Source organism: Pseudochaenichthys georgianus, chromosome 9 (assembly GCF_902827115.2).
Source record: "Pseudochaenichthys georgianus chromosome 9, fPseGeo1.2, whole genome shotgun sequence".
Lineage (NCBI taxonomy): Eukaryota > Metazoa > Chordata > Actinopteri > Perciformes > Channichthyidae > Pseudochaenichthys > Pseudochaenichthys georgianus.
Window position 1 is genome coordinate 45,873,335 of NC_047511.1, and position 68,646 is coordinate 45,941,980.

Consider the following 68,646-nt stretch of genomic DNA (forward strand, 5'->3'; position numbering starts at 1 on the left):
CAGCCCATTGAAAATGTCCACTGTAGTCTGTTAATGTAGTCAGGGAAAATGGTTTGTATCGTCGGTTAGCTGAGATTATTCCCGTTAATCTGGTATAACCCATTAATAGGTTCTTAAATATTAAAGGTCCCATGTCATGGCCATTTCCACTGATCATAATTCCATTGTTGTGGTCTACTAGAATAGATTTATACTGTGCAATTTTCCAAACTCACATTGGTTTCGCATACAGCATCTCTGTAAAGTATGTGTATTCAGCAGTATTCACTCTCTCCACTAAACGGCTCGTTGCAGCTCTTGCCCCCCCCCCTCCCTGTGAGCCCAGTGTGCTGCGATTGGTCGGGACATTGTGAATCACGCTGAGCTCCGTGGAGGTGTGATTTCCTTGTTTAGCGATACACAGCCAAACACAGCCAAACTCATCCTGAGCATACACAAAGTCACAGCCGAAGTAAAAACAATAAGTGTGGCTTGATATTGAGTAAGAAAAAGGTTGATAAACTCTGTGATAATGGGTCTGCAGAGAGAATTTCGCCGCGATCCCAACTGTCTGTTTTCAGCCTGCAGCCAGGGAGGAGAAAACACAGAGCTGCCTGCACTGAGTGTGTGAGGAAGTTCGTGGATTGGTCAATTTGGACCAATCAGCGGGGGCTTAACGTAACGGCTCCGCGGACGTAACGTAAAGGCTCCACGGATTGGTCCATTTCGTTCCGGGTACGGATGACATCATGCGTACCCGGAAGAATCAAATGGACAATGACGTATCTCCAACGAGGCGTTTTGGGGTGGTATTTTCTGTGTTAGAGTTTTACTCGCTACAGGGTGTACTTTGAGGGTTTTGACTCTGCACACCGTTTCTATGCATAAAAACCTTCATAACAACAAGGGACGGGCAATAACTGGAAAAGCACGACATGGGACCTTTAAGATGCCCTGAGACACAGTGTAGTGAAAAAAAAAAAGTCCCCGCTTTGGGGCCTAACGGTTAAGAACAGAGCTTGAGAGGAGCATTTCAGCTGAAGGGCCACATATTCAAAAGAAGCAAAGTTCCCATAAGATGTCTTCCTGCATTGAATGGAATCATTGAACAAAATAGCAACTCCACACCCTTTCTTATGCATTATTTCCTGACTCATAAAACTAAAGTTGGGAGGGGTGGATTCGATAAGAACAGCTGCACTGTTATTTTGTTCAATCCAAGTGTCTGTTAAAAACATAAAATCGAGATTGTGCTCAGTGATAAAATCATTGATTAAAAATGTTTTTCCTGGCAAAGACCTGCCATTTAATAAAGCTAGTTTACCTTTGTTAAATACACTATCAGTCAAGGTTTTTTGTAACAAGCTGTGGCTGACATGGAATCACTTCTAAATTTGATAAACTCACACAAACGATAGAGCGCTTCCTGTTTCTAAGCTGATTCACCGCTCTCAATCTATTTCCTATCAACATAGATATCGGCAAAGCTACTGCAGACGGGGCCCCGGCATGTCCTGGAAAGAGTTGAGAGTGCCATACGCCCTTGAGCCTGGACCCAGCACATATCAGTTAGAGTTTGCTGCGTTTTGTACACACACATCCTTATCAGGCTTCGGAGACCGCAGAGGCTGTCTTGAAGCTTGACGTAGGCACAGTGATGAAGACGGGGGAGATGGTGCGCTTCTCTGTTTCAATGATTGCGCTGGGCGTCGTTGAGGGGTGGGGGTAAAGCACATGCTGCCAACCCTGTGTGTCGCCTTCATGTGGTCATCAAACTCCAGGAGGAAGGGTGAATGGAGAGAAGAGAGCTGGGGGATGAAGGAAGAGTATCCTCAAAGGTGATAGGGGGGGTGAAGGGCGGTGGAGACTCCTCCATTTGTCTCATAGGTTTCCCATAATCAAGACATTCAAACAGGCGGGTGCATTGATACTTCTTCAAGGTTTTCTCGCGATGTGTTGTGTCTTTCTTCTGTTTTGTATCCTCTTGTTGCTTGTCCTTGGCAGAGGGAACAGATTGACGAAGCAGGCAGTTGAATATGTTAGAGATAAACAATTTCACTCCTGACTTGTTCAGACAAACTCCATCTGCCTTAAAAAGATGTCTGCAGTCCCAGAAAAAGTTACAATTGTCAATAAAATGGACAGAATGGTCAGTACAGGCAGTTGAAAGCCACGTGTTCTGTTCAAACAATCTGCTAAATCTCTCCACTCCTCTTTTGACTGGCGGTAGAGGGCCACTGATGAACACCTCCGCATGTAGAGAGCCGACAGTTTCCCACAAACATTCAAAGTCTTCTTTAGTTTTCAGAAAAATAGGAAAATCAGCATTAAAAAGTAAGCAGAGGCAAGAGCAAGCAGAAAAGCGTCTGCACTGTAAGAAAGCAGGAAGCATCTTTGGTAGCCATGCTGGTTAAGGGTGCATTGTATTCTGAATACATCTCCAACAGTGAGACCAGCAAAGCCCCACCCTCACACCTCCTCCTCCATGCTTCACGGTGGGAGCCACTTATGCAGAAACCATCCGCTCACCTTCTCTGCGTCTCACAAAGACATGGAGGTTGGTACCAAAAATCTCTAAATTGGATCGATCAGACCAAAGTACAGATTTCCACTGTCTAATGTCCAATCGTTGTGTTTCTTGGCCCAAACAATCCTCTTCTTCTTGTTGTTCATCCTCGGTAGTGGATCTTAGAAGCAATTGGACCACAAAGGCCTGATTCACGAAGTCTATGCTGAACAGTGGATGTTAAGATTGTCTGCTCCTTGAGCTCTGTGACAGTTTGTCTTTGAGTTGAGTTGTTCTTGCCATAATATGGATTACAACAGTAGTCAAATGGGCTCTCCACCGTGCACTAACCCTACCTCTGCACAACACAACTGATGGTCTCAAACACATTAAGAAGGCAAGTCATTCCACAAATGGACTCTTGACAAGGCTCACGTGTTATTTGAAAACCATTCCAGGTGTCTACCTCATGAAGCTGACTGAGAGAAGCCAAGTTTGAGCAAAGCTGTCATCAAGGCAAAAGGGGTCTACTTTGAAGAATCTAAAAATAAAAATCATATTCTTGATTTTTTAGCACTTTTTTGTTAACTAGATAATTCCATATATTTTCTTTTATAGTTTTGATATCTTCAGTATTAATCTACAAAGTAGAAACAAATTAAAATAAACAAATCATTCAATGAGAAGGTGTGTCCAAACTTTTGACTGGTACGGTATATAAAAAACACACATTTTAATATTTAGCAGGTTCCCTCATCTATAATCATTTATACAAGATCAACTTTGAACATGTACAGCAGTAAAATAAATACAAAATAATCAAGAAACATCATAAATTAAACACTCACAGGGAACATTTTACAGCACCATCATTACTTTTACATAAAAAGGTGCCGTAAAATGTTCTGATGATACTTGCGTACTTTTACTTAAATAAGGTTTGAATGCAGGATTTTCATTTGTAACAGAATATTTCCATTCTGTAGGGGTAGTGTATCTGTGAACGATCCCAAATACAATTCATTGTTTACATTGCAGCTAGTGCTAAAGAAGAAGAAAAAAATACTTTTTTATTTTTAACTGGAAGTGGAAAGGGCCTGGGCTACATAAGGTGAATTGAGACAACAGAAATACACAATAGGTGGGACTAAGAAATATAATATGAAAGTATAGAAAAGCATTAATTAGGGCTGCAAAATGTCTCCCATTTTAATGGTTATTAGATTTTTAAATGCTAACACTTAACGTTTTTTCTGACTTTGTACTTCCTGTTTCCTGCAGATGTCCAGCAGCTGGTGGTGGTTAAAGAAGAGCCTCTCCCTGACCAGCAGGAGTGGAGCACCAGTCTGGACCAGGAGGGCCCAGAGTCCCCCCCATACATTAAGCAGGAACAGGAGGAACTCGGGATCAGTCAGGAGAGAGAGCAGCTTCAGAAGCTGGAGGAGGCTAATATCACCAAGTCCACTTTCACTCCTGACCCTGTGAAGAGTGAAGATAAAAGAGAACCTCAGTCCTCACGGCCTCACAAATACAAACTGAACACATGAAAACAGAAGCTGATCGAGATGACTGTCGAGGACCAGAACCAGCCAGGAACTCAGATCCAGAGAGCAGTTTACAACCAAAGACTGAGGACAACACTGGAGGCTGTTTTGAACCTTACATTGGAGACTCTTCTGAACCTGACACTGACGATAGTGCTGATTGGAAGGAGACCAGAGAACCTGCGTCAGGCTCAAACTCACTGAAAAATAGACAAGAATCTGTCAGTGATTCACAATGTAGTGCTGTAAAGAAACCATTTGGCTGCTCAGTGTGTAAGAAAACGTTTAAATATAGAAGCAATTTTCATAAACATGACAGTTCACACAGGAAAAACCACACAGCTGCTCAGTCTGTAAGAAAGCTTTTTCACAGAATATACATTTAAAGGAACACATGAGAATCCACACAGGAGAGAAACCACACAACTGCTCAGTTTGTCAGATAGCTTTTTCACGGAGTGGAAGTTTAAAGGCACACATGAGAATCCACACAGGAGAGAAACCACACAGCTGCTCAGTCTGTAAGAAAGCTTTTTCAAATAAAAGCAATTTAAAGGATCACATGAGAATCCACACTGGTGAGAAACCATTCAGCTGCTCAGTCTGTGAGATAGCTTTTTCAAGGAGTGAAAGTTTAAAGGCACACATGAGAATCCACACAGGTGAGAAACCATTCAGCTGCTCAGTCTGTGAGATAGCATTTTCACGGAGTGGAAGTTTAAAGGCACACATGAGAATCCACACAGGAGAAACCACACAGATGCTCAGTCTGTAAGAAAGCTTTTACAAATAATAGAAATGTAAAGGAACATATGAGAGTCCACACAGGAGAGGAAATATAGAGCTGCAATGTTTGTGACAAAAGATTTAAATGGCGCAGTCATTTAAAAAGACACAAGTGTGTTGGTCGTCAGTCCTCACAGCTTAATGAAATTCAAACTGAGGATAACTGAGAGGCAGAGCCTCCAATCAAGAGCTCAGCTGAACACATGGAAACAGAAGCTGATGGAGAGTGTAGTGGCAATTTCTTATGTTACCTTTATATGGTAAAACAAAATGCTTCTAAAAGCATTGTCTAACACGACTGTACCATTTTCCTGATATGTGCTGTTTTCTCTGCATACTCTAATGAGGGTTATTATTCCCAAGCGCTTCAAGGCCACAGAGCTGATTTGGCAGACTATGTTGAACTACTCTTTTTCACACAAAGTTTGCTACGGCTCAAGGACACAGGTGTCTTACACAAAGTTTGAACTCCCATAACAATATGAGACATCCGTGTGAAAGCAGATTTCTGGCGTTCAACCTAGCCACACAAAACTCTGTCTGCTCGCCCTATCTTGTATATAAGCTTTGCTATTTTGTGACTATTGCGCACACTCCTGCAGACTATCCTATACTCTGTGAGACCTGTGCCTTTGAATATTCAAATAAATAACCAGAAAGACAACTCTGTTTGTTTCACCATTTATTGATTGATTGATTGATATTCTGACTCGTGTGTCTCCACAGTATTGACTAGGTCTAAGATTTCCGTAACAACTTGGTGTTGTCGGCAGGATCTCTGCAAGTTCGATTGGGGACACCTATGGACGCTGGTGGTCGCTCCAGGATCCTCGGATTCTCCTCTACCTCGGCAGAAACCGTACGGGACGCGAGGACCAGCGCCGGGGTGGAACCGATTGACTTCACGAGATCCAACTAACTCAAAAGGCTTTCAATACTCTGTGAGATGTACAGTGTCTAAATTGTTTAAAGTTAAATGTAATTAAACTCCATGACATTTATGAGAGGGACTGCTCGAAAGTAGGATATTTGGTATATCCGTCGTAAAAGGTTTTACGATCAGTTTTTGAGTGATTTGTATCACATCACCGATGGGTGAAAAATAGTGTTTTGGTAACACAGGGTGTGTAGGTAACACATAAAGACTTTGTTAGGAAGCAAAGCAGAGTAGGGGGCTAGTACACCCCCGAGAGTCCGATTGTGGATGTCATGCGAGCAAAACATGGTGAAAACAGTCTAAATTAAATATCTGGACGGAAATGTTAGGATTTCCAAAGGGAGGTTCTTTGAGTAAAATAAAAATCAAGAACCTAAAGAATAAATTACAAGAACATGAAGATGGAATGAAGGGTAAAAATACAATTAAAGTAAAAGACTTAGAGGAGCTGGATTTTAAAATACTGGGAGGATGAAGCAGAATGCCGTGAAAGGAGGCAGTTGGCCTCTGCAATAAAGAAAATATTAAGGTTGAAGATGAATGTGAAGAAAAGAAGGAAAATAAATTATTTCCAAAACCATGTCAACCCCAGATATCTCTATATCCTTCCATTGCAGGCCTGAATGACCCTCTCCTCGACTCTGGGTATCCTTTCCCTCCCCCGGTGTACAACCCTGGCAATCCGGCTGGCCCACCTCCCCCGCCACTACAAGCCCCAGCCATGTAGTCAACAGACTCCCCGTCAACTCCAAGCTCGTCCACCCCCATCAGGCCCAAATAGATGGGGACAACAGCGGAATAAACAAACCCGATGCCCTAGGGGACCAAGCAGGTTTTTGGGGGACACACCTCAGTAATGCCTTCCTCAACGGACTCACAGCCACAGCACAAGCCACGCAGAATTCTGGCCACTCACAATACCGAGGGAGAGGCAGAGGAGGTTTTCCGAGGCAGAGGACAAGAAGCAAGACCTTCAAACGACGAAAGATGTTTCAAGTGTAGCAGTTTTGAACATTGGATCCGGGACTGCCCACAGAACACTGGCAGCGGAGGCAGAGGGGGACAGCAAGGATGGGGCCATTCACAATCAGACTGACCTACACCAGATGGGGAGGAAGGGGCCCAATCGAGCGAGACGGAAATTCAGCCAGCAGCATCGAACCAGGGAAGTCACACACACACACACACACACACACACACACACACACACACACACACACACACACACACACACACACACACACACCACACACACACACACACACACACACACACACACACACACACACAACACACATCATGCAGGCTATTGAGAAAGTGGAAGATTTAGAGAAAATGTCTGTAGTTGAAAATGGTACATATTTGAAATATGACACTGAAACAGCATTTAAGAAATGTCCCACATTGACTTTAGCTATCATGGGTGTTAATGTTACATTTCAGGTTGATTCTGGGGCTACCGACTCTGTGGTAAAAAGGGCAGATTTGCCTGATTGCAAATTTAGTGGTAGATTTATTCACTCAATAGGAGCGGCTGGGGTAACTGTGAAGGAGAAGTTTTCTGTACCACTTCAGTGTAAAGATAACGGTGATGACAGTCATCCATTTCCCACATCAGTCAAACACAGTTTTCTTTTATCATCTGTCTGCCCAATAATTTACTGGGCAGAGATCTGGTTCTCCAGTTCGGCTTAAACCTCATTTCCACTAATGAGGGTCTCAAAGTCCGACGGCCATCTCCATTGATGGTTCAAAACCCCACATTTAATGATAAAGAACTGTTGAATGTGTACCAATGGCTGCTGACATATCCTGATTCTCAGGCGTTGTTGCGTTTGACTGATCAACATGTTTTTCCACCTGCTGTGTTCATGGAGACTTCTCATTTGCATTGTACTGCTAACGTGGTTGATGAACCATGTAAATACTATAAGGAGAGTTTTCTGCTGGAATGTTTGAATGATGAGCTTAAAACTATGTATTGGAATTTGCTGCATAGCGCTATTTCTGTTACACTCACACCCATACAAGCTGTATCAAATCCCAGGGGCGGTCCCAAACATTTCACTAGCCAGGGGCCCCACTGATAGATGGAGAGATTTGGGTCCAATCGTTAAAGACTGGGAATCTAGTACTGATTGGACTAGCACAGACGACCCATTGATTAAGTATTCCTCATCACATGACGTGTTTTACAGCATTGACTGCCCAGTTCATGTACTGCGTTCTCTGATTCTCACAGGCAATGATGACTATGTTAACCCTGTTCCTGGCCCATCTGGCCCGGAGTTCTCATTCTTCAGTCATATTTCTGAGCTCCCTGGCGCGCTAAAAACAGTGCCTCAAACACTGTGGGCAGCTCACAAATATGATGTAGGTTTGATTCGCTCTGCGGAGCCTGTAGTTATCACTCCTAAGTCCATGTTCCGTCCAAATCAACCCCAGTACCCATTGAAACGTGAAGCTGTTGATGGCATTCGGCCAGTGTTTACCTCTCTGCTTAAACAAGGGTTCATTATTCCGTGTAACGATTCCCCGGTACGCACTCCAGTGTTTCCTGTCAAAAGATCAGAGACAAACCTCCTGACGAGTGGAGATTTGTCCAGGATTTACGAGCTGTAAATGCAGCTGTGCATGCACGCGCACCGCTCGTTCCAAATCCTTATCTGATTCTTTCCCAAGTTCCAGCCTCTGCAGCATGTTTTACTGTCATCGACCTCTCAAATACATTTTTCATTGTCCCTGTACACAAAGACAGCCAATTCTGGTTTGCATTTGAATATGATGGTAAACCTTACACATTCACACGTTTGTGTCAAGGCTACTGTGAATCTCCTACTGTGTACAACCAGGCATTGTGTACAAGTTTGGCCTCTCTACAAGTTTCTAAAGGCACCACACTCATACAGTATGTTGATGATCTTATGATTTGCGCGCCCACAGCTGAACAATGTGAAACTGACACTATTGCTTTGTTAATGCACCTCACAGCCGAGGGCCACAAGGCCAGTTTGTCAAAACTCCAATATGTACAAAGAATAGTTACATTTTTGGGTCATGTCATTTCAGGACGGGGGAAAACGCTTTCAGATAAGCATATTGCATCATTGGCTGCTCTGCCAAAACCTGTCACTAAGCGACAGATGATGTCATTTTTGGTGTTCATACTGCAGGTCATTCATTCCAAACTATTCTCCAATCGAATTGCCACTCCGTACTATCACGCACGTCACTGGTTTGAAACCTACAGATCACCTCATATGGACACCGGAAGCCGAGGAAGGCTTCATTAACATGAAGCTGGCTCTCCAATCCCCACCGACGCTAGGTCTACCTGATCACACTAAACCTTTCACTCAGGCAGTGGATGAACGACATGGGTGTATGACCTCAGTTCTCCTTCAAGATCATGGAGGAAAACAGAGGCCTGTTGCCTATTTCTCCTCCAAGCTAGATCCTGTAGCTGCTGGCCTGCCTAAATGTCTCCGTGCAGTTGCTGCAGCTGAGAAAGCGCTCAACTCCTCACGTGACATTGTGGGATATGCACCTTTGACCCCGTTAGTTCCACATGCTGTTTCTCTCCTCTGTGAACAGAGAACATCACACCTCTCTGCCTGTTGGACATGCCTAATGTTTATGTCAAGCGATGTAATACTCTGAACCCAGCGTCTCTTATGCCTTTGCCTGAAGACGGTGACGACTGTGTTGCCGAACTTCTCATTGTGTGCACACCTAGACCGGACTTAAAAGACGTTCCTCTGACCAACGCTGACCTCATTTTGTATGTTGATGGGTCTGCCTCTCGCGACCAAGGGGGCACTAATCGGGTGGGTTTTTCTGTTGTTTCAGATTCTGCTGTACTCCGTTCCGGCCCACTCCCATGCCACCTCTCAGCACAAGCAGCAGAGCTCATCGCACTAACTGAAGCCTGCACATTTGCAGAAGGTAAAACTGTGACTATCTACACTGACTCACGTTATGCTTTCGGGGTAGTACACGATTTTGGGGCTATTTGGAAGTGTAGACAATTTCTGAAATCTGATGGCAAACCAGTACTTAACCATGTACTGGTTGCAGGCTTACTAGACGCCATTCTGCTCCCATCTGAAGTTGCAGTCTGTAAATGTGCCGCACACGCAAGCAGTACAGACCAAGTTTCCCTAGGAAATGCATCTGCTGACTCAGCCGCAAGGCAGCTGCTCTGACTCCTCTCGCACCTCACGCACACTCATTTGTTAAAATCCCTGTCTCTCCTTCACTGACAAAATGTCATCACTGACTTCCATGCAGCAGCTAGCTACACCAGTTGAGAAGGCTTAATGGAAGGCTGCTGGGGCTGCTTTTTGACCCAACCTCCAGCATCTGGGTTGGTCCAAATTCCAATCCATGTCTCCCAAGACATTTCTTCCCTCATTTTGCTAAGTTGACACATGGGTGGGATCATGTGTCAAAGGGAGGGATGTTAGATGCTATCACTCAGGAGTGGTTCACAAGAGGGTTCACAGTAACAGCTCAAAAGCACTGTGAAGCATGCCTAATTTGCATTACGCAAAATTCTGGTTGACCAGTAAAGGTTACAGGACCCGGAGCACATCCACCTCCCACCAGGCCATTTGAGCACCTAATGCTGGATTTCAATGAGCTTAGCCCATCAGAGGGTAAGAAGCACTGTCTGGTGGTGGTTGACATGTGGTCCAAATGGGTTGAAGCTTTCCCAGTAAAAGCACAGACAGCAAATGCTGTGGCAAAGGCACTAATGAGGGAAATCATTCCTAAGCCGCTTTCACACCGCAGGACTTGCGGTACTTTAGTGCCGGCACTAAAGTACCACTAAAGTACCACGGCACTAAATCCGCCAGGGGGCTAGTGCCAATCGCATTCACACCGCAGTACTTTCCCTGAGGCACCGATTACGCTGACGTCACTCTCAGGTGTTGTGTGTGCTTGTTAGCTTACCTTGTTATGTAGCTTATTAGCCAGCTAAGGACGTAACCCTTTAACATGCTGTATATATATATATATATATATATATACATTTAGTTTATGATTCAGCGTGGGTAAGACTTTATAGTCTATGGCTATGACGCCATAATGCTAAATGGGAGCAAATGTTAAAAGGGATCCATAATGCTAAATGGGAGCAAATGTTAAAGGGGATCCAATTATCCCAGTGGTGGCCGCCGGAGTCCGCCGCCGAAGCTAACCAGAGCCGTAGCTAGCCCTTTGCGGCTCCGTTAGCTTCGGCCACGGTGGAGCCCGGCGTTATAACTGGAGATCAAGGAATGCAGCGAAACGCGGACTTGGTTCGCCTGCAGCCTTCTATAGTAGCTTAAAGAAATGATGTTGAACAAGGCTTATGTACTAACAGAACTTCCAAGAAGTCTACTCTCAGCTTTTTTCGGTGAGTAAAATGATAATATTATACATGTTAACCCCGTTAGCAGGTGTTTGTGTGCTTGTTAGCTTACCTTGTTATGTAGCTTTTAGCCAGCTAAGGACGTAACCCTTTATACATGCTGTATATATATATATATATATCATTTAGTTTATGATTCAGCCTTGGGTAAGACTTTTATAGTCTATGGCTATGACGCCCATAATGCTAAATGGGAGCAAATGTTAAAAGGGGATCCATAATGCTAATGGGAGCAAATGTTAAAAGGGGATCCAATTATCCCAGTGGTGGCCGCCGGAGTCCGCCGCCGAAGCTAACCAGAGCCGTAGCTAGCCCTTTGCGGCTCCGTTAGCTTCGGCCAGCGGTGGAGCCCGGCGTTATAACTGGAGATCAAGGAATGCAGCGAAACGCGGACTTGGTTCGCCTGCAGCCTTCTATAGTATTAGCTAAAGAAATGATGTTGAACAAGGCTTATTAAGCTGAACATCGCCACAATTGTTCTGCTATGTATCGGTACTTATTTTATTTTCTTAATGTATGAATGACAAGCATTAAGAATAACAAAAATTTATCTTGCATATTTTCTCGTTTGATTATGAATGTAACGTTTATATAGTGGAACTACACTGTTTTATCAAAACCAAAGTGCCACGCAGTAACTTGGTATGCATGTATTTCAGCAGGAAATGTGCAACCTAGATTACATTTAATGTAATGTTTAGTGAAATTGCCTCCCTCAAACATGGCTCAAATATTGTCTCCAATGACAGTCCACTGTACAAGCTAGACCCCATACTGGAGGATGACATTCTCAGAGTTGGTGGTCGTTTGCAGAAGTCTGCATTACCATCAGAAACAAAGCATCCTGTTCTTCTTTCCAAAGACCTGCATGTCTCCTAGCTCATTTTACGTCATATCCATCAACAACTACACGCTGGGAGGAACCACATGCTGTACAGACTTCGACAGAGGTATTGGATAATTAATGCCAATTCAGCTGCAAGAAAGACCATTACAGAATGCATGGTGTGTAGACGGCATATAGGAAAACTTGGGGAACAGAAGATGGCAGGCCTGCCCGAAGAGAGAGTTGTGCCAGACAAGGCTCCTTTTACTACCGTGGGAGTTGATTATTTTGGCCCCATAGAAGTGAAAAGAGGAAGAAGCCTTCTAAAAAGGTATGGAGTGATTTCCACTTGTCTGACCAGCCGTGCAGTACACCTGGAGGCAGGCCCACCTTAACCTGCCATCAGGCCCTGGGGCTGATTTGTTTGTTTGTTTTGTAGGCCCCCTATTTAAACAACAAATGAAAGTCATTTATAGCCTCGGCAGGCTCTGTGATCGCACTTCTCCACTCTGCTCTACGCGCGCCTGGTCCTCTCCTCCAGATGAGTGACGTATCGGGCCTCCCTCATGTATTTGTCCGGTTGCCGTTGGCTCCCCTCCACGTAGCAAGTCCTCGTCGTCGTCTCCATCTCCTCCAACAGATAATGTCCCTCCTGTCTGTTTTTCCTCTCCCGCTACTCCATCGCTATCAGAACCAGACGGCCTACTTGGCTCCGAGGCCCCGCGGCCGGCACCGCTGCCGCTCGGTAAAGAACTCATTTGTCCTTCCTCCTCATCCTGGCCTACAGGTTTAAAATAACCTGTAAGCTTCGGCATTTTTTGTAATAGCTGCTTGTCTCGAAACTCCTTTTCCCTCAACAATTTCCTTTCCCGAGCGCCACTCTCAAACTTTTTCTTCTCAAACTTTTTCTCCTAAACAACCTTCATCTGTCACTCAATCACTCGCAATTTGAATAAGTCACATGTGAAACATATTCTCATTCTGATTGGCTGTTAAGTGGTGCCCACTGACTGTTTCGGAATCATCTCTGGAATCCATCGATCTGATTGATTAGCGGAGCAAATGATCAAAGTAGTACGGAGGGAAGATATTTTCGTTTGGATTACTTGTCTGGGGGAAGCTCGCGAGTGCGTGTGTGTGTTTGTGTATTTTTGCGTTTGTGTGTATTGTGTTTGTTTCCCGGGGAAAACACTCACGAGAAACACAGAAACTCCGTTCTCCGCTTGTAATTATGCCGTTACAAGCTTCAACGTTGTATTTATCATCTGAATTTTTCGAAACAATTTTAATATTCTGAAAGCCAAGACTTTGTTTATTTGAAACCAGATGAAAATAAACTGTAACGGACCCTGCCGTGATATCTATGATGACTATACGCCTTACATTCATAATGTCAGCTGGAGGGAGGAGTGAGTGGCGAGTGAGAGCTGTCATCTTCCCTTTACAAGCTTCAAAAATGTATTTATCGTGTGATTTTGGAAATATAAGTTTCATATTCTGAAAGCCAAGACTTTGTTCATTTAAATGTTTTTTAAAAACATCCGAAATAAAAAACTTTTTTTTTTTAATACAATTTAAAAAAAAACTTAAGGCGGCCCTGCCTGGAGGTGGCACATTCCCTTGATACAGACTCTTGCATTAATGCCTTGAGGAGATTCATTTGCAGAAGAGGCCCTGTGTCAAGTTTAAGATCTGACAACGGCACACATTTTGTTGGAGCAAACAAGGAGTTGAAGCAAAGTCTTGCTGCTTTGAATAATGCAAAGATCCAGGATGCCCTAATTCAGGATGGAATTAAGTGGAGCTTTAATACCCAACAGCCTCACACCAAGGTGGCGTTTGGGAGCGTCTCATTCGATCAGTAAGGAGTATACTGACCTCTGTTCATGGACAACAGGTTTTGGATAATGAAGGCCTGCAGACACTGCTTTGTGAAGTAGAGGCGATACTAAACGACAGACCCCTCACAAAAGTGTCTGATGACCCTAATGACCTCGAGGCCCTCACCCCAAACCATGTTCTTCTGCTGAAGGGAAAACCCATCTTTCCCCCTGGACTCTTTGAAAAGAGTGACCTGTACATCAGAAGGAAATGGAAGCAAATACAGTATATCGCAGAGTTGTTTTGGAAAAGATGGACATCTGAATACTTACTTGTGATGCAAGAAAGACAGAGATGGGCAGCCCCAAGAAGAAACTTCTCCCCAGGAGATATTGTCATCATTGCCGATGCTACAGCTCCAAGAGGATCCTGGAAGACGGGTCGAGTTGTGAGTTCCAAGTCTGACTCCAAAGGATTGGTCCGCTCTGTGTGCATCCAAACCAAAACCAGCGTCTTGGAGAGACCTGTGACGAAGATCTGCCTGCTGGTGGAGGCCACAGAATAAGATCATGGACAATTCTATCTATTTTCTCTTCCTATCCTGTCTTCTTACCATCTGTTTATCTTTCAGCGGCTACAGAGAAGGTGAAACAGAAGACACTATGGCTCATGGATAGAGAGAATAGCTCCCTTATATGTTTTACATAAGGGTAATTGTGATTCTCACAATTAGGGGCCGGAATGTGGAAGCTATTCAGTATTTTTCACATTTATTTAATGTATTTATTTGTTATTTTTTGTTTTGTAGAATTAATTGATTTACAGCCCTATTATTTAAGTTAAGTTGTGTTCCAGCTAAAATGCTTTTATTTTGAAGGTATGGGTCAATTTGGGCACACAGCTGGGTTTATTTAAGGCAATCAGGGCACAGCAGCAGTCAGTGGGCACCGGGAAGGTCTCTGGTTTTTATCAGTGTCAGGGCTGAGTTCAGCAAACACCTTTGCTGTTTGTTCCCGCAAGGTGAAACTAATAAATACAACAAAACGTTGATGCCTTGTCTGGACAATGGATTAATTACCGGCTCCTGATCTGCGTAAGGTCCACTGTGCCTGGTGCCTCAGTGGCCTTTTGAAACGTTGTTGTTGTTGACAAATAGCCACTACAACTATTATACAGTGGAGTGCTACCAAACTCACCTCAGACATTAATGGTCTCTAACTTGCTACACTACAAAACTATATTTGGAAATGTATTTTCATTATCGTTATGTTATTTTAAAATAAAGTGTATTGGTAAGTATAAGTACTGTCAATCAGGAGACCCCTTAATTTTAACCAGAAGCTATTGAAATCAAAAGAACATCTCCTATTTATTCATAAACCATAACACTGTTTTATTGTTCTTTCATTAATTAATGTACAGACTGAATATATACATGGTATACTATCACTACATCAAAGCAAGATCCATCAAAAGTAGGACAGTCTTTTAATCTTCAATAAACTAGATATCACACACATTGATATATACATATATATGTTACACATGTATATACAGTATGTTATATATAAATGAAGACATGAAACAACTTTTTCATTAGCTATGAAACAGTAAAATTGTCACAATGTTATGAAGGACCCAAATGCAGCACTCGAGAAATCAAGGAGTATTGATAATGAACTTTATTGGTAATAATACCAGAGCAGAGGGATAACAGTATCAGCCAGATGATGTGCAGGCAAACGAACCAGAGGACGGCGGGCAGAAGGTGAGTCAGGGCCGGGCAGAGGGTCAGGGAGCAGGCGAGGCGGTCAACCAGTGGCGGAGCCAGGACATTTTTCAGTGGGGTGGCCAGGATGGAACCAGTGATCATTTTGGGGTGGCATTGAAATCACTATTATATGAACATAATAAAAATAAACATCTCACTAGAAAATAAGGGGTTTATTTAAGGCACCTACAACACACCTCTACATTATTTGGGGATTAAGTGGTGGAATAGATCAAATAATATTCAGTATATCCAACTATTTTTTTCGTATTCCCGCAGGCAAAGTATCAACAAAGCTTACATTATACAATGTAATGCAATATACAGACTGTTTAGCTTATGGTGATCAGCATCCCTATGGCTCATTCTCTCAGTGTATCATCAGGAATACAGAGACACACACACATCATTTAAATAAGAGTTTTTAAATTCAATGATAGGTTAAGAATAGAACATCTTAAAGTAAATAACAATAAACAATAACCCTTAACCCTGTAAGGCCCCCGGTTGTAATTTACAAACATTACTTGAAGCTATCCTAAAAAGAGTCAGTAATGTTTTGGTTTTTTAAAAAGACTACATTTACATAGTCAAACAGTCCTTTTGTTCAGCCTCACAATGCTATTGGGTAGTAAATGTGTTAGGTACTGCCCTCTGGCCATACACGCCAGGGATTTTGGGCCCCATGAAAAGATATCACATTGGGCCCCACCACCAGGCCCACGCCAACCAAGCACAATGCTGTAACCACACCTCCAGAACCCAACCCACTCATTTATGCTTTAAATAGCTCTACCTGTACAGGCTTGCATCTATATTGTAGTCCAATACTAACCGCACAATATTTACTGACACTGAGCTGTGCAAATATAACACTTATGGGGGGACAGGGCTGCTAAGTCTAGAGATGGATCTGTTGGTCCTGGCACCAGGGGAGGGACAACTGATTTAGTATAATAGCTGCTAAAATGTACCTGTATTTACTAAATGTCAGCTAAAAGAGCAGTGAAATCAAAAACCTGTATAGATATTAACAGTACTTAATGTCAGCTTACTAAAAAAAAAACATAACAATTATTATTTACAATGGACTAAGCATGGCTAACAGGACACATTTCCACTACTCATGGACCACACCCACCTTTTTTTGAAAAACTGGGATACTGGTCGCCCTTTAGCCCCTCCTCTCTGTCTCTCCTTTCTTTCTCTTTGAAAGCCCTGATGTGTTAGTCGTTGAGAATGGTATAAATACTACACACGTAAGTACGCCAGAAAAACAACACGGGCAAAAATCATTGATTATGCGATCAAACATGCAGGGGTTTTATGTGATTTTGTGCGGTGAAATTGCGGGGAAGTTGCGAAATATGCTAAATATGCGGAAAAAAATAAATATTGGGCTGTCTTATTTATTCTCTCTCACACACAACCTGCCACTAACGTTAAACCCCTTTACTATTCAATTAAACACATTCAATGTTTATTTATTGTAAAAAGCATTGGCCTATTTTAAACACACGCACACACGCACACACGCACACGCGCGCACACACACACACACACACCACACACACACACACACACACACACACACACACCCACCCACACACACACACACACACACACACACACACACACACACACACACCACACACACACAATCTTGGAGGCTACTCACCTCGTATCTTGTAGCCCTCGAAAGGGTTTGTGGAGGTTGATGGCTCGGTGAACGTGAGTTGTTTGGCTTTCTTGTCCGCAGCAGCAGAAGCATTTTCGAATGTTGAATGAATCAAAGTGGGTCGTCACCGTCGATGTTCTCTTATGCTCCAACAAACAGTTGCACGGGGTGCAGATAGTTTCCCCCCCACTTCGCGCAAGACATCGGGGAACTGCTTTGCCCCGGTCTTTAGCAGATTAGATTTGTTCATCTTGGTGTTTTCTCCTCTCGTCTGAGCTCCACACGTTCACTCTACGGTGTTGTTTACCTTCTGTGATGCGCGAGCTGATGACGTCGCCACTTTCACGTCAAGACGAGTTAACTTTTTATTCTTCTCAACTTTGTGTGGAAAAATGCGGGGGATTATGCAGCCTTTTGATAAATATGCGGCCTTTTAAAAATCTGCGCCATTTTGCTGATTATGCGGTAAATTCTGCGATCGCAGAATCGCGTTTTTCTGGAGGGTCTAACTAGCATCCCTGCTCCTAACATGCTCTCACTCTCTGCTAGAAAGTGCAGGCGGTGCTGGCACCGCAGGAGCAAACCATTACATGTAATAGAAGGGGTGTACAGAGGCTTTGGATAATTAACTTTGGGAAGAAAATAAGTTAAAATGAATTGTAAGTTTAGTTGTGGGGTGTTTGGGGTGGCCAATAGGGTGGCCGTGGCCACTCCCAGCCACCCCTCAGCTCCGCCACTGCGGTCAACGTAGGTACAGGCAGGGTCAGACAGCAGGCAAGGCAGGATAGTCCAAGGACAGGCAGGATCAGGGAACAGGCAGAGCAGGCAGGATCAGCGACAGGCAGGGTTGGAACCGGGTAGGCAAGCTGGTGACAAACGCGTGAAAGACTAGCACGAAGGCAAAGTAGGATCTGGCAACGGGTGTGTGTCTGGTGAGGGTTTAAATACTGGCAGTAAAGCTAATGGGTGCAGAAGAGAAAGAGAGTGAGCAAAAACGTGGGTGTGGTGAACAGGTGAGACAGGTGAATGGAAAACTACAGACTGTGACAGAACTAAACTTAACATTGAAAAATAAAACATTTCAGGCTTTTCACCTACTGTACAATATTAATGAACAAATCTACAATCTAATGTCATATGGAAAACATCATGAACATCTGTGACTACTTTAATCTGTAATTGAAAATATATTTAACATCTTAATTAAGGATATACCAATTTAAAACTATGGACAGGTGATTATTAATCATTACTTCAGTTGCCCAAAATCTTTAGCAAAGCTTTTTTTCTGGATTTCGTTTGTTTTGTACAAAATTCAGCTTTTCATTTAGCCGATTTCAAATCACTGGCTGGGCTGGATTTCCCCCACATGCCGTTTATAAGCGCACTACTTCTACTGTGGTAGTAGTTCAACTACAAGCCTTACCTCCCCAAATCTGGTACCCTCTGGTAAAAGTGACACAAACTCACCTCTAGCCTCTTTAGTTAGGGAGGATACACAACGCACAATACCACGGGTATCTTTCTTTGGGATTGGTGCAGCAGTCATTCTGAGACACTGCGTGTGAAACCATCTTCCACAAGTTTCACACTGAATCTACATGGGGATAAATACAACAAAGATATTAAGAAAATGTAAAGTGTAGGACACTTGTAAAGCAGGCATTTTCATTTATATTTTATAGAGATTATACTTTTTTTATATATATAAATACTTGTTGTTATTCAGGTTTATCTGTACTGTGCTAAAACTTTAACAAATTATAAGAAAAACAAAAGGAAACCTGTAATGCATAAAAATATATAAAATGTCATTACTTTTATGTTATTCCTGAAATCTAACCCCAGGGCCCAAGAGTTCAAAACTTTTAATCTCAATCAGATCCGATCAGATTTTGAAATCCCATTTTTTGTGATCCAGGATCAGACAAGTCGGCCAAATGTTGTCCCTGGAGTTCAAAGCAATTCAGGATAGGATCAACCTGATCCAGATTACGACTTTTCAAGATGACTAGATCCTGAATATCAGTGCTTTAATCCTACCGAGCGCCATCTAGTGGACATGAAAATTACTTTTGAAAGGTGATGACAGATGATGGACTTTTTTTTTGTTGAAGATATTTTTTCTTTAATCTAAATAACATTTGTGATTGACAATCTTTGTTGTGATACTTTCATGAGCATAAAAATGTATGTCATCAACATTTGGTTGAAAACAAAACAGGCCCCCACAAACGTGACCAAAAAATGAAAAATGAAATGTATTTCCCATGAAGGCTAAAAATGGTGTATTATTTCAGTTAACAAACTTTGCCATCTTATTTATATTGAAACATATTTTTAAATAAATTGTACAGTACATTTTGCTCTGGTAATCCACTGGAAATCCACCCCTCTGGTGGGATAAGGATAATCCAGTTTCTTGGGATCAAATTGATCCCAATCCTGTGTTGTCAGTTTGAACTACCCGTTTTGAAGATTTGATCCAGATTAAAGCTTGGATTGGATTTCCTGATCTGATCGGATATCAAAGTGATCCTAATCCTGTTTTTTGGTTTTGAACTCCCCAAAATCCAAATCTGATCTGATCAGATAGGGATTAAAAGTGTTGAACTCTTGGGCCCTGGAGTTTCAAAACAATTCATCATGTAGCCTCACCCAAACAGCATCAACAGCAGTTGTGGGCAGGTCCTCAGTTCCACAGAAGGAACAGAAGTCATCCTTTGAAACTGAAAAAATAACAGGTTCAATTTACAGGAAGCCGTCCATATATTAATTTCACATGGCTAATACCTGATCCTTTGAGAATGTCTTCTGCCATGTCTCTTCGTAGATGTTGAAGACATTGTTTTGATGAGTTGATGTGAAACGTCTGTGGAATTTTCGGAAATTCCTTCACTCTCATCTCGGCCATCTGGACAGATGGTAAAATAACATGACGTTATGACGTGTGTTTGAATTTCCCTTTCAAATAAAATGCTTTATTATTAATGAACACAACATGTTGCATTGAATCACCTGCATGACAAAGGCTCCACAACTGGTGGCATCTTTCTGGAAGGTGTGGGTTATCTTTCCAGGCTGCCATTTGATGTTAACCCAGTCCTCTTTTCCCAGTCTGTTCCGGCGCATCTTGAACTACTCTCAATAGAACAATAGGGGAAAAAAATGATTGGCGCTTACTCTTTGCCTTTACCAAATGTGCGTTTAACCAATGTATTTCCTGTACTATATTTTATATTACCCACATTTGACCCTTGCAGAGGATCAACCACATACATGTGGCTTGAAAGGGCATGGAGGTACTGTTTTAAAAAGTAGCATACCGTATAATTAAACCCAACCTTTTTCAATACGTCAGCAGTAACAATAATGTATCAGCGTTTCTTCAACAATGAAAACCACAGTTAACTAATAGATTCACATTATTAAAATCACTTCAACTGTTAAAAAAGCTATTAAAACTAATAGCTAAAATAATAACTACCCATTTTAAATGAGTATAATTAAGACTTAAAAGTATTGCAATAATTAAAGATGTCAGATCAGATGAAAGAAAGTTGCACAATTTGGGGTCAGAAGACTCAAATCTTTAGTGGAGCAGTAGCGACCACCAATGAGAAATGGTTGAATGAGTACTTATTTTGGACTACATGTTATATTGTTTCCCTATGATATAGATGAAGAACACGAAGACATTAAAACTAAAAGAAGCATTTTCAAATCAATCCTGAGGATGCATTTACAAAATGGGGCTGCATGAGATACATATTTTAGTCTTAACTCTGTCACAGTATATGAGTAATGTATTACAATATTTTTTAATAGCAATGTATATTTAGTTGTATGCATTTGAATAAATGTAATCATACATCTTCAAAGTAAAAGTTGATGAACTTGAAATGTGCAAACCCTGAGCAAAACATGCTGTAAAAGCAGCTACAGTATGACTACAAGAGTAGCTGTATACTCACCACAAACCTCCAGTGCACATTTCTTATATTCACAAATCTAATGGCTCCATCATATAGATCAAATGTGACCTGAAACAACTAAGGAATACAGGTGCAAAACAATAATTTAATTTACACAGAATTCATTTTGAATTTTTCTCAACAGGAACAAGAACAAAAGGGAAGCTTATATTCTAAATGTATTGGTTAAAAACAACACAGATGGCTCCAAAAACGACATACATGATTATAGTAACGCTGGAAGGTGCCTGTAGACACAATTCAGTCTCCTTTCTCAAGCCTACAAAACTAAAGGGATGAATAATCAGTCTCACTCACCTTTTGTAGCTCTTGCCTGGCCATCTGCTCTCGGGTGCCGTGTAGGATTACAGGAGGTATAGACGGCCAGCATTATCCTTCAGGTTGAGGATGCCTCTAATGTAACATTCGATTACCTTTTGGATAAATTGTAGGGGAAATAATCGTACAACATGCCAGCTAGAGGCCAAAGTCGGTTTTAATCACATCATTGTCAGATCATTTTAGAATGGATCAATTATGCTAAAACGGGTCTATCTAAAGTCACACTCCAGATGGACTGGCCTAACAATTTACTTGGATATCATTTTGTGGAGCACAAATTACATACTTTTTGTCAACAATTGAATCATTATCATATGGCTCATGTGAGATGAGCAGTCCGGTACAGCATAAGTTTTAATAAATACTTGCCTATTATGAGTTCGTCAGGTCTCAAACTCTGAATGCTCTGTGCCTCAGGGTGAAATGATGCTTCTCTTCAGCATGTCTTACAACAGCCACAACAACTTCAGTTGGTTTGCACGTCCAAAGGGCATCAACCCAAAATGAAATGAACAATGGTATCATAATAACTTCGTACAGCATTTGCCATTAATTCAATTTTAAATACTTTGAATGCACATTATTTCCTTACATTTAATTTTTTTTAGATTTTCTACGTTTTCTATGAAAGAAAGATTGCCTCATGCTAAAACATTTTTAATGCTTTCTTAACGTTGTTTTTATAGCTCGAAGAATTGCTTACTTTGTTACTCTTTCTAAAGCATACATTTTAATATAGCAAAACAATAGCTCTGTTGCAGGCTTGGACCCTTTACTTGTGGGGTCATTGCTGCTGTTCTTCACATCTGCTCTGAATATCTTCGCCAGTGTTCAGAGTTAACTTTGCTCTTTTTGGAACTGGAAGAATGTCTGGAGTGGTGTAATATTTGGAGCTGGCAGTGCGAGGCTTTGCTCCATCTCTCTCTTTGCCCAACCTTCCTTTGATTGACTGATGTCTTTTGGTAGCAATGTTGTAACTGCTCAGATAAGTGATGTGCCATTATGTGTTCTCTGTACCTCCCCTGTAGAGAGCCATACATTTGTCTGATGAATGTCGCTGGCCTCAGTCGTCTCTGCTTTTTTAGAATAGAATGTTTGACTATTCCAAACCATCTCTCCACATGGCAGTTTGTGTCCCTTGTTTTACTTTGGCCAAATGTGTCTTCCTCTGTGTCAGTTGCATATCTTTTCAAATTCCCCAACAGCAGCCCACTCCAAAGGGGGAAAATCCCTAGATAGTTGTCAAAAAGGACATCAACAATGCCAGGGCAAAAGTATGGATTTGATTGAAGATGATGCCATGTTTATTGAAGATTTTACATTATAAATATTCCCCAAAATTATTCAAAACCACATTCTTCCAAACTCTCTGCTGTAGTATGACCACAAGAAGACTATTGATGTGTGTAGTGAGTTTGGTAGTAATATACTGTATAATAGTGAAGTGATTGAATATTATTCTCTTTTTTCGGAGTTGCACTTTGCAGACGGTCCCTGAGCACTCGTTTCTTCTCCGGCTGCAGATAGAGACCAATGTAATGTGTCCAGCTCGGAGGACGGCACGTATTGGCTTTTAATAAAATAAAAAATGTGATTGTAGTTCGTTGTCAACCTTACCACGGTACTTAGGATACGTACTTTGTGTCTGAACAACGTTTTGTTCATGAGTTATTGATCCGTGAAATCTGACTCTGCCAATATCATTCCAACTTTACTCAAGTGCTAGTTGGCAACAATAAAGGTATAAGAGCAATAAACTGTGCTAGAATGTGAAATTACGTATCCGCAACGAGCCAGCAGGTTGTTCTGGTGGACCTGACGCACATCCCCCGCTGTCTCACGGAGAGATACCGCAGAATAGATCATGGATGATTGTTTTGTTTTGTTTTATTTATTTTATGGTTTCTTATTTTATTTTTCGTTATTTTGTTTTATTAGAGATGGAATGACATGATAATACACACTCTTCTACAGTAGGTGGCGGTATGCAACTAAAAGCTGTTTGAGATCCGCCATTAAAAAAGAGAAGAAGAAGAAGTTAAATTCCCAGCTCTTTCTAACCCGGGTCCACGTGGCGTCTCGTCGCTACGGTTCTCTCTCTGTGTTCCCGATAAAGTGTGTGTGAGCTCCAGCACTGCTGATCAATCATCTGTGTGTCTGGATAAACCTCCGAATGGACGCTGTGCTCTTTTTTCTGGAGCGTTTACCTCGGACTATAGGAGCTAGCTTAGCATGCTAGCTGGAAACACGTTAGCAACACTAGTCAGATTGAGAGTTTGATGGAGAGAGAAACGGTGTGTTTAACGGAGTCTGCAGGAAAAGGTGATCTAGTAAACATGAGTAAAGTCCAAATGCTGCTGTCGTTGAAGAAGCAGCGACTCACTGCTGCTGCTGAAGAAGAGATATTTGCTCTGTTTAAAAACACGATAGCAGAGCTCGAGGAGGAGCTGTCTCTTTCCAAAGAGGAGAACAAGAGACTCCAGAAGCTACTGGACGCTGTTTTACAGCCTCAGCTTCAGATACACAGAGCAGGTCTGTTCCCTTTACTCTTCATTAACACTTTAAACTCTTCAGTAACATTTTATTATCACATTAATAACAGTTTAGTGACTTTAGTCCCTTTATTGGCACTTGCTGCAGGTAGTAGATCCTGAAGTAAAAGTACAAACACCACACTGTGAAAATACTCCATTACAAGTTAAAGTACTGCATTCATATTTTATTTAAATACAAGTATGTAAGTATTATTAGACAAATGTACTTTATTATAATAATTATAATATCCTCCTGGGACCCAGCCCATTGAAAATGTCCACTGTAGTCTGTTAATGTAGTCAGGGAAAATGGTTTGTATCGTCGGTTAGCTGCGATTATTCCCGTTAATCTGGTATAACCCATTAATAGGTTCTTAAATATTAAAGGTCCCATGTCATGGCCATTTCCACTGATCATAATTCCATTGTTGTGGTCTACTAGAATAGATTTATACTGTGCAATTTTCCAAACTCACATTGGTTTCGCATACAGCATCTCTGTAAAGTATGTGTATTCAGCAGTATTCACTCTCTCCACTAAACGGCTCGTTGCAGCTCTTGCCCCCCCCCCTCCCTGTGAGCCCAGTGTGCTGCGATTGGTCGGGACGTTGTGAATCACGCTGAGCTCCGTGGAGGTGTGATTTCCTTGTTTAGCGATACACAGCCAAACACAGCCAAACTCATCCTGAGCATACACAAAGTCACAGCCGAAGTAAAAACAATAAGTGTGGCTTGATATTGAGTAAGAAAAAAGGTTGATAAACTCTGTGATAATGGGTCTGCAGAGAGAATTTCGCCGCGATCCCAACTGTCTGTTTTCAGCCTGCAGCCAGGGAGGAGAAATCAGCAGAGCTGCCTGCACTGAGTGTGTGAGGAAGTTCGTGGATTGGTCAATTTGGACCAATCAGCGGGGGCTTAACGTAACGGCTCCGCGGACGTAACGTAAAGGCTCCACGGATTGGTCCATTTCGTTCCGGGTACGGATGACATCATGCGTACCCGGAAGAATCAAATGGACAATGACGTATCTCCAACGAGGCGTTTTGGGGTGGTATTTTCTGTGTTAGAGTTTTACTCGCTACAGGGTGTACTTTGAGGGTTTTGACTCTGCACACCGTTTCTATGCATAAAAACCTTCATAACAACAAGGGAACGGGCAATAACTGGAAAAGCACGACATGGGACCTTTAAGATGCCCTGAGACACAGTGTAGTGAAAAAAAAAAAAGTCCCCGCTTTGGGGCCTAACGGGTTAAGAACAGAGCTTGAGAGGAGCATTTCAGCTGAAGGGCCACATATTCAAAAGAAGCAAAGTTCCCATAAGATGTCTTCCTGCATTGAATGGAATCATTGAACAAAATAGCAACTCCACACCCTTTCTTATGCATTATTTCCTGACTCATAAAACTAAAGTTGGGAGGGGTGGATTCGATAAGAACAGCTGCACTGTTATTTTGTTCAATCCAAGTGTCTGTTAAAAACATAAAATTGAGATTGTGCTCAGTGATAAAATCATTGATTAAAAATGTTTTTCCTGGCAAAGACCTGCCATTTAATAAAGCTAGTTTACCTTTGTTAAATACACTATCAGTCAAGGTTTTTTGTAACAAGCTGTGGCTGACATGGAATCACTTCTAAATTTGATAAACTCACACAAACGATAGAGCGCTTCCTGTTTCTAAGCTGATTCACCGCTCTCAATCTATTTCCTATCAACATAGATATCGGCAAAGCTACTCGCAGACGGGGCCCCGGCATGTCCTGGAAAGAGTTGAGAGTGCCATACGCCCTTGAGCCTGGACCCAGCACATATCAGTTAGAGTTTGCTGCGTTTTGTACACACACATCCTTATCAGGCTTCGGAGACCGCAGAGGCTGTCTTGAAGCTTGACGTAGGCACAGTGATGAAGACGGGGGAGATGGTGCGCTTCTCTGTTTCAATGATTGCGCTGGGCGTCGTTGAGGGGTGGGGGTAAAGGACATGCTGCCAACCCTGTGTGTCGCCTTCATGTGGTCATCAAACTCCAGGAGGAAGGGTGAATGGAGAGCAGAGAGAGCTGGGGGATGAAGGAAGAGTATCCTCAAAGGTGATAGGGGGGGTGAAGGGCGGTGGAGACTCCTCCATTTGTCTCATAGGTTTCCCATAATCAAGACATTCAAACAGGCGGGTGCATTGATACTTCTTCAAGGTTTTCTGCGCGATGTGTTGTGTCTTTCTTCTGTTTTGTATCCTCTTGTTGCTTGTCCTTGGCAGAGGGAACAGATTGACGAAGCAGGCAGTTGAATATGTCAGAGATAAACAATTTCACTCCTGACTTGTTCAGACAAACTCCATCTGCCTTAAAAAGATGTCTGCAGTCCCAGAAAAAGTTACAATTGTCAATAAAATGGACAGAACGGTCAGTACAGGCAGTTGAAAGCCACGTGTTCTGTTCAAACAATCTGCTAAATCTCTCCACTCCTCTTTTGACTGGCGGTAGAGGGCCACTGATGAACACCTCCGCATGTAGAGAGCCGACAGTTTCCCACAAACATTCAAAGTCTTCTTTAGTTTTCAGAAAAATAGGAAAATCAGCATTAAAAAGTAAGCAGAGGCAAGAGCAAGCAGAAAAGCGTCTGCACTGTAAGAAAGCAGGAAGCATCTTTGGTAGCCATGCTGGTTAAGGGTGCATTGTATTCTGAATACATCTCCAACAGTGAGACCAGCAAAGCCCCACCCTCACACCTCCTCCTCCATGCTTCACGGTGGGAGCCACTTATGCAGAAACTATCCGCTCACCTTCTCTGCGTCTCACAAAGACATGGAGGTTGGTACCAAAAATCTCTAAATTGGATCGATCAGACCAAAGTACAGATTTCCACTGTCTAATGTCCAATCGTTGTGTTTCTTGGCCCAAACAATCCTCTTCTTCTTGTTGTTCATCCTCGGTAGTGGATCTTAGAAGCAATTGGACCACAAAGGCCTGATTCACGAAGTCTATGCTGAACAGTGGATGTTAAGATTGTCTGCTCCTTGAGCTCTGTGACAGTTTGTCTTTGAGTTGAGTTGTTCTTGCCATAATATGGATTACAACAGTAGTCAAATAGGGCTCTCCACCGTGCACTAACCCTACCTCTGCACAACACAACTGATGGTCTCAAACACATTAAGAAGGCAAGTCATTCCACAAATGGACTCTTGACAAGGCTCACGTGTTATTTGAAAACCATTCCAGGTGTCTACCTCATGAAGCTGACTGAGAGAAGCCAAGTTTGAGCAAAGCTGTCATCAAGGCAAAAGGGGTCTACTTTGAAGAATCTAAAAATAAAAATCATATTCTTGATTTTTTAGCACTTTTTTGTTAACTAGATAATTCCATATATTTTCTTTTATAGTTTTGATATCTTCAGTATTAATCTACAAAGTAGAAACAAATTAAAATAAACAAATCATTCAATGAGAAGGTGTGTCCAAACTTTTGACTGGTACGGTATATAAAAAAACACACATTTTAATATTTAGCAGGTTCCCTCATCTATAATCATTTATACAAGATCAACTTTGAACATGTACAGCAGTAAAATAAAACATACAAAATAATCAAGAAACATCATAAATTAAACACTCACAGGGAACATTTTACAGCACCATCATTACTATGACATAAGAAGGTGCTGTAAAATGTTCTGATGATACTTGCATACTTTTACTTAAATAAGGTTTGAATGCAGGATTTTAATTTGTAACAGAATATTTCCATTCTATAGGCGTAGTCTATCTGTGAACGATCCCAAATACAATGTATTGTCTACATTGCAGCTAGTGCTATGCCAGAAGAAAAACTTTTTCATTTCTAACTGGAAGTGGAAAGGGCCTGGGCTACATAAGGTGAATTGAGACAACACAAATACACAATAGGTGGGACTAAGAAAGATAATATGAAAGTATAAAAACAAAGGCATTAATTAGGGCTGCAAAATGTCTCCTATTTTAATGGTGATTTGATTTTTAAATGCTAACACTTAACAGTTTTTTCTGACACTGCGTTTCCTGTTTCCTGCAGACGTCCAGCTGCTGGTGGTGGTTAAAGAAGAGCCTCTCCCTGACCAGCAGGAGTGGAGCACCAGTCTGGACCAGGAGGGCCCAGAGTCCCCCCCATACATTAAGCAGGAACAGGAGGAACTCGGGATCAGTCAGGAGAGAGAGCAGCTTCAGAAGCTGGAGGAGGCTAATATCACCAAGTCCACTTTCACTCCTGACCCTGTGAAGAGTGAAGATAATAAAGAGAAACCTCAGTCCTCACGGCCTCAACAAATACAAACTGAACACATGAAAACAGAAGCTGATCGAGATGACTGTCGAGGACCAGAACCAGCCAGGAACTCAGATCCAGAGAGCAGTTTACAACCAAAGACTGAGGACAACACTGGAGGCTGTTTTGAACCTTACATTGGAGACTCTTCTGAACCTGACACTGACGATAGTGCTGATTGGAAGGAGACCAGAGAACCTGCGTCAGGCTCAAACTCACTGAAAAATAGACAAGAATCTGTCAGTGATTCACAATGTAGTGCTGTAAAGAAACCATTTGGCTGCTCAGTGTGTAAGAAAACGTTTAAATATAGAAGCAATTTTCATAAACACATGACAGTTCACACAGGAAAGAAACCACACAGCTGCTCAGTCTGTAAGAAAGCTTTTTCACAGAATATACATTTAAAGGAACACATGAGAATCCACACAGGAGAGAAACCACACAACTGCTCAGTTTGTCAGATAGCTTTTTCACGGAGTGGAAGTTTAAAGGCACACATGAGAATCCACACAGGAGAGAAACCACACAGCTGCTCAGTCTGTAAGAAAGCTTTTTCAAATAAAAGCAATTTAAAGGATCACATGAGAATCCACACTGGTGAGAAACCATTCAGCTGCTCAGTCTGTGAGATAGCTTTTTCAAGGAGTGAAAGTTTAAAGGCACACATGAGAATCCACACAGGTGAGAAACCATTCAGCTGCTCAGTCTGTGAGATAGCATTTTCACGGAGTGGAAGTTTAAAGGCACACATGAGAATCCACACAGGAGAGAAACCACACAGATGCTCAGTCTGTAAGAAAGCTTTTACAAATAATAGAAATGTAAAGGAACATATGAGAGTCCACACAGGAGAGGAAATATAGAGCTGCAATGTTTGTGACAAAAGATTTAAATGGCGCAGTCATTTAAAAAGACACAAGTGTGTTGGTCGTCAGTCCTCACAGCTTAATGAAATTCAAACTGAGGATAACTGAGAGGCAGAGCCTCCAATCAAGAGCTCAGCTGAACACATGGAAACAGAAGCTGATGGAGAGTGTAGTGGCAATTTCTTATGTTACCTTTATATGGTAAAACAAAATGCTTCTAAAAGCATTGTCTAACACGACTGTACCATTTTCCTGATATGTGCTGTTTTCTCTGCATACTCTAATGAGGGTTATTATTCCCAAGCGCTTCAAGGCCACAGAGCTGATTTGGCAGACTATGTTGAAACTACTCTTTTTCACACAAAGTTTGCTACGGCTCAAGGACACAGGTGTCTTACACAAAGTTTGAACTCCCATAACAATATGAGACATCCGTGTGAAAGCAGATTTCTGGCGTTCAACCTAGCCACACAAAACTCTGTCTGCTCGCCCTATCTTGTATATAAGCTTTGCTATTTTGTGACTATTGCGCACACTCCTGCAGACTATCCTATACTCTGTGAGACCTGTGCCTTTGAATATTCAAATAAATAACCAGAAAGACAACTCTGTTTGTTTCACCATTTATTGATTGATTGATTGATATTCTGACTCGTGTGTCTCCACAGTATTGACTAGGTCTAAGATTTCCGTAACAACTTGGTGTTGTCGGCAGGATCTCTGCAAGTTCGATTGGGGACACCTATGGACGCTGGTGGTCGCTCCAGGATCCTCGGATTCTCCTCTACCTCGGCAGAAACCGTACGGGACGCGAGGACCAGCGCCGGGGTGGAACCGATTGACTTCACGAGATCCAACTAACTCAAAAGGCTTTCAATACTCTGTGAGATGTACAGTGTCTAAATTGTTTAAAGTTAAATGTAATTAAACTCCATGACATTTATGAGAGGGACTGCTCGAAAGTAGGATATTTGGTATATCCGTCGTAAAAGGTTTTACGATCAGTTTTTGAGTGATTTGTATCACATCACCGATGGGTGAAAAATAGTGTTTTGGTAACACAGGGTGTGTAGGTAACACATAAAGACTTTGTTAGGAAGCAAAGCAGAGTAGGGGGCTAGTACACCCCCGAGAGTCCGATTGTGGATGTCATGCGAGCAAAACATGGTGAAAACAGTCTAAATTAAATATCTGGACGGAAATGTTAGGATTTCCAAAGGGAGGTTCTTTGAGTAAAATAAAAATCAAGAACCTAAAGAATAAATTACAAGAACATGAAGATGGAATGAAGGGTAAAAATACAATTAAAGTAAAAGACTTAGAGGAGCTGGATTTTAAAATACTGGGAGGATGAAGCAGAATGCCGTGAAAGGAGGCAGTTGGCCTCTGCAATAAAGAAAATATTAAGGTTGAAGATGAATGTGAAGAAAAGAAGGAAAATAAATTATTTCCAAAACCATGTCAACCCCAGATATCTCTATATCCTTCCATTGCAGGCCTGAATGACCCTCTCCTCGACTCTGGGTATCCTTTCCCTCCCCCGGTGTACAACCCTGGCAATCCGGCTGGCCCACCTCCCCCGCCACTACAAGCCCCAGCCATGTAGTCAACAGACTCCCCGTCAACTCCAAGCTCGTCCACCCCCATCAGGCCCAAGTAGATGGGGACAACAGCGGAATAAACAAACCCGATGCCCTAGGGGACCAAGCAGGTTTTTGGGGGACACACCTCAGTAATGCCTTCCTCAACGGACTCACAGCCACAGCACAAGCCACGCAGAATTCTGGCCGCTCACAATACCGAGGGAGAGGCAGAGGAGGTTTTCCGAGGCAGAGGACAAGAAGCAAGACCTTCAAACGACGAAAGATGTTTCAAGTGTAGCAGTTTTGAACATTGGATCCGGGACTGCCCACAGAACACTGGCAGCGGAGGCAGAGGGGGACAGCAAGGATGGGGCCATTCACAATCAGACTGACCTACACCAGATGGGGAGGAAGGGGCCCAATCGAGCGAGACGGAAATTCAGCCAGCAGCATCGAACCAGGGAAGTCACACACACACACACACACACACACACACACACACACACACACACACACACACACACACACACCACACACACACACACACACACACACACACACACACACACACACACACACACACACACACACACACACACACACACACACATCATGCAGGCTATTGAGAAAGTGGAAGATTTAGAGAAAATGTCTGTAGTTGAAAATGGTACATATTTGAAATATGACACTGAAACAGCATTTAAGAAATGTCCCACATTGACTTTAGCTATCATGGGTGTTAATGTTACATTTCAGGTTGATTCTGGGGCTACCGACTCTGTGGTAAAAAGGGCAGATTTGCCTGATTGCAAATTTAGTGGTAGATTTATTCACTCAATAGGAGCGGCTGGGGTAACTGTGAAGGAGAAGTTTTCTGTACCACTTCAGTGTAAAGATAACGGTGATGACAGTCATCCATTTCCCACATCAGTCAAACACAGTTTTCTTTTATCATCTGTCTGCCCAATACATTTACTGGGCAGAGATCTGGTTCTCCAGTTCGGCTTAAACCTCATTTCCACTAATGAGGGTCTCAAAGTCCGACGGCCATCTCCATTGATGGTTCAAAACCCCACATTTAATGATAAAGAACTGTTGAATGTGTACCAATGGCTGCTGACATATCCTGATTCTCAGGCGTTGTTGCGTTTGACTGATCAACATGTTTTTCCACCTGCTGTGTTCATGGAGACTTCTCATTTGCATTGTACTGCTAACGTGGTTGATGAACCATGTAAATACTATAAGGAGAGTTTTCTGCTGGAATGTTTGAATGATGAGCTTAAAACTATGTATTGGAATTTGCTGCATAGCGCTATTTCTGTTACACTCACACCCATACAAGCTGTATCAAATCCCAGGGGCGGTCCCAAACATTTCACTAGCCAGGGGCCCCACTGATAGATGGAGAGATTTGGGTCCAATCGTTAAAGACTGGGAATCTAGTACTGATTGGACTAGCACAGACGACCCATTGATTAAGTATTCCTCATCACATGACGTGTTTAAGTACAGCATTGACTGCCCAGTTCATGTACTGCGTTCTCTGATTCTCACAGGCAATGATGACTATGTTAACCCTGTTCCTGGCCCATCTGGCCCGGAGTTCTCATTCTTCAGTCATATTTCTGAGCTCCCTGGCGCGCTAAAAACAGTGCCTCAAACACTGTGGGCAGCTCACAAATATGATGTAGGTTTGATTCGCTCTGCGGAGCCTGTAGTTATCACTCCTAAGTCCATGTTCCGTCCAAATCAACCCCAGTACCCATTGAAACGTGAAGCTGTTGATGGCATTCGGCCAGTGTTTACCTCTCTGCTTAAACAAGGGTTCATTATTCCGTGTAACGATTCCCCGGTACGCACTCCAGTGTTTCCTGTCAAAAAGATCAGAGACAAACCTCCTGACGAGTGGAGATTTGTCCAGGATTTACGAGCTGTAAATGCAGCTGTGCATGCACGCGCACCGCTCGTTCCAAATCCTTATCTGATTCTTTCCCAAGTTCCAGCCTCTGCAGCATGTTTTACTGTCATCGACCTCTCAAATACATTTTTCATTGTCCCTGTACACAAAGACAGCCAATTCTGGTTTGCATTTGAATATGATGGTAAACCTTACACATTCACACGTTTGTGTCAAGGCTACTGTGAATCTCCTACTGTGTACAACCAGGCATTGTGTACAAGTTTGGCCTCTCTACAAGTTTCTAAAGGCACCACACTCATACAGTATGTTGATGATCTTATGATTTGCGCGCCCACAGCTGAACAATGTGAAACTGACACTATTGCTTTGTTAATGCACCTCACAGCCGAGGGCCACAAGGCCAGTTTGTCAAAACTCCAATATGTACAAAGAACAGTTACATTTTTGGGTCATGTCATTTCAGGACGGGGGAAAACGCTTTCAGATAAGCGTATTGCATCATTGGCTGTCACTAAGCGACAGATGATGTCATTTTTGGGTATGTGTTCATACTGCAGGTCATTCATTCCAAACTATTCTCCAATCGAATTGCCACTCCGTACTATCACGCACGTCACTGGTTTGAAACCTACAGATCACCTCATATGGACACCGGAAGCCGAGGAAGGCTTCATTAACATGAAGCTGGCTCTCCAATCCCCACCGACGCTAGGTCTACCTGATCACACTAAACCTTTCACTCAGGCAGTGGATGAACGACATGGGTGTATGACCTCAGTTCTCCTTCAAGATCATGGAGGAAAACAGAGGCCTGTTGCCTATTTCTCCTCCAAGCTAGATCCTGTAGCTGCTGGCCTGCCTAAATGTCTCCGTGCAGTTGCTGCAGCTGAGAAAGCGCTCAACTCCTCACGTGACATTGTGGGATATGCACCTTTGACCCCGTTAGTTCCACATGCTGTTTCTCTCATCCTCTGTGAACAGAGAACATCACACCTCTCTGCCTGTTGGACATGCCTAATGTTTATGTCAAGCGATGTAATACTCTGAACCCAGCGTCTCTTATGCCTTTGCCTGAAGACGGTGACGACTGTGTTGCCGAACTTCTCATTGTGTGCACACCTAGACCGGACTTAAAAGACGTTCCTCTGACCAACGCTGACCTCATTTTGTATGTTGATGGGTCTGCCTCTCGCGACCAAGGGGGGCACTAATCGGGTGGGTTTTTCTGTTGTTTCAGATTCTGCTGTACTCCGTTCCGGCCCACTCCCATGCCACCTCTCAGCACAAGCAGCAGAGCTCATCGCACTAACTGAAGCCTGCACATTTGCAGAAGGTAAAACTGTGACTATCTACACTGACTCACGTTATGCTTTCGGGGTAGTACACGATTTTGGGGCTATTTGGAAGTGTAGACAATTTCTGAAATCTGATGGCAAACCAGTACTTAACCATGTACTGGTTGCAGGCTTACTAGACGCCATTCTGCTCCCATCTGAAGTTGCAGTCTGTAAATGTGCCGCACACGCAAGCAGTACAGACCAAGTTTCCCTAGGAAATGCATCTGCTGACTCAGCCGCAAAGGCAGCTGCTCTGACTCCTCTCGCACCTCACGCACACTCATTTGTTAAAATCCCTGTCTTCTCCTTCACTGACAAAATGTCATCACTGACTTCCATGCAGCAGCTAGCTACACCAGTTGAGAAGGCTTAATGGAAGGCTGCTGGGGCTGCTTTTGACCCAACCTCCAGCATCTGGGTTGGTCCAAATTCCAATCCATGTCTCCCAAGACATTTCTTCCCTCATTTTGCTAAGTTGACACATGGGTGGGATCATGTGTCAAAGGGAGGGATGTTAGATGCTATCAATCAGGAGTGGTTCACAAGAGGGTTCACAGTAACAGCTCAAAAGCACTGTGAAGCATGCCTAATTTGCATTACGCAAAATTCTGGTTGACCAGTAAAGGTTACAGGACCCGGAGCACATCCACCTCCCACCAGGCCATTTGAGCACCGAATGCTGGATTTCAATGAGCTTAGCCCATCAGAGGGTAAGAAGCACTGTCTGGTGGTGGTTGACATGTGGTCCAAATGGGTTGAAGCTTTCCCAGTAAAAGCACAGACAGCAAATGCTGTGGCAAAGGCACTAATGAGGGAAATCATTCCTAAGCCGCTTTCACACCGCAGGACTTGCGGTACTTTAGTGCCGGCACTAAAGTACCACTAAAGTACCACGGCACTAAATCCGCCAGGGGGCTAGTGCCAATCGCATTCACACCGCAGTACTTTCCCTGAGGCACGATTACGCTGACGTCACTTCGTCTTCTTCTTCTCTGGGTTTACTGGCAGGCCGCAAAACCACTTCACGGCGAGTACAACAAAAAAACGAGAGAAGAAGAACTACACGGGGGGGAGGGGGTATAAAGCCCATCCGCTGTATGAGGCGTTTGTTTACTTTCCAACCTCAGACATGATGGAGTTCATAAGGGTAATTTACAAATAAAATACCCCATTATAACAATGGACTTTATCTTTATGTATTTATTATATATTACCCCCTCAGGCTGATTTTGGAAAAGGACATCAACCCTTGTTTGGTGTTTTTCCCTTATTTATCTAAAACAAATGACATGATAAATTACTTGTGTTTATGTGTGTAAAACTTGTGTTTCTGATCAATTCAACCACCGACACCTGTCTGCTCTCACATTCTTTTATTCTGCAAATTTGGGGTGGGACACAATAAATAAAGCTTCGCCAGTTTGTTTGTTTTATTGCACAGTCAAGACATAACAATAACGGCATCATGCTGTTCCAGGTGTGTCGTATGCATGTAAATTGAAGTTAAATAACAGTGTGAAATGTAAAATAAAGTGTAAGTAGTTTCAAAACAATGTAACAGTGGCAATATATATAGCAGCAGACACGCCTTAGTGCAAGTTAGGTGTCAGTATTAAAAAACAGTGGCAATATATATATATAATAACAATAGAAAATCGTTACCACTCTTATTATTGTGGTCTTTAATTTTTTTATAGTCCTGCCTGAGTTTCTTTATTTTTACCCGGCATCCGTGTGCACTGTGCACGATTCCCAGCTCAAGTAGCGAACATCGCTCAAAACATTTGGAGTTGGGAACTGCTTTCTGTAGAAGATGCTGCATCCCGTCCTTGGAGTAAATTGCCAGAAGCACCGACACTTCCTCATCATTCCACCGCTCCGGTGTAGTACGTGTGGTCATAACTGCTTTAAAGTACAAAAAACGACTCGCTCAGGTGTGGATGTGGTTTTGTAGCGAGGAAAAAAATGGCTGCCTAACAAAACAAATTCAGAGTCTAATGGGGCGTGGTTTGCAATTCGCCCAGCCAATAGAAATAGAATAGAAATGGGCACTCTTTTGTCACCAGGTTCGTACCACCTCTCTAGCAGGGACTAAAAAGTACCAAAAGAGTTCCAAAAGAGTTCCCGGCACTGAGTAGTGCCGGCGGTGTGAACGCGACATTATTGGTACTAACGGAACTAAAGAACTAAAGTACCAGGGAAAGTCCTGCGGTGTGAACGCGGCTCTAGATGGGGACTACCAGACAAAATTTCTAGCGACAACGGTACACATTTTGCTAATGAGGCCATCACCCAGATAGGAAAATACCTGGGCATGGACATCAGAAAGCATTGTGCGTATCATCCACAGAGTGGGGGTGGGGTGGAAAGAGAGATCGGCACAATAAAAAACAAGCTAGCAAAATGCTGTGCAGACACAGGTCTGTCATGGACACAAGCTCTGCCCATTGTGCTGATGTACATGCAGATGCGGAAACAAACACGGAGCCAACTCAGCCCATTTAAAATCCTTTTTGGGGCTCCTCCACAGATTGGACTCAAGGCTCCAGGATGTCCTCTTCCCTCCACAACTTTGTATTTCATAATTTTTTATTATTGTATCAGACAAAAACTACAGTTTTTTTGCATTTATTAGGCTATTTATTACATGATATAAAACTGTTAACCTTGTAATAAGAAACAAATAACTCTTATAAGAGAATTAAAAATAATACACAGGCCTACATTAAAATAAATTAAACACAGCACTTGGGAAGTCCTCTGCACATTTGAAGGGAAAACAAATATTATTAAAATGGGCCCACTTTGAAATAAATAAAACATATAGCTGCACCCTAAAAAGAGTTAAAGGTAGGGTAGGTAAGAATGGAGAAACCAGCTCGAGTGCGCTAGAATTTGAAAGTACACAACCGGAAAAAATATGCCTCTTCCTTCAGACTTCAGAGTCCCTCCTCCAACACACACAAACGCGCACATGACCAATGAGGGCACGAGATACGTTTGTGCACAGATGGAAGGCTGACAGGCAGGTAGGCCATCCAGTTATTTTAGCCGGTCCAGTTTATTTTGACAGCGCTACGGCTTCCAGAGATACATTTTTGTATGTATTTATTGTCAAAGCATTTAATATATTCATTGCTATCGGGACGTTAAGAGCATTCCATGGAATATAACAAAAAGTGTTTTCTGAAATAAATTACATACCCCATTGAATTATGACTGAAGATCGTCAGCTGTCTTCCTCTCCCTTGTTGTTCCTCGATACGTAAAGGCTGCACCACTACCGTTGACAACTTCTCTACATATCAAACATACCGGTAAACCAGCATCGTTTGCTGTGAAAGCTTATAACTCTGTCCACACAGAATTAAATCCTGTGTTCCTCCGGTACTTTTCTTTGATTTATCCATAGTTCGCTCATCGAGCCGGGGGTCAGGTTATTCGCCTCCAAGAAAAGGCGCTCGCGCGGGACCGTAGCAGGATGTGACGCATATTTTAGTTGACCTAATTAAAACCGTTTTGTTTTTTATTTATGTGTCACAGTCAAGCGGCAAACTCTATGGTAGAGCCGGGACGCCAATAAGGAAGTGCCACACACTGCAGTTCATATATTGGCCGATAGGCGATGGCTGCAGAAAGGAGCAATTTCCATAGACCCCCATGTTAAAATGCCCAATTTTACAGCAGAAAACAACATGTTTCTACCCCTGGCTCCATACATTTTTATTATCGATATAGTTAGATTCCACCTTCATGATTATGGATCTGTGAGTGAATTTTTTTCTAACTCGACCCTTTTATTTATATTAGGTCTTAACGTTTTTGCATAAATTAGGGCGTGGTCACTTTGATGGACACGTACATGCCTCACTGTTAGCTAACAGCAACTTGTCCACTCTGCTAGGCTACAACCATAGAGGCTACAACGTTAGTTAGTCATAGTACTGTACTTGACCCTTTAGCTTTAGCCGTGTTCGTGGTGATTGTGCCTTTTAGGGAATATTGTTACAAATACCAGACAATTAAAATGTCGTGCTGTGCGCTTGAATGTACTAACAGAACTTCCAAGAAGTCTAAAATGATAATATTATACATGTTAACCCCGTTAGCAGGTGTTTGTGTGCTTAGCTTAGCTTGTTATGTAGCTTATTAGCCAGCTAAGGCCGTAACCCTTGTACATGTTGTGTATCATGTGTATATCATGTTGTATCATGTTGTACATGTTGTATATATATATATACAGTTTAGTTTATGATTCAGCCTTGGGTAAGACTTTTATAGTCTATGGCTATGACGCCCATAATGCTAAATGGGAGCACATGTTAAAAGGGGACCCAATTATCCCAGTGGTGGCCGCCGAAGCTAACCGGAGCCGTAGCTAACCGGAGCCGTAGCTAGCCCTTTGCGGCTCCGTTAGCTTCGGCCAGCGGCGGAGCCCGGCGTTATAACTGGAGATCAAGGAATGCAGCGAAACGCGGACTTGGTTCGCCTGCAGCCTTCTATAGTATTAGCTAAAGAAATGATGTTGAACAAGGCTTATTAAGCTGAACATCGCCACAATTGTTCTGCTATGTATCGGTACTTATTTTATTTTCTTAACGTGTGAATGACAAGCATTAAGAATAACAACAAATAGCTATTTATCTTGCATATTGTCTCGTTTGATTATGAATGTAACGTTTATATAGTGGAACTACACTGTTTTATCAAAACCAAAGTGCCACGCAGTAACTTGGTATGCATGTATTTCAGCAGGAAATGTGCAACCTAGATTACATTTAATGTAATGTTTAGTGAAATTGCCTCCCTCAAACATGGCTCAAATATTGTCTCCAATGACAGTCCACTGTACAAGCTAGACCCCATACTGGAGGATGACATTCTCAGAGTTGGTGGTCGTTTGCACAAGTCTGCATTACCATCAGAAACAAAGCATCTTGTTATTCTTTCCAAAGACCTGCATGTCTCCCAGCTCATTTGACGTCATATCCATCAACAACTACACGCTGGGAGGAACCACATGCTGTACAGACTTCGACAGAGGTATTGGATAATTAATGCCAATTCAGCTGCAAGAAAGACCATTACAGAATGCATGGTGTGTAGACGGCATAGAGGAAAACTTGGGGAACAGAAGATGGCAGACCTGCCCGAAGAGAGAGTTGTGCCAGACAAGGCTCCTTTTACTACAGTGGGAGTTGATTATTTTGGCCCCATAGAAGTGAAAAGAGGAAGAAGCCTTCTAAAAAGGTATGGAGTGATTTCCACTTGTCTGACCAGCCGTGCAGTACACCTGGAGGCAGGCCCTCCTTAACCTGCCATCAGGCCCTGGGGCTGATTTGTTTGTTTGTTTTGTAGGCCCCCTATTTAAACAACAAATGAAAGTCATTTATAGCCTCGGCAGGCTCTGTGATCGCACTTCTCCACTCTGCTCTACGCGCGCCTGGTCCTCTCCTCCAGATGAGTGACGTATCAGGCCTCCCTCATGTATTTGTCCGGTTGCCGTTGGCTCCCCTCCACGTAGCAAGTCTTCGTCGTCCTCTCCATCTCCTCCAACAGATAATGTCCCTCCTGTCTGTTTTTCCTCTCCCGCTACTCCATCGCTATCAGAACCAGACGGCCTACTTGGCTCCGAGGCCCCGTGGCCGGCACCGCTGCCGCTCGGTACAGAACTCATCTGTCCTTCCTCCTCATCCTGGCCTACAGGTTTAAAATAACCTGTAAGCTTCGGCATTTTTTGTAATAGCTGCTTGTCTCGAAACTCCTTTTCCCTCAACAATTTCCTTTCCCGAGTGCCACTCTTAAACTTTTTCTTCTCAAACTTTTTCTCCTAAACAACCTTCATCTGTCACTCAATCACTCGCAATTTGAATAAGTCACATGTGAAACATATTCTCATTCTGATTGGCTGTTAAGTGGTGCCCACTGACTGTTTCGGAGTCATCATGTTTGAGAAACATCTCTGGAATCCATCGATCTGATTGATTAGCGGAGCAAATGATCAAAATACTACGGAGGGAAGATATTTTCGTTTGGATTACTGGTCTGGGGGAAGCTCGCGAGTGTGTGTGTTTGTGTATTTTTGCATTTGTGTGTATTGTGTTTGTTTCCCGGGGAAAACACTCACGAGAAACACAGGCTGTTGTTATGCCTGCTGTGACATCAAGTTACTCCGTTCTCCGCTTGTAATTATGCCGTTACAAGCTTCAAAATTGTATTTATCATCTGAATTTGCCGAAACAATTTTAATATTCTGAAAGCCAAGACTTTGTTTATTTGAAACCAGATGAAAACAAACTGTAACGGACCCTGCTGTGTTATCTATGATTACTATACGCCTTACATTCATAATGTCAGCCGGAGGGAGGGGGGAGTGAGTGGCGAGTGAGAGCTGTCATCTTCCCTTTACAAGCTTCAAAAATGTATTTATCGTGTGATTTTGGAAATAAAAGTTTCATATTCTGAAAGCCCAGACTTTGTTCATTTAAATGTCTTTTAAAAACATCCGAAATAAAAAACTTTTTTTTTTTAATACAATTTTTTTTTAAAACTTTTTTATTGGCTCATGATAGGCCCCTGATCTCCGTACGCCCCTTGGCTTCAGCCCAGGTCAGCCCGTGCATTAAGGCGGCCCTGCCTGGAGGTGGCACATTCCCTTGATACAGACTCTTGCATTAATGCCTTGAGGAGATTCATTTGCAGAAGAGGCCCTGTGTCAAGTTTAAGATCTGACAACGGCACACATTTTGTTGGAACAAACAAGGAGTTGAAGCAAAGTCTTGCTGCTTTGAATAATGCAAAGATCCAGGATGCCCTAATTCAGGATGGAATTAAGTGGAGCTTTAATACGCCAACAGCCTCACACCAAGGTGGCGTTTGGGAGCGTCTCATTCGATCAGTAAGGAGTATACTGACCTCTGTTCTTGGACAACAGGTTTTGGATGATGAAGGCCTGCAGACACTGCTTTGTGAAGTAGAGGCGATACTAAACGACAGACCCCTCACAAAAGTGTCTGATGACCCTAATGACCTCGAGGCCCTCACCCCAAACCATGTTCTTCTGCTGAAGGGAAAACCCATCTTTCCCCCTGGACTCTTTGAAAAGAGTGACCTGTACATCAGAAGGAAATGGAAGCAAATACAGTATATCGCAGAGTTGTTTTGGAAAAGATGGACATCTGAATACTTACTTGTGATGCAAGAAAGACAGAGATGGGCAGCCCCAAGAAGAAACTTCGCCCCAGGAGATATTGTCATCATTGCCGATGCTACAGCTCCAAGAGGATCCTGGAAGATGGGTCGAGTTGTGAGTACCAAGTCTGACTCCAAAGGATTGGTCCGCTCTGTGTGCATCCAAACCAAAACCAGCGTCTTGGAGAGACCTGTGACGAAGATCTGCCTGCTGGTGGAGGCCACAGAATAAGATCATGGACAATTCTATCTATTTTCTCTTCCTATCATCTGTTTATCTTTCAGCGGCTACAGAGAAGGTGAAACAGAAGACACTATGGCTCATGGATAGAGAGAATAGCTCCCTTATATGTTTTACATAAGGGTAATTGTGATTCTCATAATTAGGGGCCGGAATGTGGAAGCTATTCAGTATTTTTCACATTTATTTAATGTATTTATTTGTTATTTTTTGTTTTGTAGAATTAATTGATTTACAGCCATATTAATTAAGTTAAGTTGTGTTCCAGCTAAAATGCTTTTATTTTGAAGGTGATGGGTCAATTTGGGCACACAGCTGGGTTTATTTAAGGCAATCAGGGCACAGCAGCAGTCAGTGGGCACCGGGGAGGTCTCTGGTTTTTTATCAGTGTCAGGGCTGAGTTCAGCAAACATTTAACCACCTTTTGCTGTATTGTTCCCGCAAGGTGAAACTAATAAATACAACAAAAACGTTGATGCCTTGTCTGGACAATGGATTAATTACCGGCTCCTGATCTGCGTAAGGTCCACTGTGCCTGGTGCCTCAGTGGCCTTTTGAAACTTTGTTGTTGTTGACAAATAGCCACTACAACTATTATACAGTGGAGTGCTACCAAACTCACCTCAGACATTAATGGTCTCTAACTTGCTACACTACAAAACTATATTTGGAAATGTATTTTCATTATCGTTATGTTATTTTAAAATAAAGTGTATTGGTAAGTATAAGTTACTGTCAATCAGGAGACCCCTTAATTTTAACCAGAAGCTATTGAAATGTAACTCAAAAGAACATCTCCTATTTATTCATAAACCATAACACTGTTTTATTGTTCTTTCATTAATTAACGTACAGACTGAATATATACATGGTATACTATCACCTACATCAAAGCAAGATCCATCAAAAGTAGAACAGTCTTTTATTCTTCAATAAACTAGATATCACACACATTGATATATACATATATATGTTACACATTGTATATACAGTATGTTATATATAAATTAAGACATGAAACAACTTTTTCATTAGCTATGAAACAGTAAAATTGTCACAATGTTATGAAGGACCCAAATGCAGCACTCGAGAAACCAAGGAGTATTGATAATGAACTTTAATGGTAATAATACCAGAGCAGAGGGATAACGGTATCAGCCAGATGATGTGCAGGCAAACGAACCAGAGGACGGCGGGCAGAAGGTGAGTCAGGGCCGGGCAGAGGGTCAGGGAGCAGGCGAGGCGGTCAACCAGTGGCGGAGCCAGGACATTTTCAGTGGGGTAGCCAGGATGGAACCAGTGATCATTTTGGGGTGACATTGAAATCACTATTATATGAACATAATAAAAATGAACATCTCACTAGAAAATAAGGGGTTATTTAAGGCACCTACAACACACCTCTACATTATTTGGGATTAAGTGGTGGAATAGATCAAATAATATCCAGTATATCCAACTATTGTTTTCGTATTCCCGCAGGCAAAGTATCAACAAAGCTTACATTATACAAATGTAATGCAATATACAGACTGTTTAGCTTATGGTGATCAGCAGCCCTATGAGCTCATTCTCTCAGTGTATCATCAGGAATACAGAGACACACACATCATTTAAATAAGAGTTTTTAAATTCAATGATAGGTTAAGAATAAACATCTTAAAGTAAATAACAATAAACAATAGCCCTTAACCCTGTAAGGCCCCCGGTTGTAATTTTACAACATTACTTGAAGCTATCCTAAAAAAGTCAGTAAATGTTTTGGTTTTTTAAAAGACTACATTTACATAGTCAAACGGTCCTTTTGTTCAGCCTCACAATGCTATTGGGTAGTAAATGTGTTAGGTCCTGCCCTCTGGCCATACACGCCAGGGATTTTGGGCCCCATGAAAATATATCACATTGGGCCCCACCACCAGGCCCACGCCAACCAAGCACAATTGCTGTAACCACACCTCCAGAACCCAACCCACTCATTTATGCTTTAAATAGCTCTACCTGTACAGGCTTGCATCTACCTTGTAGTCCAATACTAACCACACAATATTTACTGACACTGAGCTGTGAAAATATAACACTTACGGGGAGACAGGGCTGCTAAGTCTAGAGATGGATCTGTTGGTCCTGGCAGCAGGGGGAGGGACAACTGATTTAGTATGAATAGCTGCTAAAAATGTACCTGCATTTACTAAATGTCAGCTAAAAGAGCAGTGAAATCAAAAACCTGTATAGATATTAACAGTACTTAATGTCAGCTTACTAAAAAAAAAACATAACAATTATTATTTACAATGGACTAAGCATGGCTAACAGACACATTTCCACCACTCATGGACCACACCCACCTTTTTTTTGAAAAACTGGGATACTGTCGCCCTTTATTCCCTCTCTCTTGTCTTTCTCTCCTTTCTTTTCTCTTTTGAAAGCCTGACTGTGTTAGTCGTTGAGACATGGTATAATACTACATAATAATCATTGATTGATAATTGATTATGCGATCATTGATTATGCGATCAAACATGCAGGGTTTTATGTGATTTTGTGCGGTGAAATTGCGGGAAGTTGCGAAATATGCTAAATATGCAGAAAAAATAAATATTGGGCTGTCTTATTTATTCTCTCTCACACACAACCTGCCACTAACGTTAAACCCCTTTACTATTCAATTACACACACACACACACACACACACACACACACACACACACACACACACACACACACACACACACACACACACACACACACACACACACACACACACACACACACACACACACACACACACACACACACACACACACACACACACACACACACACACACAGCCCTGCTCCTGCCGCCCGCTTGTGGCAGACCACACTTCCACGCTCACCGGCAGGCACCGACTGGCCATCGGGAGGACCGGGAGGGTGTGTGTATGTGTGGCCCGAGCGAGCGAGAGAGACCTTACGTGCATTGTTGTTGTTGTTGTTAGCATCTGGTGCTAGCTAGCTGCGCTAACGGATATACGGAGCTGTTTAAATGAAAACAGAGGAGCGACATTTCGCCACAACTGCACCGAGCACTTGACTTTATGCAGGAAGCAGACAGCGGGACATTGTAGGAGAAGTCAGCACCCTCATGATTGCAGCAACATGACTGCAGCGTCCAGGCAGCTCCCGTTCGAGCATATGCCTTGAGTTGCACATAGCTCCAACGATCCAACACACACACACACACACACACACACACACACACACACACACACACACACACACACACACACACACACACACACACACACACACACACACACACACACACACACACACACACACACACACACACACACACACACACTTTAGCAGATTAGATTTGTTCATCTTGGTGTTTTCTCTCTCGTGTGAGTTCCACACGTTCACGTTTTGTTTACCTTCTGTGATGCGCGAGCTGATGACGTCGCCACTTCACGTCAAGACGAGTTCACTTTTTTTTCTTCTCAACTTTGTGTGGAAAAATGCGGGGATTATGCGGCCTTTTGATAAATATGCGCCATTTTGCTGATTATGCGGTAAATTCTGCGATCGCAGAATCGCGTTTTTCTGGAGGGTCTAACTAGCATCCCTGCTCCTAACATGCTCTCACTCTCTGCTAGAAAGTGCAGGCGGTGCTGCACCGCGTCTGGAGGCAGGAGCAAACCATTACATGTAAATAGAAGGGGGTGTACAGAGGCTTTGGATAATTAACTTTTGGAAGAAAATAAGTTAAATGAATTGTAAGTTTAGTGAGTACATTATCAATATAACGCCTAATAATGTTAATTCTTGATGAATGATGAAAGGTTACTACATTTTTTTTTTGGGCCCCCATGGTGAGGGTGTTTGGGGTGGCCAATAGGGTGGCCGTGGCCACTCCCAGCCACCCCCCAGATCCGCCACTGCGGTCAACGTAGGTACAGGCAGGGTCAGACAGCAGGCAATGCAGGATAGTCCAAGGACAGGCAGGATCAGGGAACAGGCAGAGCAGGCAGGTCGGGGAACAGGCAGAGCAGGTAGGTCGGGGACAGGCAGGGTCGGAACCGGGTAGGCAAGCTGGTGACAAACGCGTGAAAGACTAGCATGAAGGCAAAGTAGGGTGTGTGTCTGGTGAGGGTTTAAATACTGGCAGTAAAGCTAATGGGTGCAGAAGAGAAAGAGAGTGAGCAAAAACGTGGGTGTGGTGAACAGGTGAGACAGGTGAATGGAAAACTACTGGTGCAAGATGGAGCAGACTGTGACGGAACTAAAGTTAACATTGAAAAATAAAACATTTCAGGCTTTTTACCTACTGTACAATATTAATGAACAACTCTACAATCTAATGTCATATGGAAAACTAGTGATGGCGAGATGCAGCCTTATGAAGCTTTGAAGCTTTCCAGCCAATTGGTTCGCAAAAGGGTTCATCTCATGAGGCTTCATCATGGGCTTCATTTGAACACAAGCCCCCCCTGTTGGTCAAATTGTGTAAAACAGGCAGATTAGACATCTCAACAGTGTGCTCTATCTCATACCGAGTTCCCAATGAGTAAAGCCTTAGAATAACTCTAAACAACGAACATAAAATCATATTTTCATGTTAACAATATTGTATTTATTCCAGTTTAATGATTGTGATTGAAAAGCCTAAGGAGGCTGGTAAACATTGCAAAGAGGGATTTATATTCCTTAATAATATTCATAAACTTAACCATGTTGTAGCCTGAGAAAGGCTAAACCATATCAAAGAATACATTTATTAAGTACATTATCTCATTTAGCTGTAGCTTTTATAAACAACAACAAATAAGTATTGTTCAGCCGTTGAACCAGGGACCCTGCGGTCATGAGTCAACTGCTTTCCAGCTGAGCCACAGCACACATGCTGAATCTCACTGAAAACACTGTAAGATATCTATTCCTGTATTATTGATGTTTTTATTCCTACATTTATTTATGCTTGTATCTATTTATTATGACATGTTCCGACCTCTATAAGTGAGGGTCTGAGCGCTCTTGATTCCATTGTGTCCCCGGGCCCGCCGGAAGGGCTAATATGGTTCTTCTTATTATACATCCATGGGTATTATGAGCGTTGTGGTTCAACGGTTCAACCGATCTGAATTGCTTCCTGAAGCAGTCACGTGGTATCGACAGGCAGCGAGGCTTCGTTTGTCATCGATGACATCACTGGCCCAAAACGATACAAACCTCGATACAGGCTTCACAAAAAGCTTTGGGGATTACTCGACACACGCTCCGAAGCCTCGGCGCAATACGTAACATCACTATGGAAAACATCATGAACATCTGTGACTACTTTAATCTGTAATTGAAAATATATTTAACATCTTAATTAAGGATATAACAATTTAAAACTATGGACAGGTGATTATTAATCATTACTTTAGTTGCGCAAAATCTTTAGCAAAGCTTTTTTCTGGATTTTTGTTTGTTTTGTACAAAATTCAGCTTTCATTTTTCCGATTTCAAATCACTGGCTGGGCTGGATTTTCCCCACATGCCGTTTATAAGCGCACTACTTCTACTGTGGTAGTAGTTCAAACTACAAGCCTTACCTCTGGTAAAAGTGACACAAACTCACCTCTAGCCTCTTTAGTTAGGGAGGATACACAACACACAATACCACGGGGTATCTTTCTTTGGTATTGGTGCAGCAGTCATTCCGAGACACTGCGTGTGAAACCATCTTCCACAAGTTTCACACTGAATCTACATGGGGATAAATACAACAAAGATATTAAGAAAATGTAAAGTGTAAGACACTTGTAAAGCAGGCATATTCATTTATATTTTAAAGAGATTATACTTTTTTTATATATATAAATACTTGTTGTTATTCAGGTTTATCTGTACTGTGCTAAAACTTGAACAAATTATAAGAAAAACAAAAAGAAACCTGTAGGACAGTTTGGAAAAAACTTCAGGTCCTCACCAACTACAAAACAAAGCCTCCCCCCACACCTGAAAATGACCATCAGCTTCCGGACAAACTGAACGCCTTCTACAGCAGGTTTGATCATTCTCCAGTTGCTCCACTATCACCCCCATCTCCCCCCCTCCCCCACCATTCCTCGTCAAAGAGGCAGAGGTGAGATGCACGTTCAGGAGGCTGAAGAGAAACAAGGCGGCAGGCCCAGACAACATCAGCCCTGCGGCACTCCATCACTGTGCTGCAGAATTGGCCCCTGTTTTCACCAACATCTTCAACTCCTCCCTCTGCCAGTGTTCAGTTCCTCACTGTTTTAAGGAATCCACTATCATCCCTGTACCCAAGTCTAATAAAATATCCTGCCTCAATGACTACAGATCCATAGCCCTCACATCTGTGGCGATAAAATCATTTGAGCGCATCATTCTCAGGCATCTAAAAACCAGCACGTCCCCCCTCATGGATCCATATCAATTTGCTTACAGAACCAACAGATCCGTTGATGACGCTGTCAACCTGGCAATCCATCACACTCTACAACACCTGGAATCCCCCAACACCTACGCCCGCATCTTGTTCCTGGACTTCAGCTCCACTTTCAACACTATCAACCCGGAAAAACTCTTCAATAAATTAATGGACATGAACACTGACCCCTGCATCTGTCACTGGATCCACAGCTTCCTCTGGAACAGACAACAACGGGTCAAAATAAATAACTCCACATCTCTCCCTCTGCACCTCAGTACAGGAGCTCCACAAGGCTGCGTCCTATCCCCCTGGTTATTCTCACTCTACACAAACCAACTCACATCTCAGCACCCCACAGTCAACATATATAAATACGCAGATGACACAACAATAACAGGACTCATCTCAAATAATAATGAAACACAATACCTCACTCAGATCCATCAAGCAGTCACATGGTGCTCAGAAAACAAGCTCCTACTTAACACAGCAAAAACCCAACAAATAATCATCGACTTCAGGCGAAAGCCACAGCCCAAATCACCTCTATCTATCTCTGGCAAACTCATTTCCACCACAGAATCACTCAAATGTCTTGGCACTCACATAAGCAATAACCTCAAATGGAAGACCAACACAGACCACATCTACAAAAAAGCCAACCAAAGGTTATTCTTTCTGCGGCAGCTCAAGAAATACAGAGTGAGGAAACATCTCCTAATCCAGTTCTACACAGCCATCATCCAAAGTATCCTCACACTATCCATCACCGTCTGGTACAGCAGTTCAGACAACCTCTCCCGGAATAAACTTCAACGAATCATCAATAAAGCATCAAAAATCACCGGCAGTCCCCTTCCATCACTCGAATCACTTCACCACCAACGAACTGTCACAAGGGCAAAGAAAATCATTTCTGACCCCTCCCACCCAGCTCACCATGTCTTCCAACTTCTGCCCTCAGGGAGGCGCTACAGGTCACTGTCCGCCAAAACCGCTCGCTTAAAAAACAGCTTCTTCCCCTCTGCAATACGGACACTAAATGGACTCTAAATAACCCCAATGAACAATAATAATCCACCACACCTTGAATTTTAAATTATGATATGTCTTTGCCCTGTGCTGTGTGTTGTACTTTTTATTGTCTGTTTATTGTATGTTGAACTGTATGGAACAAGCTGTAATACTCTGCACTGAACACGAATTCCACCAGCCTGGCTGTGTGGTCATTAAAGATTCTAATCTAATCTAATCTAATGCATAAAAATATACAAAATGTCATTACTTTTATGTTATTCCTGAAATATAACTCCTGGGCCCAGGAGTTCAAAACTTTTAATCTCAATCAGATCCGATCAGATTTTGAAATCCCATGTTTTGTGATCCAGGATCAGACAAGTCGGTCACATTTTGTCCCTGGAGTTCAAAGCAATTCAGGATAGGATCAGCCTGATCCAGATTACGACTTTTCAAGATGACGAGATCCTGAATATCAGTGCTTTAATCCTACCGATCGCCATCTAGTGGACATGAAAAATAATACAAGGAAGACAAGAGACCACATTGCAGAGACTTCTATTGTCCGCACTTACTTTTGAAAGGTGATGACAGATGATGGACTTTTTTTTTGTTGAAGATATTTTTTCTTTAATCTAAATAACATTTGTGATTGACAATCTTTGTTGTGATACCTTTATGAGCATAAACATTTATGTCATCAACATTTGGTTGAAAACAATATAGGCCACCACAAATGTGAGCAAAAAATGGAAAAAATTAAATGTATTTCCCACGAAGGCTAAAAATGGTGTATTATTTCAGTTAACAAAGGTTGCCATCTAATTTTTAAATTGAAACATATTTTAAAATAAATGGTACAGTACATGTTGCTCTTGTAATGCACTGGAAATCCACCCTCTGGTGGGATCAGGATAATCCAGTTTTTTGGGATCAAATTGATCCCAATCCTGTGTTGTCGGTTTGAACTACCCGTTTTGAAGATTTGATCCAGATTAAAGCTTGGATTGGATTTCCTGATCTGATCGGATATCAAAGTGATCCTAATCCTGTTTTTTGGTTTTGAACTCCCCAAAATCCAAATCTGATCAGATCATATAGAGATTAAAAGTTTTGAACTCTTGGGCCCTGGAGTTTCAAAACAATTCATCATGGAGCCTCACCCAAACAGCATCAACAGCAGTTGTGGGCAGGTCCTCATTTCCCCAGAAGGAACAGAAGTCATCCTTTGAAACTGAAAAAATAGCAGGTTCAATTTACAGGAAGCCGTCCATATATTCATTTCATATGTTTGGCTAACACCTGATCCTTTGAGAGTGTCTTCTGCCATGTCTCTTCGTAGATGTTGAAGACATTGTTTTGATGACTTGATGTGAAACGTCTGTGGAATTTTCGGAAATTCCTTCACTCTCATCTCGACCATCTGGACAGATGGTAAAATAACATGACGTTATGACGTGTGTTTGAATTTCCCTTTAAAATAAAAAGCTTTATTATTAATGAACACAACATGTTGCATTGAATCACCTGCATGACAAAGGCTCCACAACTGGTGGCATCTTTCTGGAAGGTGTGGGTTATCTTTCCAGGCTGCCATTTGATGTTAACCCAGTCCTCTTTTCCCAGTCTGTTCCGGCGGATTTTGAACTACTCTCGATAGAACAATAGGAACATTTTTTTTATTGGCGCTTACTCTTTGCCTTTACCAAATGTGCGTTTAACCAATGTATTTCCTGTACTATATATTACCCACATTTGTAACCAGCCTTTCTGGAGTCCTCAACTTCATTTGACCCTTGCAGAGGATCAACCACATACATGTGGCTTGAAAGGGCATGGAGGTACTGTTTTAAAAAGTAGCATACGGTATAATTAAACCCAACCTTTTTCAATACGTCAGCAGCAACAATAATGTATCAGCGTTTCTTCAACAATGAAAACCACTGTTAACTAATAGATTCACATTATTAAAATCACTTCAACTGTTAAAAAAGCTATTAAAACTAATACTAAAATAATAACTACCCATTTTAAATGAGTATAATTAAGACTTAAAAGTATTGAAATAATTAAAGATGTCAGATCAGATGAAAGAAAGTTTGGGATCAGAAGACTCAAATCTTTAGTGGAGCAGTAGCGACCACCAATGAGAAATGGTTGAATGAGTACTTATTTTGGACTACATGTTATATTGTTTCCCTATGATATAGATGAATAACATGAAGATATTAAAACTAAAAGAAGCATTTTCAAATCAATCCTGAGGCAAAGATGCATTTACAAAATGGGCCTGCATGTGCAAACCCTGAGCAAAACATACATGCTGTAAAAGCAGCTACAGTATGACTACACGAGTAGCTGTATACTCACCACAAACCTCCAGTGCACATGTCTTATATTCACAAATGCAATGGCTCCATCATAAAGATCACATGTGACCTAAAACAATTAGGGAATATGTAAACATAAGTGTTATTTTCTATAATATACAGGTGCAAAACAATAATTTCATTTACACAGAATTCATTTTGAATTGTTCTCAATAGGAACAAGAACAAAAGGGAAGCTTATATTCTAAATGTATTGGTTAAAAACAACACACATGGCTCCAAAAACGACATACATGATTATAGTAACGCTGGAAGGTGCCTGTAGACACAGTTCAGTCTCCTTTCTCAAGCCTACAAAACTAAAGGGATGAATAATCAGTTTCACTCACCTTTTGTAGCTCTTGCCTGGCCATCTGCTCTCGGGTGCCGTGTAGGATTACAGGAGGTATAGACGGCCAGCATTATCCTTCAGGTTGAGGATGCCTCTAATGTAACATTCGATTACCTTTTGGATAAATTGTAGGGGAAATAATCGTACAAAATGCCAGCTAATATAGAGGCCAAAGTCGGTTTTAATCACATCATTGTCAGATCATTTTAGAATGGATCAATTATGCTAAAACGGGTCTATCTAAAGTCACACTCCAGATGGACTGGCCTAACAATTTACTTGGATATCATTTTGTGGAGCACAAATTACATACTTTTTGTCAACAATTGAATCATTATCATATGGCTTATGTGAGATGAGCAGTCCGTTACAGCATAAGTTTTATTAAATACTTGCCTATGATGAGTTCCTCAGGTCTCAAACTCTGAATGCTCTGTGCCTCAGGGTGAAATGATGCTTCTCTTCAGCATGTCTTACAACAGCCACAACAACTTCAGTTGGTTTGCACGTCCAAAGGGCATCAACCCAAAATGAAATGAACAGTGGTATCATAATAACTTCGTACATCATTTGCCATTAATTCAATTTTAAATACTTTGAATGCACATTATTTCCTTACATTTAATTTTTTTAGATTTTCTACGTTTTCTATGAAAGAAAGATTGCCTCATGCTAAAACGTTTTTAATGCTTTCTTAACGTTGTTTTTATAGCTCGAAGAATTGCTTACTTTGTTACTCTTTCTAAAGCATACATTTTAATATAGCAAAACAATAGCTCTGTTGCAGGCTTGGACCCTTTACTTGTGGGGTCATTGCTGCTGTTCTTCACATCTGCTCTGAATATCTTCGCCAGTGTTCAGAGTTAACTTTGCTCTTTTTGGAACTGGAAGAATGTCTGGAGTGGTGTAATATTTGGAGCTGGCAGTGCGAGGCTTTGCTCCATCTCTCTTTGCCCAACCTTCCTTTGATTGACTGATGTCTTTTGGTAGCAATGTTGTAACTGCTCAGATAAGTAATGTGCCATTATGTGTTCTCTGTACCTCCCCTGTAGAGAGCCATACATTTGTCTGATGAATATCGCTGGCCTTAGTCGTCTCTGCTTTTTTAGAATAGAATGTTTGACTATTCCAAACCATCTCTCCACATGGCAGTTTGTGTCCCTTGTTTTACTTTGGCCAAATGTGTCTTCCTCTGTGTCAGTTGCATATCTTTTCAAATTCCCCAACAGCAGCCCACTCCAAAAGGGAAAAATCCCTAGATAGTTGTCAAAAAGGACATCAACAATGCCATGGCAAAAGTATGGATTTGATTGAAGATGATGCCATGTTTATTGAAGATTTTACATTATAAATATTCCCCAAAATTATTCAAAACCATATTCTTCCAAACTCTCTGCTGTAGTATGACCACCAGAAGACTATTGATGTGTGTAGTGAGTTTGGTAGTAATATACTGTATAATAGTGAAGTGATTGAATATTATTCTCTTTTTTCGGAGTTGCACTTTGCAGACGGTCCCTGAGCACTCGTTTCTTCTCCGGCTGCAGATCGAGACCAATGTAATGTGTCCAGCTCCGAGGACGGCACGTATTGGCTTTAAAAAAAAAATCAAAATGTGATTGTAGTTCGTTTTCAACTTTACCACGGTACTTAGGAGACGTACTTTGTGTCTGAACAACGTTTTGTTCATGAGTTATTGATCCGTGAAATCTGAATCTGCCAATATCATTCCAACTTTACTCAAGTGCTATTGAGCATCGTAGTTGGCAACAATAAAAGTATAAGAGCAATAAACTGTGCTAGAATGTGAAATTACGTATCCGCAACGAGCCATCAGGTTGTTCTGGTGGACCTGACGCACATCCCCCGCTGTCTCACGGAGAGATACCGCTGGATGATTGTTTTGTTTTATTTATGTTATGGTTTCTTATTTTATTTTTCGTTATTTTGTTTTATTAGAGATGGAATTACATGATAATACACACTCTTGTACAGTAGGAGGCGGTATGCAACTAAAAGCTGTTTGAGATCCGCCATTAAAAAAGAGAAGAAGAAGAAGTTAAATTCCCAGCTCTTTCTAACCCGGGTCCACGTGGCGTCTCGTCGCTACGGTTCTCTCTCTCTGTGTTCCCGATAACGTGTGTGTGAGCTCCAGCACTACTCATCCATCATCTGTGTGTCTGGATAAACCTCTGAATGGACGCTGTGCTCTTTTTTCTGGAGCGTTTACCTCGGACTATAGGAGCTAGCTTAGCATGCTAGCTGGAAACACGTTAGCAACACTAGTCAGATTGAGAGTTTGATGGAGAGAGAAACGGTGTGTTTAACGGAGTCTGCAGGAAAAGGTGATCTAGTAAACATGAGTAAAGTCCAAATGCTGCTGTCGTTGAAGAAGCAGCGACTCACTGCTGCTGCTGAAGAAGAGATATTTGCTCTGTTTGAAAAAACGATAGCAGAGCTCGAGGAGGAGCTGTCTCTTTCCAAAGAGGAGAACAAGAGACTCCAGAAACTACTGGACGCTGTTTTACAGCCTCAGCTTCGGATACACAGAGCAGGTCTGTTCCCTTTACTCTTCATTAACACTTTAAACTCTTCAGTAACATTTTATTATCACATTAATAACAGTTTAGACTCTTTATCAGCACTTGCTGCAGGTAGTAGATCCTGAAGTAAAAGTACAAACACCACACTGTGAAAATACTCCATTACAAGTTAAAGTACTGCATGCATATCTTATTTAAGTACAAGTATGTAAGTATTATTCGACAAATGTACTTTATTATAATAATAATTATAATATCCTCCTGGGACCCAGCCCATTGAAAATGTCCACTATAGTCTGTTAATGTAGTCAGGGAAAATGGTTTGTGAGCCCAGTGTGCTCCGATTGGTCGGGACCAGTCGGGACGTTGTGAATCACGCTGAGCTCCGTGGAGGTGTGATTTCCTTGTTTAGCGATACACAGCCAAACTCATCCTGAGCACACACAAAGTCACAGCCGAAGTAAAAACAATAAGTGTGGCTTGATATTGAGTAAGAAAAAGGTTGATAATCCAAGGAAGTCCGTGGATTAGTCAATTTGGACCAATCAGCGGGGGCTTAACGTAACAGCTCCGCGGATGTAACGTAACGGCTCCACGGATTGGTCCATTTCGTTCCGGGTACGGATGACATCATGATGTCCCCGGAAGAATCAAATGGACAATGACGTATCTCCAACGAGGCGTTTTGGGGAGGTATTTTCTGTGTTAGAGTTTTACTCGCTACAGGGTGTACTTTGAGGGTTTGACTCTGCAGACCGTTTACATGCAGAAAAACCTTCATAACACACAAGGGGACGGGTAATAACCGGAAAAGCATGACATGGGACCTTTAAGATGCCCTGAGACACAGTGTCGTGAAAAAAAAGGAGTCCCCGCTTTGGGGCTTAACAGGTTAAGAACAGAGCTTGAAGGGCCACATATTCAAAAGAAGCAAAGTTCCCATAAGATGTCTTCCTGCATTGAATGGAATCATTGAACAAAATAGCAACTCCACCCCCTTTCTTATGCATTCTTTCCTGACTCATAAAACTAAAGTTGGGAGGGGTTGATTCGGTAAGAACAGCTGCACTGTTATTTTATTCAATCCAAGTTTCCGTTAAAAACATAAAATCAAGATTGTGCTCAGTGATAAAATCATTGATTAAAAATGTTTTTCCTGGCAAAGACCTGCCATTTAATAAAGCTAGTTTACGTTTGTTAAATACACTATCAGTCAGGTTTTTTGTAACAAGCTGTGGCTGACATGGAATCACTGCTAAATTAGATAAACTCACACAAATGATAGAGCGCTTCCTGTTTCTAAGCTGATTCACCGCTCTCAATCTATTTCCTATCAACACAGATATCGGCAAAGCTACTGGCAGACGGGGCCCCGGCATGTCCTGGAAAGAGTTGAGAGTGCCATACGCCCTTGAGCCTGGACCCAGCACATATCAGTTAGAGTTTGCTGCGTTTTGTACACACACATCCTTATCAGGCTTCGGAGACCGCAGAGGCTGTCTTGAAGGGGGGGAGGTGGTTGACGTAGGCACGGTGATGAAGACGGGGGAGATGGTGCGCTTCTCTGTTTCGATGATTGCGCTGGGCGTCGTTGAGGGGCGGGGGTAAAGGACATGCTGCCAACCCTGTGTGTCGCCTTCATGTGGTCATCAAACACCAGGAGGAAGGGTGAATGGAGAGAAGAGAGAGCTGGGGGATGAAGGAAGAGTATCCTCAAAGGTGATAGGGGGGGGTGAAGGGCGGTGGAGACTCCTCCATTTGTCTCATAGGTTTCCCATAATCAAGATATTCAAACAGGCGGGTGCAGTGATACTTCTTCAAGGTTTTCTGCGCGATGTGTTGTCTTTCTCCTGTTTTGTATCCTCTTGTTGCTTGTCCTTGGCAGAGGGAACAGATTGATGACGCAGGCAGTTGAATATGTTAGAGATAAACAATTTCACTCCTGACTTGTTCAGACAAACTCCATCTGCCTTAAAAAGATGTCTGCAGTCCCAGAAAAAGTTACAATTGTCAATAAAATGGACAGAATGGTCAGTACAGGCAGTTGAAAGCCACGTGTTCTGTTCAAACAATCTGCTAAATTTCTCCACTCCTCTTTTGACTGGTGGTAGAGGGCCACTGATGAACACCTCCGCATGTAGAGTAGTGCTGGGGGGAAACGATTATTTCGAAAACGATTAATCGGGCGATTATTTGATCGATTAGTCGACTAATCTAACGATTATTTTTCTGTTGTTCAATTCATAAAAAACGTAATTTTTTTTTCACGATACTGTGTCGCAGGGGATCTTAATATTTAAGAACCTATTAATGTGTTATACCAGATTAACGGAAATAATCTCAGCTAACTGACGATACAAACCATGTTTACCAAAACAAAACACAAGTCTCATAAGAAGCATCTAAATGACCCATGAGAGAAAAATGCTAACGGACATTGGCACAGAACTCAAGATAAAAGTACCCTTATTACTCATCGTAGCTGCACATACAAGATATCCGATTAAAGCTGAGACTCCACAGATTATGTAGGTATATAGTATCATCACTGAGTGATCCGGACTCGCGACAGGGGAAGCAAATACAGTCATCACAACACGTACCTTTTCAGAGCTTCTAGGGAGATCGTCTCACCACCGTAGCTGTCAATCTGATCAAAAGACGTGTTCAATGGCATTAAAATGAGAAAAAACGTGGCTGAATCGGTTAATCCATAGGTTTTTAACGTCTATGTATAAAAAAATGATTGAATTTATAATCCATAATTCCATTTTTATGTAAAAATCGGAGAGCAAATGCTAGCTGCTAATGGTAGCCACCACAGCTAGCTGCCGCTGTAAATGTTCCAACATAGCCGTTGTGCTTGTGTGATATGCCAACTCCATTTGGCAAAGACTGCAAATGAAAATATCTTTGTGTTTTGGACTAACTTTAAAATATTCCCATGCTTTTGAAGACCTAGGGCGAGATGGTTTCGTTTGAGGGCTTGGTGCGCAATCCTGTGAGGAGGAGGTGGTAGCCGTTTCAGTCTCCATTGTGTTTGAAGTGCGATTGCGAACTGCTTGTTGCTTTTGGTGACCCACGTGTGTGTAGCGACGCGTCGACGCGGAAATATGTCATCGACGATATTTTGAAGGCGACGCGTCGCTACAGCACTAATGTAGAGAGCCGACAGTTTCCAACAAACATTTAAAGTCTTCTTCAGTTTTCAGAAAAATAGGAAAATCAGCATTAAAAAGTAAGCAGAGGCAAGAGCAAGCAGAAAAGTGTCTGCACTGTAAGAAAGCAGGAAGCATCTTTGGTAGCCATGCTGGTTAAGGGTGCATTGTATTCTGAATAAATCTCCAACAGTGAGACCAGCAAAGCCCCACCCTCACACCTCCTCCTCCATGCTTCACGGTGGGAGCCACTCATGCAGAAACCATCCGCTCACCTTCTCTGCGTCTCACAAAGACATGGAGGTTGGTACCAAAAATCTCTAAATTGGATCGATCAGACCAAAGTACAGATTTCCACTGTCTAATGTCCAATCGTTGAGTTTCTTGGCCCAAACAATCCTCTTCTTCTTGTTGTTCATCCTCGGTAGTGGATCTTTGAAGCAATTGGACCATGAAGGCCTGATTCACGCAGTCTCCTCTGAACAGTGGATGTTAAGATTGTCTGCTCCTTGAGCTCTGTGATCGTTTGTCTTTGAGTTGAGTTGTTCTTGCCATAATATGGATTACAACAGTAGTCAAATAGGGCTCTCCACTGTGCACTAATCCTACCTCTGCACAACACAACTGATGGTCTCAAACACATTAAGAAGGCAAGTAATTCCACAAATGGACTCTTGACAAGGCTCACGTGTTAATTGAAAACCATTCCAGGTGTCTACCTCATGAAGCTGACTGAGAGAAGCCAAGAGTGAGCAAAGCTGTCATCAAGGCAAAAGGGGTCTACTTTGAAGAATCTAAAATAAAAATCATATTCTTGATTTTTTTTTTAGCACTTTTTTGTTAACTAGATAATTCCATATGTTTTCTTTTATAGTTTTGATGTCTTCAGTATTAATCTACAAAGTATAAACAAAAATTATTCAATGAGAAGGTGTGTCCAAACTTTTGACTGGTACGGTATATAAAAAACACACATTTTAATATTTAGCAGGTTCCCTCATCTATAATCATTTATACAAGAGCACCTTTGAACATGTACAGCAGTAAAATGCAACATACAAAATAATCAAGAAACATCATAAATTAAACACTGACAGGGAACATTTTACTGCACCATCATTACTATGACATAAGAAGGTGCTGTAAAATGTTCTGATGATACTTGCATACTTTTACTTAAATAAGGTTTGAATGCAGGATTTTAATTTGTAACAGAATATTTCCATTCTATAGGCGTAGTCTATCTGTGAACGATCCCAAATACAATGTATTGTTTACATTGCAGCTAGTGCTATGCCAGAAGAAGAAAAAAACCTTTTCATTTCTAACTGGCAGTGGAAAGGGGCTGTGCTACAGAAGGTGAATTGAGACAAAACAAATACACAATAGGTGGGACTAAGAAAGATAATATGAAAGTATAAAAACAAAGGCATTAATTAGGGCTGCAAAATGTTTCATATTTTAATGGTGATTTGATTTTTAAATGCTAACACTTAACAGTTTTTTCTGACTGTGTGTTTCCTGTTTCCTGCAGACGTCCAGCTGCTGGTGGTGGTTAAAGAAGAGCTTCTCCCTGACCAGCAGGAGTGGAGCACCAGTCTGGACCAGGAGGACCCAGAGTCCCCCCTATACATTAAGCAGGAACAGGAGGAACTCAGGATCAGTCAGGAGGGAGAGCAGCTTCAGAAGCTCGAGGAGGCTGATATCACCAAGTCCACTTTCACTCCTGACCTTGTGAAGAGTGAAGATGATAAAGAGAAACCTCAGTCCTCACAGCCTCACCAAAGACAAACTGAACACATGAAAACAGAAGCTGATGGAGATGACTGTCGAGGACCAGAACCAGCCAGGAACTCGGATCCAGAGAGCAGTTTACAACCAAAGACTGAGGACAACACTGGAGGCTCTTCTGAACCTGACACTGGAGACTCTTCTGAACCTGACACTGAAGACAGTGCTGATTGGAAGGAGACCAGAGAACCTGCGTCAGGCTCAAACTCACTGAAAAATAGACAAGAATCGGTCAGTGATTCACAACGTAGTGCTGTAAAGAAACCATTTGGCTGCTCTGTGTGTAAGAAAATGTTTACATATAGAAGCAATGTTCATCAACACATGACAGTCCACACAGGAGAGAAACCACACAGCTGCTCAGTCTGTAAGAAAGCTTTTTCACAGAATATACATTTAAAGGAACACATGAGAATCCACACAGGAGAGAAACCACACAACTGCTCAGTTTGTCAGATAGCTTTTTCACGGAGTGGAAGTTTAAAGGCACACATGAGAATCCACACAGGAGAGAAACCACACAGCTGCTCAGTCTGTAAGAAAGCTTTTTCAAATAATAGAAATTTAAAGGAACACATGAGAATCCACACTGGTGAGAAACCATTCAGTTGCTCAGTCTGTGAGATAGCTTTTTCAAGGAGTGGAAGTTTAAAGGAACACATGAGAATCCACACAGGAGAGAAACCACACCGCTGCTCAGTCTGTAAGAAAACTTTTCCAAAGAATAGTGATTTAATGAGACACATGAGAATCCACACAGATGAGAAACAATTCAGCTGCTCAGTCTGTAAGAAAGCATTTTCTAATGATAGAAATGTAAAGGCACACATGAGAATCCACACAGGTGAGAAACCATTCAGCTGCTCAGTCTGTGAGATAGCTTTTTCACGGAGTGGAAGTTTAAAGGCACACATGAGAATCCACACAGGAGAGAAACCACACAGATGCTCAGTCTGTAAGAAAGCTTTTTCAAATAATAGAAATGTAAAGGAACACATGAGAGTCCACACAGGAGAGGAAATATACAGCTGCAATGTTTGTGACAAAAGATTTAAATGGCGTAGTCATTTCAAAAGACACAAGTGTGTTGGTCGTCAGTCCTCACAGCTTAATGAAATTCAGACTGAGGATAAGGGCGAGGCAGAGCCTCCAATCAAGAGCTCAGCTGAACACATGGAAACAGAAGCTGATGGAGAGGAAAATGAATAACTCGTATCACAGTTCACACATACCATACCTATATAAATATAGTTTTTTTTTTTTCTCAAAATACCAAACAGATCCTGCATTTTAGCCATGCCTCAGTTCGCTCTATTTGCTCTTTCCAACTCTGTCTTTGCAGGAGCTGATTCTGAGATGTAGCTTTAATGCAAATTAGCTGCAGCTGACCACACCCCCCTGCAGGAGAGGGGAGCATGCTTTGAGATCAGCTTCTGGGCTGTCAGAAGAGGGGGAGAAAAAGAGATCTCCATGTTTTATTCTTATATGATTATATAAAGTCATTATTAATTTGTTTTTAAAGCTCAATAAATAATAAAGAAGACCTTTGACCGGCACTTTTCTAATTTTGTCTTGAAGATTTAAACTTTAACGGACATGTTGACCGGCGGAAAAAAATCTAACTGAAACTCTGCCGCACGGTCCACTCGTTCCTTGGAAGAGGCGGAGAGGTGGGTGTTTGTCATCTTCTGGTGGACTACCGGAGAGAATTACAGTGCTTGCCTCGACGGGGAGGGATTGCATTGAATTGCAGCCGCAAACGCTTGCCTCTGGGAGGGAGAAAAAGAGCCACAGCGGAGAATAAACATAAGGGCAACAATGTGCGGGAAGTCTTCTCCGCTGCTTTTGTGGCATACAGCGCCACTTACAGGCCTGGAATATGTATTACAGCGTCTCCAGCGCTTTCGAGCGGCAATGGCCGTGGCCCAACCTCTCATTCCCCTGATAGGTGGAGAGTTTGCCATATAGGCGGAGCTCCTCGTTCCTGACGTCAGAGAAATTTAAATCTGTATCAGATCCGTTCAAGCCCCGTTTTTAGAGATTTGGGTATGGAGGAAAAGAGAGAGGGTTGTGTTTTCTGACACTTGGTGAGTTCCCTGGAACACCGGGGACACATATTCATCTATAAAAGACGTACTAAAGTGCATTTTGCATGATAGGTCCCCTTTAAATGAACTCCATCTTTATTAACATAAGTGGACAATATGTTTAATGTTTTTGTCATACTGATTTTCTGATTTATACTTTAACCACTGACTGTTGATGAACCATTTTATTTTGGATTGAGGGCTCCAAGTTTCCATATAGAGATACAGTGGGGCAAAAAAGTATTTAGTCAGCCACCAATTGTGCAAGTTCTCCCACTTAAAAAGATGAGAGGCCTGTAATTTTCATCCTAGGTGCACTTCAACTATGAGAGACAAAATGAGAAAAAAAAAATCCAGAAAATCACATTGTCTGATTTTTAAAGAATTTATTTGCAAATTATGGTGGAAAATAAGTATTTGGTCAATAACAAAAGTTCATCTCAATACTTTGTTATATACCCTTTGTTGGCAATGACAGAGGTCAAACGTTTTCTGTAAGTCTTCACAAGGTTTTCACACACTGTTGCTGGTATTTTGGCCCATTCCTCCATGCAGATCTCCTCTAGAGCAGTGATGTTTTGGGGCTGTCGCTGGGCAACACGGACTTTCAACTCCCTCCAAAGATTTTCTATGGGGTTGAGATCTGGAGACTGGCTAGGCCACTCCAGGACCTTGAAATGCTTCTTACGAAGCCACTTCTTTATTGCTCGGGTGGTGTGTTTGGGATCATTGTCATGCTGAAAGACCCAGCCACGTTTCATCTTCAATGCCCTTGCTGATGGAAGGAGGTTGTCACTCAAAATCTCACAATACATGGCCCCATTCATTCTTTCCTTTACACGGATCAGTCGTCCTGGTCCCTTTGCAGAAAAACAGCCCCAAAGCATGATGTTTCCACCCCCATGTTTCACAGTAGGTATGGTGTTCTTTGGATGCAACTCGGCATTCTTTCTCCTCCAAACACGTCTAGTTCTATTTTGGTTTCATCTGACCATATGACATTCTCCCAATCCTCTTCTGGATCATCTAAATGCTCTCTAGCAAACTTCAGATGGGCCTGGACATGTACTGGCTTAAGCAGGGGGACACGTCTGGCACTGCAGGATTTGAGTCCCTGGCGGCGTAGTGTGTTACTGATGGTATTTTTTGTTACTTTGGTCCCAGTTCTCTGCAGGTCATTGACTACGTCCCCCTGTGTGGTTCCTGGATTTTTGCTCACCGGTCTTGTGATAATTTTGACCCCACGGGGTGAGATCTTGCGTGGAACCCCAGATCGAGGGAGAGTATCAGTGGTTTTGTATGTCTTCCATTTTCTAATAATTGCTCACACAGTTGATTTCTTCACACCAAGCTGCTTACCTATTGCAGATTCAGTCTTCCCGGCCTGGTGCAGGTCTACAATTTTGTTTCTGGTGTCCTTTGACAGCTCTTTGGTCTTGGCCATAGTGGAGTTTGGAGTGTGACTGTTTGAGGTTGTGGACAGGTGTCTTTTATACTGATAACGAGTTCAAACAGGTGCCATTAATACAGTTAACAAGTGGAGGACAGAGGAGGCTCTTAAAGAAGAAGTTACAGGTCTGTGAGAGCCAGAAATCTTGTTTGTTTGTAGGTGACCAAATACTTATTTTACCGAGGAATTGACCAATTAATTCATTAAAAATCCTACAATGTGATTTCCTGGATTCTTTCCCCCCATTCTGTCTCTCATAGTTGAAGTGTAGCTAGGATGAACATTACAGGCCTCTCATCTTTTTAAGTGGGAGAACTTGCACAATTGGTGGCTGAATAACTTGTTTGCCCCACTGTATAGGATGATTTGATGTATGGTTCTTTATTTCTAAATGTTTTGTATCATTGCTGTCCTGTTAATGAGCCCTGTTTTACATAAATGTACCCGTTATCTGATTGTTTTTGCTTCTGTAACTGTAAGGGAATACATTTGCCTATTTTGTATCCTGATGACCTAATGCCGTTAAATGTAATACGTTACTCCCTAAGACTGATTTCACCCACCTGCAACCGATTTGCTAATAATCACAAATGTTCATTTCTTTGATCCCTTGACTCGACTATTCCTTGTTTATTAATCGTTACATCTCCTCAGGACCAAGTTCCTGTGTCCTGCCTTTCACCTGCTGATCACCCACTGCTCATTTAATCAAATCAAGTTTTATTTATATAGCACATTTATAAACGATTTTTGGTCGAGCCAAAGTGCTGTACATATAATAAAAATAGCCTACAGTAGAGACACTTTACAGCAAATACAACAGCACAGATTGTTCAGAATATCAGTATGAGAAAAACGACACCCTCTATCCTTAGACCTTCTATCCTTAGACCCTCACATCGTACAAGGAAAAACCCACAGTTTAAGGGGGAAAAATGGGAGAAACCTCAGGGAGAGCAACAGAGGAGGGATCCCTCTCCCAGGACGGACAGACGTGCAATAGCTGTTGTGTGTAAATCGAAGAGATAATATGTTGGGAAATGTGTCTGTAATAAGAAGATGAATCCACGAGGATGTCAGCTACAATCCTGTGGAAGCCATCAGGGAAGCAGCATGACGAGACCCAGGCAGGACCGCAGAGACTGGTTCAGCCACGACCCAAAGTCCACGACTTAATCCAGAACTCAGGATAGAGGATCCAAGACACAGGACTACAGCAAGAGGATCTGCCTCGACTCCGTATCCCGGCGTAGATATAGATACAAAACAAGAACAAATATTTGGCTGGGTTAATCGGAACAAGAGACATAGACAGACACAGACAGAGAGGGAGAAGGTCATTGGATACAAGTTATTCTTGATAACCCTCTAGAAAGATCTCATGAACTTCCCCACACAATCTATCAAGAACCGAGCAGTTCTATTAGATATAGGATAAGAAACAGAGAGAGGGAGCACAACAACCTATCTCTTCGTCAGATGCACTCCCCCGCTTATCTAAGCGACTCTGTACCCCGTTACCGTTATTTAAGGTGGACTGACCTTTACAATGGACCAGCTAGTCTTAGTGTCTTAATGCATACGTTTTGTAAAGTGATGCTAGACTAAAAACGTGCTGTTGGGTTGTGTGCTCTCTGCAGGACGGTGTCTGTACTCAAAAATTGTTTATGAAATGAGAGCTTCACTCTGTTTTTGTTGTCCAAACGACGCACACAGAGCGATACATCTTCTTTCCAGCAGATGGCATAAATGTTACATCTTCCAGTTCAACTGTCATCCACATATTAATGTTTCAAAACAGCAATGTGTAAGATATGGCTAGTAATTGACTATTTCAACATAATGTGAAGAGGTTACAGTCTTGAGGCCATGTCCAATATGTTTTGTTTGATTAAATCTACTGAAATGAGCATTCAATGACTAAATTATTCTTAATTACTGTCATTACATCATGGGTTTGCATTGCAATATTAGAACACATAAAACCCAACTTTATTTCTTCTACGTTGCGGGTGTTCATTGTTTAGAAGTCCGCTGTGTTTCATCCAAGCTTCCACTTCGTGCTCCGATAATGCTGAAATATCTGTTGTATGCTTTACCTGCTCCATTAACACAAGTGTAATTCACTGGACTGAGACAAGAGATAGTGGATGGATCCAGAGGAGAACCAGAAGATAGTCCGTATAGATAGAGCCTTTGGTTTCTGAAAAGTATCAGGGATAGAGATAGAAAAAAACTCCAAAAACCTGAATAGAGTAGAAAGACAGGAAGGAGCCAAAAGAGTTTGTATTTTTTAATATTCAAGCTCTTCTCTTAAGACATTAGAACTTTCTCAACATGTATCCTTTTATTCCAATTTAAAAAAAACTAAATTTTTTGCTGCCAGTTATTGAGATTGTTTCACAGCTTTATTTTAAATATGTAGACTTTTTTCTTTACATATAGATGACATAGGATGAACATCACGATCCACTCTGGATTCTGCCCACATCTGCTCAAAATGCATGCAAACGTCTCGCTGTATCCAAACTCCTGCAGTTGTATTGTTCTGGATTCAGAGTGAAGTGTATTAGATGTTCCGCACTGTTATTGTTATATATTTAATATAAAGTGAAATACCCAAAAAGTCAGAAAAGAAAAGAGACTCACTTAAGGAGAAAGGTTCTGAACCAGTGAGAGTTCTTCATTTGCACATAAACATAGTAAAATATTTAAAGTTGTGACCAGATGGTGTCGCCCGATGCACACATTTAACGCTTTGCATTTTATTGATTTATTTAGCCTTTTATACTACACTGCAAGTCTGACATTTAGTAACGAGACGACTGGAAGTTACACTGCAGATTTAAACACTTATAAACACAGCTCAAGTCTTTCACAGCCAGAAATATCTCTCTGTGTCACCTTGTTTATTATATTGCCTTTTTTTTCACAACTAGAAATATTCAAGCAGAAAAATCAGTGCCTGATGAATCAAAGGGAAAGCAATGATCCAAGACAGGGGTCTGCAACCTTTTTGAACAAAAGAGCCATTTTGCTCCTTTTTCCAAACAAATGTTTTACAGTTTTTTGCATTTATTAGGCTATTTATTACATGATATAAAACTGTTAACCTCTAATAAGAAACAAATATATTTTAAAATAAATTAAACACAGCACTTGGAGAGTCCTCTGCACATTTGAAGGGGAAAAACATATTATTAAAATGGGCCCACTTTGAAATAAATAAAACATATAGCTGCACCCTAAAAAGAGTTAACGGTAGGGTAGTTAAGAATGGAGAAACCAGCTCGAGTGCGCTAGAATTTGAAAATACACAACCGGAAAAAATATGCCTCTTCCTTCAGACTTTCTTACAGAGTCCCTCCTCCAACACACACAAACGCGCCCATGACCAATGAGGGCACGAGATACGTTTGTGCACAGATGGAAGGCTGACAGGCAGGTAGGCCATCCAATTATTTTAGCCGGGCCGGCTCAGATGATTGGTCCTGCTTTTTACAGCGCTACGGCTTCCAGAGATACATTTTTGTATGTATTTATTGTCAAAGCATTTAATATATTAATTGCTATTGGGACGTTAAGAACATTCCATGGAATATAACAAAAAGTGTTTTCTGAAATAAATTACATACCCCATTGAATTATGACTGAAGATCGTCAGCTGTCTTCCTCTCCCTTGTTGTTCCTCGATACGTAAAGGCTGCACCACCGTTGACAACTTCTCTCTACATATCAAACATACCGGTAAACCAGCATCGATTGCTGTGAAAGCAGATAACTCTGTCCACACAGAATTAAATCCTGTGGTCCTCCGGTACTTTTCTTTGATTTATCCATAGCTCGCTCATCGAGCCGGGGGTCAGGTTATTCACCTCCAAGAAAAGGCGCTCGCGCGGGACCGTAGCAGGATGTGACGCATATTTTAGTTGACCTAATTAAAACCGTTTTCTTTTTTATTTATGTGTCACAGTATCACCTCAAAATACAACATACGAAACATTTTCAACCATGCAACAAAATATAAATAGTCCTACAAATACTTTTATTTTATTTCCTTCTTATTTTTGTCTAAGCTCAAGGGAGCCAGAGCAGAGGGCTTAAAGGGCCGCATGCGGCCCGTGGGCCGCGGGTTGCCGACCCCTGATCTAAAACAACATTTGTGAAGCGGATTAGATCAACTCAGCATACAAGGCACATCAATCCTGTGATGTTTGCTCATAATCCAGGCTCTATGTTCACATAGAGAAGGATATCACAGTGTTTTGGGGCCTATGTCGGTTAAAAGCCAGCAGAAGGGTGTATTAGTCTGGGAAATAACACATAATAAAGTTGTAAATTAACAAGAAAGAAACTGTGATAGTGTTTGAAGCTTGTTCTCCCCCAGCTCTCCTACGTGATGTCCGGCTGGCGTTACTTCGTCTGCCCGGTGGAGTTCAACAGCGACTCCAACCGGTTCCAGGTGGACTGCGAGCCGTCTGAGCTTTTCCAGCTGCAGGACTACACCCTGCCCTCCGTCCTGGAGTCCTTCACTGGATGAGAAAGACTCTCCTAACCTTCATCTGTCCTTCCTGTTTTCTGGCATCACACGTCATATAAACATTCATGTAACTATGAAACAATAAAATCACTTTATTGCAAATCCAATATGCCAAAAAACCAGAGGGATCGGTAATATTTGTAGAATAATGTATTTGTGTTGCAACCTTTCAAACACTTTAATTGTGTCAGCTATGTTATTTAGTTTTAATCCTGTGTTACTCATTGAGTAAAGTTAAAATATATCTAAATGTTGTTTCTAGAGTACACATTAACAGAACCGAAGTCCCGTTTAACACCAGGTTTTTATCATACGTTTCAACCTCATCATATGTTTTTCAGCCAGGTTTGATTTTGATACTAAAAGCCTGGGGATGCAAGTCCTATTTTAGCCTAGTAACTAGTTTAGTTTGACTGAACTGCTGGTCTCTGTTTCAGTCTGACACATGTTCCTTGTCTCCGCAGACCACGGTGTGTCCGTTTCCATTCCAGATCCACAGCATCGCTCTCTCCTCCTTCACCTCCATCATGGGACCCTTCGGAGGATTCTTCGCCAGCGGCTTCAAGAGAGGCTTCAAGATCAAAGTAGGGATTTCTGACACGTTTGTCTACTTCAAAACAATCCAACCATCCCTTTTAATGTCTGTAGGGTGCCTTTGAGACTTCATGATTACTGAAAAAAAAGATTTTAAATGTAACTTCATATTGAGTTCACTTTGTAGATCAGGCTGTAAAAATGCTATGTAGTCAAGCTCCAGCACTTTTTATAAATGAACTCAAAGCAGATAAAGCACGTGGTTCCAGCTTGAACCCTCAGAAAAGGAGTCCTCAAATTTAACATGTTCATATTTTTTGTTTCAAATCTCTTCATTGAGAAGAAGCATACAAGTGTTATCAATGGTACAGACTTATTTTCAACATGGAAGACTGCTGTGTAAGCACTTTGCAGATGACGAACGCGCAGCGGCACAGGTCACGCGCACCTCACATAATAACGTTACTTACCATTTACATTATTGTCTTCTTCTTCTTCTTCTTCTTCTTCTTCTTCTTCTTCTTCTTCTTCTTCTTCTTCTTCTTCTAATTATTGTTATTATGTAATATTCTTCACTTTTGATTTTTTTTTTTCACTTTTAATTGTTTTAATGAGGGTGCACAACGACTGGCGTTGACATTTTCTGTTAATTGTTTACTATGAATGAGATACAAAAATAAGCCTTTCTTTGCCATTTGGCCCAATAAACCTTATTTTGTTATGAACCTCGACAGACACTTGGACTCAAACGCACGACTCGAAGGAAAGTTTGTTTTTCAAAAGGTCTTTACTTTGAATAAGTATAAAGTTCAAACAAAAATCATTCCTGAGA

The 68,646-nt window shown here is 41.9% G+C and overlaps 1 protein-coding gene across 1 annotated transcript; it reads left to right on the forward strand.

Moving 5' to 3' along the window:
- The first annotated feature begins 23,931 nt into the window (after nucleotides 1-23,931).
- On the forward strand, nucleotides 23,932-60,717 carry LOC139434469 (uncharacterized). The gene is made up of 5 exons (XM_071204307.1): nucleotides 23,932-24,112; nucleotides 28,157-28,607; nucleotides 47,601-48,207; nucleotides 54,209-54,266; nucleotides 58,947-60,717. The coding sequence occupies exons 1-5, from the start codon at nucleotides 23,932-23,934 to the stop codon at nucleotides 60,410-60,412; spliced, it is 2,763 nt and encodes a 920-aa protein (XP_071060408.1). The 3' UTR covers nucleotides 60,413-60,717.
- Nucleotides 60,718-68,646: the final 7,929 nt, after the last annotated feature.

Coding starts and splice junctions, on each gene's coding strand:
- LOC139434469 (XM_071204307.1), top strand. CDS start 23,932: ATGCTGCTGTCGTTGAAGAAGCAGCGACTCACTGCTGCTGCTGAAGAA. Junction 24,113..28,156: donor GCTTCAGATACACAGAGCAG/GTCTGTTCCCTT, acceptor TGTTTCCTGCAG/ACGTCCAGCTGCTGGTGGTG. Junction 54,267..58,946: donor GCTTCGGATACACAGAGCAG/GTCTGTTCCCTT, acceptor TGTTTCCTGCAG/ACGTCCAGCTGCTGGTGGTG.